Source organism: Schistocerca nitens, chromosome 7, assembly GCF_023898315.1.
Source record: "Schistocerca nitens isolate TAMUIC-IGC-003100 chromosome 7, iqSchNite1.1, whole genome shotgun sequence".
NCBI lineage: Eukaryota > Metazoa > Arthropoda > Insecta > Orthoptera > Acrididae > Schistocerca > Schistocerca nitens.
The window spans coordinates 145,239,398-145,311,486 of NC_064620.1; the positions used below are offsets into that span (position 1 = coordinate 145,239,398).

At 39.7% G+C, this 72,089-nt stretch overlaps 1 non-coding gene across 1 annotated transcript; it reads left to right on the forward strand.

The window, feature by feature from the left end:
- Window positions 1-15,637: 15,637 nt before the first annotated feature.
- Trnas-cga (transfer RNA serine (anticodon CGA)) lies at window positions 15,638-15,712 on the forward strand. The gene has a single exon. It is a non-coding gene; the product is annotated as a tRNA-Ser (tRNA).
- Window positions 15,713-72,089: the final 56,377 nt, after the last annotated feature.

Sequence of the window (72,089 nt, forward strand, 5' to 3'; positions counted from 1 at the left end):
TGTTGAGTCCTATAGTACTCAGAGCCATTTCAACCAATTTTACATTTAGGTGCATTCTACACAGAGTGCACTCTCTTGATCTAGATGGAAACACCCTCAAGAATGAGATAGATACAATAAAGAGCATTGCCATGTTCAATGGCTACACAGCCAAAACAAATGACAATTGAGACAAACAAATACCAAAAGCAAGACAAAGAATGATAACATTATGAAAGAAGAGAAAATATTCGCCAGTATCCCATACCTGGGACCCATATCACAAAAAAATAGCCAACCTTTCCCGAGAAACAAATGTAAGAGTTTCATTCTCAACTAATAATAGGAAACTTACTCATCCATAATATAAGATGAAATACACAAACATGCAACAACAGTGGAGTGTACAAAGTGTCATGTTCCAGTTGTCCTGCCTACTATGTAGCGAAAACAGGCAGAAACTTCAAAATCCGTTTTCAAGAACATGTAAGTGCTTTCAGGCTCAACCACTTTGGAAAATCAGTCATTGCACAACATATGTTTGAAACGAAATATGTCATCAACAATCTACAAAACAATTTGGTACTATTGCATAATGAAGCTAATGGTAAGACCCTAAATCTGTTAGAACAACTGGAGATACGTGTCTCTTGAATGAAATGATATGCTTGAAAACGATGGAGGAAAAAAACTTATACTGTTACTAAAACGTTAAAAAGGCTTTTCTTGGATTATTTGGTAAGTTTACGCTATTCATCTTCTCCATTATTTCACACATATTTTCCGCGTCTGACTTACGAAGTTCGTAACCTAACATCAAACCTTATCGTGACAGGAATATGGATTTCATCTTATTCAAGAGAACAAATAATTCATGTATTAAGACGAACTACACCTGAAGATAGACCCACAGGGTCTGAAATGCATCGTGTACTGAATAAAACATGAAAAATTGGGACTGAAGGCGTTTTTTTACTTCATACCTCGAGTGTATTGAGTCGAGTCACGTTTGAAGCTGCAAAATATAGATAAAATTAAACTGATTTGTATTTTCTGCAGAAAAGAGCAACTTCGACTAGTATATAAAGCAGAAAGGCTTAACGTCATCTGGAGACAAGCACGACAAGCATGAACCCGTAAAATTGACGATCGAACGATTTGGGAATGTGTAAAAGAGACATTGGTTTCTAAATGTGCTCGAGACTTTGTACACGTGGAATTTATTTTTTATACAGCGTTTGAAGCAGTAAAGCTTGTTTGCTTCACTAACACGGAAGAGAGTCACATAGAGCAGGTCACGCAAACAGCAGCTGACCAAAGTTCACGACCGCAGTACGCGGCGTCTGACCTTGTGTTTTGTTATAGTCGTGGCATCGTGGCATAACATAAGCTCACCGGGAATAGTACAAGGTTAAAGCGAAACGATAAAGTGTTCGCAATAACTGGGATCTGGGGTATAAAACCCACCCGCCTGCGGCACCTGCCATCAAAATGTCCGCTTCTGTGATGTTACGTTGGAGAGAAGTAGCTTGAAGCCTTTGCGTGTCAAGGGTTCTGAGGAGCGAGACTACGCATGATGCTCTCTATCCTCTCAATCGAAGTTGCATCCCACCTCGAATTTGAAAGGAGTTTGCAAAGGGCGAGTTAAAACCAGGTGTTCGCAAGCCGCATCAAGTCGTATACCTGGGAAGATAATTTCAGTGTTTGTTTGCATTCGTAAGGACGACACAGTCCCGATAAAATCTGTCACTGACGTAAATTTCCGACATTATACCTGTCACTAGATAAAAAGAAAAAAATGTAACAGCGTCATCTATTGCTCCTTTACCTCACTAAGAAACTAACAGCGCTATCTATTGGTTCTTTGGTGTACAATGCAAAGATCATCCAATATGCAAACTAATATGGTGAGCAGACAATTTTGGATAAAATTTTAATTTTTCTCGGTGTTCCGATTTTGATTAAATAAAGCCTGTGTCTTGCCCCAAGCTACGTTCAAGTTACCCGTCAAAATCGCATGACAGTTCGTCTAGTACCTTAGGAGTTTGGCGTGTTCAAACAGACAGACACACGACGGTTTTAGACAAAATTTTAAGCCACGATGTCCTTTTCTTCCACGATCAGTTTCTGATGACATGGAATGTCTTCCTTAGCTGAGGGTACTCTGAAGTTACCTGTGAAAAGTCATGGAAATTTGTCTAATATTTGTGGAGATTAGCTTGTTCAAAAAGCGGACTGGACGGTTTTACAATTTTATTGTTAGTATCGACTACCGAGAAAATTCCATTGATGAAGTTAATCTAGAGTTGAACACTAAACGTCAGTGAGTTATCGAACGTTTTTAAAACCGGTACTGCTCAAAAAATAAGTGTTAAAAAAAGATAAATCATGTGTTCGATACATTTTATCGGTCACATACAGGCCATATTCACACGATAATAAAATTAATTATAACACAGTTAGTCATTTCCATTAGTTGCTGACGACTTATTAGCCGGAAATCGATCACAGGATTCTATATATATTCATAATGTCGTAAATGAAATAAAGGGACTGAGATACAAGACTTATGACATGAGTCATGAGCACGTTTGTTACAGATAGTACACTATACAAGGTGTCTGTGGCTAAATAGAAAATACTTAGGGATATGACAGAAAAGATCATTCAAAGTAAGAAAGTACAATAATCGAGCTCTCTAGAACATATACTTCAAGAGCTGTGATCACTTCTTTATTTTACATGTCGTGAAACAAATATTTTGTAACTCAATCAATTTGCTACCCATATTTTGGGAGGAGGTAGTATGGACCAAAACAAAATAAATTGTCTTTTCGAGGCCATGCCATGTTTAAATGATTTCTACTTGTTTTGGTTCATTCTATCACCTCTAAAAATATGGAGAACGAAGAGCTTTCTGTAGGTTTGTTTCACAGCATCGAAGATAAATAATTGCTCTTAGTATTTTGTTAAGATATAGATTTTAGAGCCCACATTTGCCAGACTTTTTTGCTTCGGATGATCATTCCTATCGCATCACTGAATGTTGACCATTCGTCATGGAACCCATTTTATGTGAGTGTGTGCAATGTTTTCACTTACTATTGGCATCCCGCAAATCTCGAACTTATTCCCATACAGCGGCACCTTTGCTTCGTGACGTGGGAGGAAAAAAAACGTTCCCGTGAAAGATTTCTGCGCTAAATTACGCTTAACAAAGGGGACCTGTATGTTGCTACCCGAATGATGTCACTACTGCAGGACGTTCGTTGAAAGAAATCAAACAATTCTCTGCATGAAATTAATTTAGGCATGATTAAGAAATACGAGTTTCTTCGCTGTCTTGAAGATTCTAAACTGTCATTCATAAGCGCACTGGAACCTCCAGGACACGCCACCACCTGTAGCACTGATACTAGACTTTGTTCTGTGGCGGCAAGGGCGCACACGTTCCATCAGATACCTTCCCTAATGGGTAATCTGAAGACTTTTTTGGTCTTCCATTTCACTTTATACTTATAATGCAATGAAATGCTGTACCACATTGTGCCCAAGAAGTTATATTACAATAATACAACAAACTTCTTGAGGATCAGCTTCGTAAAATAAAAGTATCAAAGCAACTGTGGAAATTGTTATCTTCTTGAAAATTACTTGATTGTAATGCCGCAAAATCACATTACAAGTTGTGATATTGTGTAAGTCGATATCTGAGAAGTATATTATTCAACAGTGCATTGGCTCTGAGCGCTATGGGACTTAAGATCTGGGGTAATCAGTCCCATAGATTTAGAGCTACTTTAACCTAAGCAAGCACACACATCCAAGCCCGAGGCAGGATTCGAACCTGCGACCGTAGCAGCAGCGCGGTTTCAGACTGAAGCGCCTATAACCGCTAGGCCACAGCGTCCGGCTACACTGGATTAAAAGTGTTGATTGTGTTTAGAGAAATCATACTCTATACTCTTCATATATTGTAGGCTAATTGAATCTCTCTTTCTTGGCAAGTAGCTAACCTCTTTTATGTGTACGACGGTCAGTATGACGTCTTAAACGGTCACTGTGTTTCTTAACTTAAATTTTATTATCATTTTGCGTTTCAAGATGCTCTTGTGAAGTCTGAAAATAATTTGTAATATGTACGTTAAATTATGTTACTTCAGTTTTATTTCAACAGACAACCCGAAGGTACCGACAGGTATATCGAGACAACCCTAGTCCAGTGCCCTGGCCAGATGATCTGGGTTTCTCGGTGGTTCTTTGACAGAGGATCAAAGGCGCGAACAGTCCTATCGAGACGGTCCCACAGATTCTCCATTGATTTTAAATCTTGGAATATTGGTGGCCAAGGGAGTACGGTAAACTCATCGTGCTGCTCTTCGAATCACGTACGAACACTACATTGTCCTGCTGGTAGATGCAATGGTGTCTAAGAAAAACAAACTGCATGTAGGGGTGGACATAATCCCCAAGGAGAGACACATCTTATGTTGGTTCACTGTGACTACCAGAATAATAAGATCGTCCAGAGAACACCAAGAAAACATTCCCCAGAACATAACTGTTGCAGGGTGTTTTCTGTCAGACGTTTCACGTCGTACATGCCAACGGCCATCTGTCCGATGGAGCATAAAACGTGGTTCATCTGATAGGGCCACCTGTAGCCACTCAATGGACGTCCAGTTGCGTTACTGACGTGCAAATTGCACCCTTCGTCGCAGATGAACAGCCGTCAGCATGAATGCATGAACCAGTCGTCCGCTCCGGAGGCCCATGCATAGCAACTTTCGTCGAACGGTCATTGAAGAGACTTGGTAGCCCCTCGGTTTGTCTGGGCGGTTAGTCGCAAGTCTCACCTGTCATCTGTGTAACAAAGGAATTCGCCAAACAACAGTGGGGATGGAAAAGTTATTTTATTTAATTTTCGCTACCAGTTTCGGCAGTTCAATGTGTCATCTACAGGCTCCAGATTCACCTCCCAAAAATCATCGTTACTGGAATACTGGGACCATCTGTTTCTCAATATTGGCGTATTAGGGCCATCGTTTCTAGACGTCGTTGATCCATTATCAATACTGGCGTATTGGGGTCATCTGTTTCTGGATTGGTACGACTCCACGACATCCAAAAACATATGGCCCCACTATGCCAATATTGATAGTTTTTGAGTAGTGCATAAGGTGCCTGAAGATATCACACTGAATTGCCGAAACTAAAGACGAAAGTAAAATGAAGTTACTTCTCAATTTGCACTGCTGTTTGGGAAAATTGTCTGTTAAATATTTGATCAGCCACCGTCCCACGTCCACAATGGATCGACAGAGACTTGTCATCTATGGACCGTGGGACACCTCAGCAAAGGTTTTGCCACGCATGGTATACTCTAACCACAGCTGCAGGCGTGTAATTTGCAAACTTACCGGTTTAGGTAATGCTTCCACCTATGGTCCGAAAGCCAATGATCATGCGCTTTTGGATATTAGACCAATCACTCCGTTTCATCATTACAACAACGAGTGCACTGCTTTCCCATGTCCCCCAAACAAACTTTATACAACTTCCTGGGAGATTAAAACTGTGTGCCGGACCGAGACTCGAACACGGGACCTTTGCCTTTCGCGGGCAAGTGCTCTACCACCTGAGCTACCCAAGCACGACTCACGCCCCGTCCTCACAGCTTTACTTCTGCCAGTACCTCGTCTCCTACCTTCCAGGAGTGCTAGTTCTGCAACGTTCGCAGGAGAGCTTCTGTAAAGTTTGGAAGGTAGGAGACGAGGTACTGGCAGAAGTAAAGCTGTGAGGACGGGGCGTGAGTCGTGCTTGGGTAGCTCAGGTGGTAGAGCACTTGCCCGCGAAAGGCAAAGGTCCCAAGTTCGAGTCTCGGTCCGGCACACAGTTTTAATCTGCCAGGAAGTTTCATATCAGCGCACACTCCGCTGTAGGATGAAAATTTCATTCTAGAAACATCCCCCAGGCTGTGACTAAGCCATGTCTCCGCAATATCCTTTCTTTCAGGAGTGCTAGTTCTGCAAGGTATGCAGGAGAGCTTCTGTAAAGTTTGGAAGGTAGGAGATGAGGTACTAGCAGAAGTAAAGCTGTGAGGACGGGGCGTGAGTCGTGCTTGGGTAGCTCAGGTGGTAGAGCACTTGCCCGCGAAAGGCAAAGGTCCCGAGTTCGAGTCTCGGTCCGGCACACAGTTTTAATCTGCCAGGAAGTTTCATATCAGCGCACACTCCGCTGTAGCATGAAAATTTCATTCTAGAAACATCCCCCAGGCTGTGACTAAGCCATGTCTCCGCAATATCCTTTCTTTCAGGAGTGCTAGTTCTGCAAGGTTTGCAGGAGAGCTTCTGTAAAGTTTGGAAGGTAGGAGACGAGGTACTGGCAGAAGTAAAGCTGTGAGGACGGGGCATGAGTCGTGCTTGGGTAGCTCAGGTGGTAGACCACTTGCCTGCGAAAGGCAAAGGTCCCGAGTTCGAGTCTCGGTCCGGCACACAGTTTTAATCTGCCAGGAAGTTTCATATCAGCGCACACTCCGCTGTAGAGTGAAAATTTCAATCTAAACTTTATACAACCTCCACTGCTAGTGCTGCCATCTGCCGTCTGTGAATGGTTACTGCTTATCGATGCTGGCGTAGGAAGCCGTCACATTAATGTGACAGAATCATATGGATATCATGTTATTTTATCAAAGACATGTGAAGACTCATAAGTAATGCGGAAAAGACCACCAGATGTCACAGGAGGCGGAATGCGGAATTGGCCACCTGATGCCACAGGAGGCGGATCCCGAGGTGTAGTAGTAGGGCGAAGTACTGCATTGTCAGTAGACAAGCGGTAACAATAGAATGAAAATTTGAGTGCCTTCAGTGCACTAATCAGCAGCCGTCACCTGTGTAATGAACGCATTATGAACAGTTCAACCCTTCTTAAGATGCCCAAGTCCACTGTTGGTGCAGCGACTGTGTAGTGCAAACGGAAAGGAACAGCCATAACTAAACCAAGACTTGGCACACGTATTGTACTAACGGAAAGGGACTGTCTAGTATCCCGGTGGATGGTTGTACAAAATTTCATGAATTTAGCTGAAGGAGTCGCTCGTGAGATCCAAAGTGCTAACAGCAGTCGAGCTGGCACAATGACTGTCAGCAGGAACTTACAACGAATGGGGAAACTGTGGTGGAGCAGCTCCTCATCAGTCACACACGTTTCCAGACAACACCAAGCGACGATTTACATGACCGAAAGAGGGACGGCACTGGACTGAGGTTGACTGGAAACAAGTGATTTACCGAGATGAATCACTTGCGGTGATCTCCGATGGAAGTATTTGGATTTGGCAAATTCCTAGAGAACATTACCTGGAAGACACTGAAACTCGGACGGGGTGGCTTTACGATATGAAGGTGTTTTTGTGGTTACGGCATGACTCTTTATTGCATTTAAGTAAATGCTAAATGCGACGTAGTATGAACATACTTTACAGTACTGTTCACTGCCTAGGATAGAGGAACTGCTCGGGGTCGGCGATTAAAGCTTCATGATAAAACACCCAGTCATCCAGCAGCATCTGTATCGCAATGTTGTGGGGACGATAACATTCGTGCAATGGACAGGTCTATACACACACGCGGCCGGAACCTAAAGGAAAGCCTTTGGAATGAGTTACTCGTTCCCAACCTTTCTCAGACCATTACGCCTGTGTACAATCACACATCAGCTATACCACGCCGTGCCCCCTGACTGCCTCCCCCCCCCCACCTTCCCCCACATTGTCACTAACTTTAGCACCTAAATAAGCTGTAGGATGAATCATTATCGTGGATAGAAATGAGGCTCAAATGTCCCGGGTGAGAATTTAATTATAAGATCACCTGAGGTACAGGACTTCCCCATTATGTCCAACGCAATATTGACGACTTAGGGGGAGAATAACCTAAAGATATGAATTAAAGTTTGCGTTTGGAGGGGGGGGGGGGGGGCACTGGAATCTGGTAGACCGTGCAGCAATGTTAACGATTGTGCTGCGGTGGTGTAATGGTCAGTGTTCCGCATAGTAAGCAAGGACAAATGGGCACGAGCCCTGGCAGTGGCACAAGTATTAATTCATATCTTCAGCTTACACCATTATCGTAGGTAAAGGTGAGACTTACATGATTCCGGGTGCATTTAATTATAAGATTTAGAATGAAAGACATTGCTTCGAACACTTTTAATTTTAAAATAATGAAAGATCAATTACGTGTGTGTGTGTGTGTGTGTGTGTGTGTTTGTGTGTGCATTCGTGTGTCAGAATCAATGACGGAGGAATTCGTGGTGCATCGTAAATGCTATCCACAGCCCCTACCTAGACAAGAAAGCTAACTGTCCACAGTGGCCGTAGACACTTGTTACAAAACATACTTCCCCTGCATTACTCGTTTCCATTGCGGCACTTGCTTGACCTGCACACTGCCACCCCATTTAAAATGTGTGCACCATACTTACTGTTCGTAAATCACATGACTACTGCACTTTCTTACTTCTGAAGTGGCACAAACTGGAAAACTTCTGGCTGTTAAAGATTTATATCTGATCACAGCCGCTCATAATAATAGTAATCCGCTAATAATAACAGTAACAGTAACATTATCAATGATAAAACTGTGTGCTGCACTATAGGAGCCCTTATGTAGCTATTGCTGAATCGCGCTGTTAATTAATTCTTATATTTGTTTCTCAGCGAGTAATGAAACAATTTCAGGGCTACCGCCGATACTATCTACGACTTGGAGAAGACATTTTCTTGAGATATTTAACATTTTTTACGTATATGTCCCTTCCCCCATGAACCATGGACCTTGCCGTTGGTGGGGAGGCTTGCGTGCCTCAGCGATATAGATGGCCGTACCGTAGGTGCAACCACAACGGAGGGGTATCTGTTGAGAGGCCAGACAAACATGTGGTTCCTGAAGGGGGGCAGCAGCCTTTTCAGTAGTTGCAGGGGCAACAGTCTGGATGATTGACTGATCTGGCCTTGTAACATTAACCAAAACGGCCTTGCTGTGCTGGTACTGCGAACGGCTGAAAGCAAGGGGAAACTACAGCCGTAATTTTTCCCGAGGACATGCAGCTCTACTGTATGATTAAATGATGATGGCGTCCTCTTGGATAAAATATTCCGGAGGTAAAATAGTCCCCCATTCGGATCTCCGGGCGGGGACTACTCAGGAGGACGTCGTTATCGGGAGAAAGAAAACTGGCATTCTACGGATCGGAGCGTGGAATGTCAGATCCCTTAATCGGGCAGGTAGGTTAGAAAATTTAAAAAGGGAAATGGATAGGTTAAAGTTAGATATAGTGGGAATTAGTGAAGTTCGGTGGCAGGAGGAACAAGACTTTTGGTCAGGTGATTACAGGGTTATAAATACGAGGGCAGTTCAATAAGTAATGCAACACATTTTTTTTCTCGGCCAATTTTGGTTGAAAAAACCGGAAATTTCTTGTGGAATATTTTCAAACATTCCCGCTTCGCCTCGTATAGTTTCATTGACTTCCGACGGGTGGCAGCGCTGTACGGAGCTGTTAAAATGGCGTCTGTAACGGATGTGCGTTGCAAACAACGGGCAGTGATCGAGTTTCTTTTGGCGGAAAACCAGGGCATCTCAGATATTCATTGGCGCTTGCAGAATGTCTACGGTGATCTGGCAGTGGACAAAAGCACGGTGAGTCGTTGGGCAAAGCGTGTGTCATCATCGCCGCAAGGTCAAGCAAGACTGTCTGATCTCCCGCGTGCGGGCCGGCCGTGCACAGCTGTGACTCCTGCAATGGCGGAGCATGCGAACACACTCGTTCGAGATGATCGACGGGTCACCATCAAACAGCTCAGTGCTCAACTTGACATCTCGGTTGGTAGTGCTGTGCCAATTGTTCACCAGTTGGGATATTCAAAGGTTTGTTCTCGCTGGGTCCCTCGTTATCTAACCGAACACCATAAAGAGCAAAGGAGAACCATCTGTGCGGAATTGCTTGCTCGTCATGTGGCTGAGGGTGACAATTTCTTGTCAAAGATTGTTACAGGCGATGAAACATGGGTTCATCACTTCGAACCTGAAACAAAACGGCAATCAATGGAGTGGCGCCACACCCACTCCCCTACCAAGAAAAAGTTTGAAGCCATACCCTCAGCCGGTAAAGTCATGGTTACAGTCTTCTGGGACGCTGAAGGGGTTATTCTGTTCGATGTCCTTCCCCATGGTCAAACGATCAACTCTGAAGTGTATTGTGATACTCTTCAGAAATTGAAGAAACGAATTCAGCGTGTTCGTAGGCACAAAAATCTGAACGAACTTCTCCTTCTTCATGACAACGCAAGCCCTCACACAAGTCTTCGCACCCGAGAGGAGCTCAAAAAACTTCAGTGGACTGTTCTTCCTCATGCACGCTACAGCCCCGATCTCGCACCGTCGGATTTCCATATGTTTGGCCCAATGAAGGACGCAATCCGTGGGAGGCACTACGCGGATGATGAATTTATTGATGCAGTACGACGTTGGCTCCGACATCGACTAGTGGAATGGTACCGTGCAGGCATACAGGACCTCATTTCAAGGTGGCGTAAGGCCGTAGCATTGAATGGAGATTACGTTGAAAAATAGTGTTATGTAGCTAAAAGATTGGGGAATAACCTGGTGTATTTCAATGCTGAATAAAACAACACCTGTTTCAGAAAAAAATGTGTTGCATTACTTATTGAACTGCCCTCGTACAAAATCAAATAGGGGTAATGCAAGAGTGGGTTTAATAATGAATAAAAAAATAGGAGTGCGGGTTAGCTACTACAAACAGCATAGTGAACGCATTATTGTGGCCAAGATAGACACGAATCCCATGCCTACTACAGTAGTACAAGTTTATATGCCAACTAGCTCTGCAGATGATGAAGAAATTGATGAAATGTATGACGAGATAAAAGAGATTATTCAGGTAGTGACGGGAGACGAAAATTTAATAGTCATGGGTGACTGGAATTCAAGTGTAGGAAAAGGGAGAGAAGGAAACATAGCAGGTGAATATGGATTGGGGGGAAGAAATGAAAGAGGAAGCCGCCTTGTAGAATTTTGCACAGAGCATAACTTAATCATAGCTAATACTTGGTTCAAGAATCATAAAAGAAGGTTGTATACCTGGAAGAATCCTGGAGATACTAAAAGGTATCAGATAGATTATATAATGGTAAGACAGAGATTTAGAAACCAGGTTTTAAATTGTAAGACAATCTATTGGTTATGAACTGCAGATTGAAACTGAAGAAACTGCAGAAAGGTGGGAATTTAAGGAGATGGGACCTGGATAAACTGAAAGAACCAGAGATTGTACAGAGTTTCAGGGAGAGCATAAAGGGGACAATTGACAGGAATGGGGGAAAGAAATACAGTAGAAGAAGAATGGGTAGCTCTGAGGGATGAAGTAGTGAAGGCAGCAGAGGATCAAGTAGGTAAAAAGACGAGGGCTAATAGAAATCCTTGGGTAACAGAAGAAATATTGAATTTAATTGATGAAAGGAGAAAATATAAAAATGCAGTAAATGAAGCAGGCAAAAAGGAATACATACGTCTCAAAAATGATATCGACAGGAAGTGCAAAATGGTTAAGCAGGGATGGCTAGAGGACAAATGTAAGGATGTAGAGGCTTGTCTCACTAGGGGTAAGATAGATACTGCCTACAGGAAAATTAAAGAGACCTTTGGAGAGAAGAGAACCACTTGTATGAATATCAAGAGCTCAGATGGCAACCAGTTCTAAGCAAAGAAGGGAAGGCAGAAAGGTGGAAGGAGTATATAGAGGGTTTATACAAGGGCGATGTACTTGAGGACAATATTATGGAAATGGAAGAAAATGTAGATGAAGATAAAATGGGAGATAAGATACTGCGTGAAGAGTTTGACAGGGCACTGAAAGACCTGAGTCGAAACAAGGCCCCGGGAGTAGACAAAATTCCATTAGAACTACTGATGGCTTTGGGAGAGCCAGTCATGACAAAACTCTACCATCTGGTGAGAAAGATGTATGAGACAGGCGAAATACCCACAGACTTCAAGAAGAATATAATAATTCCAATACCAAAGAAAGCAGGTGTTGACAGATGTGAAAATTACCGAACTATCAGTTTAATAAGTCACAGCTGCAAAATACTAACGCGAATTCTTTACAGACGAATGGAAAAACTGGTAGAAGCGGACCTCGGGGAAGATCAGTTTGGATTCCGTAGAAATGTTGGAACACGTGAGGCAATACTAACCTTACGACTTATCTTAGAAGAAAGATTAAGAAAAGGCAAACCTACGTTTCTAGCATTTGTAGACTTTGAGAAAGCTTCTGACAACGTTAACTGGAATACTCTCTTTCAAATTCTGAAGGTGGCAGGGGTAAAATACAAGGAGCGAAAGGGTATTTACAATTTGTACAGAAACCAGATGGCAGTTATAAGAGTCGAGGGGCATGAAAGGGAAGCAGTGGTTGGGAAAGGAGTGAGACAGGGTTGTAGCCTCTCCGCGATGTTATTCAATCTGTATATTGAGCAAGCAGTAAAGGAAACAAAAGAAAAATTCGGAGTAGGTATTAAAATTCATGGAGAAGAAGTAAAATCTTTGAGGTTCGCCGATGACATTGTAATTCTGTCAGAGACAGCAAAGGACTTGGAAGAGCAGTTGAACGGAATGGACAGTGTCTTGGAAGGAGGATATAAGATGAACATCAACAAAAGCAAAACGAGGATAATGGAATGTAGTTAAAATAAATCGGGTGATGCTGAGGGCATTAGATTAGGAAATGAGACACTTAAAGTAGTAAAGGAGTTTTGCTATTTAGGGAGTAAAATAACTGATGATGGTCGAAGTAGAGAGGATATAAAATGTAGACTGGCAATGGCAAGGAAATCTTTTCTGAAGAAGAGAAATTTGTTAACATCGAGTATAGATTTAAGTGTCAGGAAGTCGTTTCTGAAAGTGTTTCTATGGAGTGTAGCCATGTATGGAAGTGAAACATGGACGATAACCAGTTTGGACAAGAAGAGAATAGAAGCTTTCGAAATGTGGTGCTACAGAAGAATGCTGAAGATAAGGTGGGTAGATCACGTAACTAATGAGGAGGTATTGAATAGAATTGGGGAGAAGAGGAGTTTGTGTCACAACTTGACTATAAGAAGGGATCGGTTGGTAGGACATGTTCTGAGGCATCAAGGGATCGCCAATTTAGCATTGGAGGGTAAAAATCGTAGAAGGAGACCAAGAGATCAATACACTAAGCAGATTCAGAAGGATGTAAGTTGCAGTAGGTACTGGGAGATGAAGAAGCTTGCACAGGATAGAGTAGCATGGGGGAGCTGCATCAAACCAGTCTCAGGACTGAGGACCACAACAAAAACAACACGTATATGTCTGATTTTTTATCATCAGCGATGGGCAGGACAAAGCACAACGTACGGATGTAGTGGGTGAACTACGTGAGCAATCTGTAACATCCACTGCATCAATGCTACTAACTGAGAAAAAGTAGTTATTGATAACCTATACACGAAGCGCCAAAGAAACTGTTATAGGCATGCGTATTCAAGCACAGAGTTGTGTAAACGGGCAGAATTCGGGGCTGCGGCCAGAAACGCCTCTATGAGACAACGAGTGTCTGGCGTAGTTGTCAGATCTTTTACTGCTGTTACAATGTCAGGTTATCAAGATTTAAGTGAGTTTGAACGTAGTGTTAGAGTAGGCGAACGAGAGATGAGTGTACCGTGATTATCCAAAGCACTCCGTCCTCAGGCCGCGAGTGGCCTACCGCGACCATCCCGATCACCATGCCATCCCCAATGGAGGATGCGAATAGGAGGGGCGTGTGGTCAGCACACCGCTCTCCTGGTCGTTATGATGGTATTTTTGACCGAAGCCGCTACTATTCGGTGAAGTAGCTCCTCAATTGGCATCACGAGGCTGAGTGCACCCCGAAAAGTGGCAACTGAGCATGGCGGCCTGGATGATCACCCATTCAAGTGCCGACCACGAACGACAGCGCATAACTTCGGTGATTTCACGGAAACCGGTGTATCCACTGCGGCAAGGCCGTTGCCTTACCGTGATTATCAGGAATCCCGTAAGACATTAAATCTCCGACATCGCAGCCACAGGAAAAAAGATCCTGCAATAATGGGACCAACGACGACTGAAAAGATTCGCTCATTGTGACAGAAGTGCAACACTTCCGCGTATTGCTGGTAATTTCAATGCTGGGCCGTCAACAAATGTCAGCGTGCGAACCATTCAACGAAACGTTATCGATATGTGCGTTCGGAGCCGAAGGACAACACGTGTACCTTTGAAACTTCCTGGCAGATTAAAACTGTGTGCCCGACCGAGACTCGAACTCGGGACCTTTGCCTTTCGCGGGCAAGTGCTCTACCAACTGAGCTACCGAAGCACGACTCACGCCCGGTCCTCACAGCTTTACTTCTGCCAGTATCTCGTCTCCTACCTTCCAAACTTTACAGAAGCTCTCCTGCGAACCTTGCAGAACTAGCACTCCTGAAAGAAAGGATATTGCGGAGACATGGCTTAGCCACAGCCTGGGGGATGTTTCCAGAATGAGATTTTCACTCTGCAGCGGAGTGTGCGCTGATATGAAACTTCCTGGCAGATTAAAACTGTGTGCCCGACCGAGACTCGAACTCGGGACCTTTGCCTTTCGCGGGCAAGTGCTCTACCAACTGAGCTACCGAAGCACGACTCACGCCCGGTCCTCACAGCTTTACTTCTGCCAGTATCTCGTCTCCTACCTTCCAAACTTTACAGAAGCTCTCCTGCGAACCTTGCAGAACTAGCACTCCTGAAAGAAAGGATATTGCGGAGACATGGCTTAGCCACAGCCTGGGGGATGTTTCCAGAATGAGATTTTCACTCTGCAGCGGAGTGTGCGCTGATATGAAACTTCCTGGCAGATTAAAACTGTGTGCCCGACCGAGACTCGAACTCGGGACCTTTGCCTTTCGCGGGCAAGTGCTCTACCCACTGAGCTACCGAAGCACGGCTCACGCCCGGTCCTCACAGCTTTACTTCTGCCAGTATCTCGTCTCCTACCTTCCAAACTTTACAGAAGCTCTCCTGCGAACCTTGCAGAACTAGCACTCCTGAAAGAAAGGATATTGCGGAGACATGGCTTAGCCACAGCCTGGGGGATGTTTCCAGAATGAGATTTTCACTCTGCAGCGGAGTGTGCGCTGATATGAAACTTCCTGGCAGATTAAAACTGTGTGCCCGACCGAGACTCGAACTCGGGACCTTTGCCTTTCGCGGGCAAGTGCTCTACCAACTGAGCTACCGACGCACGACTCACGCCCGGTCCTCACAGCTTTACTTCTGCCAGTATCTCGTCTCCTACCTTCCAAACTTTACAGAAGCTCTCCTGCGAACCTTGCAGAACTAGCACTCCTGAAAGAAAGGATATTGCGGAGACATGGCTTAGCCACAGCCTGGGGGATGTTTCCAGAACTGTGGCTAAGCCATGTCTCCGCAATATCCTTTCTTTCAGGAGTGCTAGTTCTGCAAGGTTCGCAGGAGAGCTTCTGTAAAGTTTGGATGGTAGGAGACGAGATACTGGCAGAAGTAAAGCTGTGAGGACCGGGCGTGAGTCGTGCTTCGGTAGCTCAGTTGGTAGAGCAGTTGCCCGCGAAAGGCAAAGGTCCCGAGTTCGAGTCTCGGTCGGGCACACAGTTTTAATCTGCCAGGAAGTTTCATATCAGCGCACACTCCGCTGCAGAGTGAAAATCTCATTCTGGAAACGTGTACCTTTGATGACGGCACGACACAAACCTGTAACCGCGCCTGGGCCTTTCAACACAGACATTGGGCTGCTGGTGACTGGAAACATGTTGTCTCGTTTGAAATTCCCTCGAGCGGATGGAAGTGTACCGGTAATGAGACAATTTCATGAATCCATGGACCCTGCATGTCATCATGGGGTTTTTCAAGCTGGTGGAGGCTCGATAGTGGAGTGGGGCGTGTGCAGTTGGAGTGATATGGAACCGCTGATTCTTCTAGATACGACTCTGAAAGGTGACACTAACGTAAGCGTCCTGTCGGATGACCTGCTTTCATTCATGTCCATGGTGTATTCTGACGGACTTGGGAAATTCCAGAAGGACAATGTGACACCCCACACGTTCCCCAAACATGAACGTTATTGAACATATCTGAATTGCCTTGCAACGAGTTGTTCAGGAGGGATCTTACCACCACGTACTCTTATGGACTTACGGAGAGCCCTGCAGGATTCATGGTATCACTTCCCTTCAGCACTACTTCCGACATTAGTGGAGCCCATGCCACGTCGATATGCGACACTACACGATATTAGGTCAGTGTACCAGTTTCTTTGGCTCTTGAGTGTATAATCAGTATTAGAGTCTTACAAAATTGAGAAAGTAGTTACGATCTTTTAGAAATACACTACCGGGCATTAAAATTGCTACACCACGAAGATGCCGTGCTACAGACGCGAAGTTTAACCGATCGGAAGAAGATGCTGTGATATGCAAATGATTAGCTTTTCAGAGCATTCACACAAGGTTGGCGCTGGTGGCGACACCTACAACGTGCTGACATGAGGAAAGTTTCCAACCGATCTCTCATACACAAACAGCAGTTGACCGGCGTTGCCTGGTGAAACGTTGTTGTGATGCCTCGTGTATGGAGGGGAAATGCGTACCACCACGTTTCCGACTTTGATAAGGTCGGATTGTAGCCTATCGCGATTGAGGTTTATCGTATCGTCACATTGCTGCTCGCGTTGGTCGAGATCTGATGACTGTTAGCAGAATATGGAATCGGTGGGTTCAGGAGGGTAATACGGAACGCCGTGCTGGATCCCAACGGCCTCGTATCACTAGCAGTCGAGATGACAGGCATCTCATCCGCATGGCTGTAACGGATCGTGCAACCACGTCTCGATCGCTGAGTCAACAGATGAGGACGTTTGCAAGACCACAACCGTCTGCACGAACAGTTCGACGACGTTTGCAGCAGCATGGACTATCAGCTCGGAGACCCTGGCTGCGGTTACCTTTGACGCTGCATCACAGACAGGAGCGCCTGCGATGGTGTACTCAACGACGAACCTGGGCGCACTAATGGCAAAACATCATTTTTTTCAGATGAATCCAGGTTCCGTTTACAGCATCATGATGGTCGCATCCGTGTTTGGCGACATCGCGGTGAACGCACATGGGAAGCGTGTGTTCGTCATCGCCATACTGGCGTATCACCCGGCCTGATGGTATGGGGGCGCCATTGGTTACACGTCTCGGTCACCACTTGTTCGCATTGACGGCACTTTGAACAGAGGATGTTGCATTTCAGATGTGTTACGACCCGTGGCTCTACCCTTCATTCGATCCCTGCGAAACCCTACATTTCAGCAGGATAATGCAAGACCGCATGTTGCAGGCCCTGTACGGGCCTTTCTGGATACAGAAAATATTCGACTGCTGCCCTGGCCAGCACATTCTAAAGATCTCTCACCAATTGAAAACGTCTGGTCAACGGTGTCCGAGCAACTGGCTCCTCACAATACGCCAGTCACTACTCTTGATGAACTGAGGTATTGTGTTGTAGGTGAATGGGCAGCTGTACCTGTACACGCCATCCAAGCTGTGTTTGACTCAATGCCCAGGCGTATCAAGGTCGTTATTTCGGCCAGAGATGGTTGTTCGGGGTACTGATTTCTACGGATCTGTGCACCCAAATTGCGTGAAAAAGTAATGACATGTCAGATCTAGTATAATATATTTGTCCAATGAATACCCGTTTATCATCTGCATTTCTTCTTGGTGTCGCAATTTTAATGGCCAGTAGTGTATTACGGCTTGCTGCCGGATGTAGAGCGGAAAGAGCGATTGCTGGTGTGCGTGCCAGCATCCAGCGGGCGACCCAACGACTTGCGGCGCCGCCCATGACCCGCAGTCTTCAGCAGCGCTTCCTCAGGCAAGAGCGCGCCCCCTGGCTGCCCGCCAGCCTCCCTGCCTGCCTCGTTTTGCTCACTTCATCTCACTTCGCTGCATCTCGGCTCGCCTCGCCTGCCGGCCTTTGCGGTCGGCCCTTCACCGCGCGGCCGTCGCCACTGACAGCCGGAGATAAAGCGGTTAACCTGCTTACCGACACGCCGTGGCGGACACTCTGCCCTGTTTGTTGGCAGCGGAGGCGACAATACGCGGCGGAACGCTGCGGCGTTTGTGCCTTTCGCGGAAGGGGCCTTGAGAACAGCCCATCAAATAGTCCTTTCCTTCCCAGATCGCTTTCTCTCCGCCCGCAGAACGGAACTCCTAGACAGCTGCTAACACTGTCGAGACGCATTAGGGTGACCTCTTACGACGCTTGCAAGGGCACCCTCCATACCGTAAATCACGGATTTTGATGAGCTTCATATATGTCGTAGAGGCACTTACCCTGAGTTCCTGGCTAACCCGTTTTTTAGCGACGGGCCTTGGTTTTTGAGAAAATCTGTTTTGAAGTTCACTGCGCGATTTGTATATCCATAACATTACTTTTGTTTCAAGCAAGCTAGCTTAGCGTAGCCTAAAGGATGCCGGCATGGTAGCTCAAAAATAGTTCAAATGGTTCTGAGCACTATGGGACTTAACATCTGTGGTCATCAGTCCCCTAGAACTTAGAACTACTTAAACCTAACCAACATAAGGACATCACACACATCCATGCCCGAGGCAGGATTCGAACCTGCGACCGTAGCAGCTCTCTATAATAAAAAAAATGAGTTAATCGATCAACAACGAACTTAAGTGGATGTCTTACGACGTCCGCCCCGAGCAGATGTAACGAGCGACAGCGAACAAAATGAGATTAAAAAAAAATAATAATAAATAAATAAACAAACAAGTTCAGCGCTACTGCGCTGAAGGTTCCGTGTTCGAATCCTGCTTGTGTACTTTTTTTTTCAAAATCGACTGAATATTTCAATTTTATTTCAAAGAATATCAACAAACAGTGTTAGGTGTGCGAAACTATAATGATGTATTCAATTATTAATATTTTCAAATATTCATTCCGTTTGTGGTTCGCAGTTGGAGTTCCAAATTTTCGTACAACGGTCGTTTCTTGTATTACTTGAAATCGATATCCTCCCATTATCGTCTCCCCTCCCGTGAATACCGTTAGCCGTAACGGGAACCCAGCTCCTAGCAGCGGCCAATGAGGATGCGAGTTGCATTCATTTACGTTCGCATCTAACTATAGCGTCAGTTGCTCCCTAGTGCCGTGTGTTAGAAAAAATCTGTGAAATGGAAGAACCAAGTTCTTCTGCAGTAGTACAGCCAGAAGAAGATCCACAAGTAGAGGAGTTGAACTAAGAATCAAAAGGTGAAATCACAAATGCCGTTAAATACGACGAAAATCTACTCCATGATTTGAATCTCGTAACGAATACACCACCTAGCGTGATCTCTACCAGTTCCATTGCAATTGACGATATGGTGCGTATCGCAATACAGGATCTCTTGGTCGAAAGACAGATCATTATTGATGATAAATCGATAGATTTAAACGAAGAGATGCATTGGAAGAATTTGATGCGAACCACAAACGGAACGGAAATTTGATAAAATTAATAACTGAATATATCTTTATGTTTGTTGATATTCTTCGAAATAAAATTGAAAAATTCGGTAAATTTTGAAAACAAAAAGAAGTACACGAGCATGATTCGAACACGGTACCTCGATCGCGGTAACCCTGAAAGTTTACCGCTGCGCTACACTTGCTTGCTTGAAACATATGTCAAGGGTATACAAAGCGCACAATGAACTTCAAAATCGATTTTCTCAAAAACCAAGGCTCGTAGCTAAAAAACCGAGTAGCCTGGTACTCATGGTACGTGCCTCTACAACGTATTTGAAACGCATCAAAATCCGTGGTTTACAGTATGGAGGGTCCCCTTTCTAGTTGGACCCTCTTCCAACCGCTTATCCCGCGCTAGCAAGGTGCGCTTCTTGACATATCTGCCTTCATTTGGGTCTGTCAAGGGCAGCATAGGTGACACTGATGAACTCCTTATCCTTCTTCATACGGTGTGGCCGAGTGGTTCTAGGCGCTTCAGTCTGGAACCGCGCGACCGCTATGGTCGCAGGTTCGAATCCTGCCTCGGGCATGGATGTGTGTGATGTCCTTAGGTTTAAGTAGTTCTAAGTCTAGGGGACTGGTGACCTCAGATGTTGAGTCCCATAGTGCTCAGAGCCATTTGAACCATTTTGAATCCATTGTATCTCGTGTCTGCCATGAGGTCGTCGGCCTTTTATGTTCAAGGGCATAGCTGTCCTTGCCACCGAGTCTGCTTTACTGCGCATGACATATCCTTACCATCTTAACCCGCACTCCCGTAGTTTTCCTGAAATTTATGCTACTGCAACCTAACTCCATGATTTACAATCTCCTTTCACCTTCAGGAATATTGGTTAGGGGAGTGATGAAACAAACACACTTTCGGTACTTCGATAATAACCTGAATGCGAGAATACATTTATTTATAAGGGAGAATCATAGTTAATTTATGGGTCTGAATAGTACTCCAACATAAGACAAATTCGGTGAAACTTCTTGTAGCTCTGACGACGAATTATTGTACAAATGATGTTGACGTTTCAATGGCACACCAGCTGGAAATTTATGCCACACACCACGTAACCCATCGTGTAAGAAATAGTGTACCTCTCTCCTAATTCACTTAAACATTCTAAAACGAATGAATCGACCACTATGAGACTATTATATTCTCTCGTTCCAAATTTTCAATAACCTCTTGTGTGTCATATGGAAACATGTTAGCAGTAAACTTTTAAAAAGTATTAACAATGTAAGCTACATTTTTATGGAGATATAGCCGGAATTTTTTATTCAGGATCGACTAAAACGAGATGTAGATACTGAAAGTCAAATAAGACTAAACAATAGAGGGTGACCCACCACAGACGATCTATGAATAGAAACAGCAGAGAAATGACAGCTGGGAGAAACGGTAGTGGAGGGAGAATAAGAGTCGGGATGAAGCGGACGAATGCGAGGTACTGTATGGTAAGAGAAGAAACTTATAAACAGACGCAAAAATCCTACACTACTAGAGCAGCTGCAATAAATGTGGCAAAATGCTAACACCAGAGGGACCTTTCAAAACACCCTTATACGGCAGAGAGAAAGATTCACAATAAGATGCTGAAGCGAATGAGATGATGGGTGCAGTCACTGAATAAAGTGAAAACTGTACCAAAGCAGGAGGATTGTATCAGGAATAAATTTTTGGAAAAACTACGATTGTTTCATCATTTGATCCGAGCAAACATTGGCAGAAAGCGACTGAACAGGAAATAACGTAACATAGCCATAAATCCCCTTAGCACTGGACTGACATGAGGATGAAAACAGAAAGGGAGAAGAAATACGACCGCACCAACCACTGCACCAGTTATCAGTGACAATGAGAAATTCAGCAACAAAGGAGATGAAGTCACCAGCACAAACGCACAAGAGGACTTTAGCGTTCCTTGTTACCTTTTGATATAGTCGGGTACAGTTTTTCACCTCGTCGATTTGTCCCTTACTGCGTATATCAATTGTGCGTTTTCGTTACATTCGGCCAGTAACACATTTACATCGTAAGGCCTATAGTTTTCGTCAAATGTTTGAAAGTAGTGAAAACGTGACTCCCAAAATCTTATACAACTGATTCTTTTCTGAATTTTCATAGCCAAACAAAGAGTGAGAAATGAACAAATGGGGTATCAAATTGACGAGGGTGAGGTATAGTTTGAAAGAATAAGTTTAATTGCTCGAAAGTATTTAGGACAGTAAAGAAAATGTGAACCAGTAATCTGAGGGAAAACTGAAATATATGATGAATAGCGGTTCCTATCTATGTAAATGGACAAAATAGTCACGTCTTCAAGGCCTAGTTGTTTTGCCCATAAAAAGTAACGTTGGTGGAGAGGTTGATGAATTACTTCTTTCATGTAAAAAAATAAATAAATATCGAATAGCAGCATGAACTGAAACTTCTCTACGTTCACTTGATATATGTACTCTTAATAACAATAGACTGGCAGTCTATATTTAAATATATCATTTCTCATGCTTTCCGGAAAAAATTAAAAATTAGAAAATGGTGAAATGTTTTGTGAAATTATTTGTGTAAAAGCTAAAACTAAAATAGATTTGATGCGGCTCATTTGCTGTACATGATTTCGGTAATCCACAGGCGCGTCAAACGTTTGTCCAATCCAGTTTATTTCTTACTTTTAGACAGCTCATTTCACAAAAAAAACTGATGATTCTCTTCCTCAGGCAGAATGCTTTGGACACTCTGAGCAAAGAGTAAACGATTATTTGAGCGGAATATGGTGATCTCCTTCTGTCTCTTGTTTACTGCAGTCTTACAGCCGTATTTTCAGGAATCTTGTTTTGCTATCTGTCACAGGTGAAATCTGAGCAGATCCCCATGTGTGCGACGCTTATACTTAAAGCCGGAGCGCGCCTACACTGTATGCTGCACGCCATGCACATTTACATCTGTTGTGATGGAGTACGCCGGCAAAAAAGTGCAAAATAGCCCGGAGACAGGCTGTGCGGAAATTCAAATGCACTGATGCCAGGTTGGTGGCTAATGCTAGGAAATACCAGTCCTAGTGTCAGCTACTTCTTAATTCTACAACCATATGAAGACACTAACGGCGAACTTCACCGTTACAAACAGTGTTATGACTATTTAACTTACGTAGATGTATTACTTTATTGTTAAATAAATCTTCTCCTTTTCTTTAATTATTTATTACCCCCAGTGTTAATTAATTTGTATATGTCGACTTTAGAGCGTACAGAATTACCTTTCTTTATTGCTGACGAGCGAGTGAAAGAATCTCAACTTTTTTTATAATTCATGGCATATGACAACAAAAGTTCACCCCACTTGGAAACAATGAGTCAGTTTCGCTGGCGAGAGCCCGCATCTCGTGGTCGTGCGGTAGCGTTCTCGCTTCCTACGCCCGGGTTCCCGGGTTCGATTCCCGGCGGGGTCAGGGATTTTCTCTGCCTCGTGATGGCTGGGTGTTGTGTGATGTCCTTAGGTTAGTTAGGTTTAAGTAGTTCTAAGTTCTAGGGGACTGATGACCATAGATGTTAAGTCCCATAGTGCTCAGAGCCATTTGAACCATTTTTTTTTCGCTGGCGATATGGTAAGAATTCTACCGAAACTAGACGTTGAATAGTGTCATATTGCAGGTAGTTGATGGTTAATTATTGCTTTCTTAAATTCTCTCTGTAATGTCCTAGTTCTGTAACGACTGTTGGTTGCACGATTATTCAAGTAAACTGCTAAAGATGTCAATTATGTTGAATACTTATTCTCCCAAACGGTTGCAACTCAGTCGCGAGTAATTTTCATTGTAAAAAGTGTAGCAAAATGTGCAAGTCTGGACAATGTGCGTATTGTTAGCTTGAGCAAAATTCCACTAACCCCCCTCCCCCTCTCCCCACCCCTCCTTCGTTGAAAGGACGTATATCGTCCGAATTTAAACATTTTATCATGTTGGTGTGTTGTTGTTGCCGGCCGTGGTGGCCGAGCGGTTCTAGGCGCTACAGCCTGGAACCGCGCCACCGCTACGGTCGCAGGTTCGAATCCAGCCTCGGACATGGATGTGTGTGATGTCCTTAGGTTAGTTAAGTTTAAGTAATTCCAAGTTTTCGGGGAGTGATGACCTCAGAAGTTAAGTCCCATAGTGCTCAGAGCCATTTTGTTGTTGTTGTTGTTGTGGTCTTCAATCTGATTTGGTACAGGCAACGATGCCAGTCTATTATTCTGTATAGGCGCGACACCTCGGAGTAACTATTGCAGCCTACATTTACTTGAACCGACTTGACTGTCCTCAACCTTCGGTATCCGTCCACAGTTCCACCCCCCCTCCCCCCCCCCACCCACACACATATATTCCTCTCTCCATTCGCAAAGTAATTATTCACTGATGCCTGAGATGCCTGAGGATGTCTCCTGTCAAGCGCACCTTTCTTTTAGTGAAGCTGTGTGATTAATTTCTTTTCTCCCTAACTCTGTTCAGTCCCCCCTCATTACTTCTGCGATATATTCGTTTAATCCTCAGCATTCTTTTGTGACATGACATTCCTAAAGTTTCTATTCTTTTCTTGTATGAACAGTTTAATCACCGTATAGGAACACATTACAGAAATATACTTTCATATATAATTCAAGATGTTTGTAACTGCTAGATAAATCGTAAAGCTACTTCCCTTCTTTTACATCCGTAACTCTGCCCATGACGTTTTCGCCTTCTTGTGCTATGACAGAAGCATTTTTCTATTCTGGTAAATTTTTCTTTCTTTCAATTTGGTAAACTAAGGATCGCGTAGAACTTAAGGCTTCTCGACCTTTCTTTTCCGCTCCTCCCAGAACCACTTCGTCCTTCCACGTCTTTTCTTTCTCTCTTACTCGGAAATGTGATGTATGGTCCTTTTTTTAATGTTTCCTCTTCAAATGATTTACACTATTGGCTTTACTTCTGAATTCTTCTCTGTTTAGGATCGTCTATAGTGTAATACCAGTTTCTTATGCAAGCCCTTTGAACTCTTCTGCCCCTTCCATTTAGACTGTGATGTAATTGAAGTAGTTTCCCCTTTTTCACCCATCGTTACAAGGTCGCCAGAAGATTTGAGCCGTCGTCTCTGCACTGCTTGCGAGATCTTTTTGGTGTAGTTGTAGGACTCCTAATTCTTCTTATTCCTCCAGCTCCCGGAAATTGTCTACAGCTGACCAAAATAAAGGCTGTCCGTTCGAAAGCGCACTTCTGTGAGCAGCTGTGATCTCAGAAACCAGCTTCTGCCTAACATCCAATGTCGTACTGCTTCTCCGCTTGCGTTGTAATGTTCTTGGTTCCTCCTTAACATTCTCTCCAGAGGTTGCTACAGCCTCTCCTACTCTACGCCGGCGGCCCCTCTGAGATCGTCCAGTGTGTGAGAAGAATACAACGTTCCCATCGTGCGCAGTCAGGTAAAAGCCAACGTGTATAACAAGGCCCTCTATTGATTCCTGTCTCCTGGAAGAAGTTGTTCACAAGGCACAATGTCACCCTGAAAGACAAACCTCTCTCCCGGAAGTAGATTGTAGTGTCAGACAAACAGCTGGAACATCTCTCCCCGATACAGCACAGTCCTCAAATTCCCTCGACAGTGACTAGAGGCGTCCGACCACCGTACGTGATACCGGCACAAAACATGGATGACACAGTGCAAGCCACCCACTCTTTCTTGCAGTGAGTATGTGCAGTCATAAAACATCGACCAGCGGAGCAAAACAGCATCAAGAAGGTGCTGATCCGGGCACCAGTGGAACGAGCGGGCAGCGCCACAGCTCCAGGAAGACAGAGTTTAGCGCCCCCTGTCAAGGCTCACTTAACGAACCTCCCATCGCTGGTCGGACCCAGTTCGGTCGCAGACTTCGAGAGCATCAGTACTGAGTAACAGGAAAATGATACTTAGCCTGCGTTCTGCCAATAGAAATAGAGTATAAATGTAATAAAACGTAGTAGATACATAGACACAAGAAACAACTCAAGCCAACTCCTAACATTATTTATCTATTTATTTTTCTTTATTTATTAACATTACAGAGTGACCCACCACCTTGGCAACTATAATGCGTCGTTTGCTACTGCAAACGAGACAATTTTCAGAGTTTTAGACCTTTCTTGTTTCTTTTCTTTTAAATAATACAATTGTTAATTTAAGAAGAAAAAAACAAAAACACAAGATACATAAGTGCAATTGGGAAAAAATTACTATTTTAACAAAAAATACGCAAACGGAAAGATTTAGATAGCAACAGAGGTCCCTTTATTTAGCTATTTCAAGTGGTAGGACTTCTGTAATCACTTACAGCCTACCTCACATGAATTAGCATATTCTGTTATATAATAACTACTATTATATTTGTAACAAGAAGCTAAGTTATCTATATTTCCTTTTTGGAAATAAAGAGTCCCTTAACTTGAAAGTGTTTCAACAGATCATTTTGGATTCCTGCCGTTGGCCATCACAACTTCTCTCCTTCCTTGTTTGTGTCGGTGCTGTCTCCCACAGTAGGTGACACAAACAGAACTTGAAACAACGTCTTCAAAAAGATTCCCTGAGTAATTGCCACTTTCTGCATATATTTATGATCCAAGAAATGATTTATAACGCAATCTCACCATATTTCAAAAATATGTCCGGGAGTATTTAGTGTTCACTTTGACCAATGTAAAAATTTGGAACATAATGAATACTTCAATAAATTTTACGATCGTCGTTACTTCTGGAAGCTCCATGACTTGATTCAAAGAACATGTGATAATCCACCACATAGGCAGTGAGCAGGTGTGGCTCCATCTGCTTATCTAGTACCTTTTCACTCAAAACGTGAAACATAATATTGCACAGCGACCACGTCGGACACATTATGATGAATATGAAGCTGTCAGAGTCACCATACGCAAATAATTGAAAAAGGTTTCTGTTGACTGCAGTTCTCATGGTATCGTTCAGAGATTACAAAGTCGGCAACGCAGATTGGTACCACAGACGTTAGCGAGTTGTCGCTGCAATCTGTAATGACGAATAGGAGAGGCTGAAGAGGGTCTCTCTAGCAATACTGTAGTGGCACCGCACAGAGGTCAATATAGGGCCGAGCGTTTAATCAGTCTCTCCAGTTAGTGACCCCAACGGAGGCAGTCAACATCATCCAGTAGGAGAAGTGTTATTGAATTCACTGAAGGAAATGTGCTTTTCTAAATTTTGAACGTTGTACCTCGAGAGAACAGTTTGCTAATTACTGGATCAAGTGATAATTTACTAGTCAGTGACAGTTGTAAATTATCAAACATTCCTACGGCAAAGGATTGTATCCAGTTAAGAACAACTATTTATTCATTTAGGTAACAACGTGAAGTAATACTTCATATGTTGTAGTGCCAATGAGCCATCCCAAAAAGCAGTCATGTAACCCACAGTTATGGTCGGACAATGGTTGTTTCGTCTGGTATAACAAACGGCGCCGAGAATTTAGGATTAACTTCCTCGTCTGTCATCCCAATTGCATGCCCAGTTGTGCACATTTTTCTGCTTGCTACCCTGTATCTGTTCTGTTCTATTGGTGTGTGTGTGTCCTACAATGTTTCACCACACATGAAGTGTATTCGCAGTTGTGAAATGTACAACAATTAGCTATATAATGGTATGATGACAATGAAAGTTTTTGCCGGATCGGGACTCAAATCGACATTTCCCGGTTATCACTAGCGGTCGCCTCATCGTTTGGATGTCCGAGTACGACTCGTGGCCAGACCCAAACTTCCATATGTCATCAAAGATGTTTATTTATTTATTTACTTCATTAGCAGTACAGAGTAACCCACCTCCTTGAAAAGTAAGTTGAGTCTGATGCTTCTAAATCTAACAGCAAAGACTTCTCATTATCACAACTTTATTGGTATACAGTTGTTAATGCTTTTTTCAATAACATAAAGAACATAATACAAAAAAATTCTCTAAGGTTACAGCGAATTGAATGATGAACAATTGTTATATTAAACATGTAAAACAGTCTTTTTCACAGAATCGAGCACACCATACAAACGCTACATATCTACATTTGCCACTGTACCATTACAATACCAACCCAACAGAACTGATTTGAGGCCAAGTTAAGGGATATGGTCCGAGAAGGAACAAGACTGTTAAGCTGTCACACGCACTGCAACTAAAGCACACAGCTTTTTCATGTCACTGCCGAACGGTGGCGAGATATAGAATGGTCGTCATAAAAGAAGTGTAGAAAATGCAGCGCCTAAGTGGCTTCGTGGATTCTGTTGTTGCTCACCTCGTTATCAATGTAGCAGATGACAGTTCCAGAACTGAAATGTATTTTTCGTATTCAGATAAGGAAGGAGCTAAGAGATTACCAGACGACAAACTGTAATTAATACCTTCAGTGGCCGCAGTATTCAAACGTACTGTGAAATTCCTACAGTATACCTTTGCATCACACATGTCTCGCTCAGAAAAATTACGCTGTGTTTAAGTTAGGAATTTTCATCACTCGTAGTAGATGGGGAATGAGCATTCTACCCCAATTACCAATATCGGCTATTTAAACCCTATTTTATGCTATTTTTAGACCATTTTACATCGAAATCAGCTATTGTTCATATTTTTACTACGATACAACCACAAAATTAGGGAAATGCATAAAGTGTCTCTTTTAGATAGTACTATATACATTTATACAACATTTTATAATAAAAATATGTACATATATACAATTATAGATGGTGTTGGTTATTCTAAATATTTACTTATATACAATTACTAATAATGATGTTTATATAGTAAATATAATATACATATATACAATGAATGATGATGAAACAATAATACACAATATATTTACATATATAAAACATAGACAACAAATAGTGGACAACAAATACTTACATTTTTTTCTATAATAAATGGACAACATATCAAAGAAGTGTACTAAATGCGATATGGTAAAAGATATATCTGAATATGGACTTAAATTAGGTAAACCAAGATCTATATGTAAGAAATGTATTAATCAAGATAGAAAAAATAGATATCATCCAAAGAAAACCAGTAACATTCAAAATGAAACAGTACAAAAATGTACTAAATGCGATATGGTAAAAGATATATCTGAATATGGACTTAAATTGGGTAAACCAAGATCTATATGTAAGAAATGTATTAATCAAGATAGAAAAAATAGATATCATACAAAGGAAACCAGTAACATTCAGAATAATGTAAAAAATGATGATAGTAGACTAGTTCAACAATTCGGAAAAGCAGTTCAAATTGATATACCTGATAATATACATTATCCATCTGAATATTATGCACCTGAATATTGTCAAAATTGTTCACAATGGAGTAGTGATGGTACAAGATGTTATATTTGTAATCCTGATAAAGTAAGTGTTCATAATAATAAAAAATATAGATTTAAATATTTTATTAAACATTTAATGAACTTACGTATAACTATAGAAAATGGTGCAATAGTTGATATGTTTACTGAAAAGGATCGTATTATAGAATTATTTGAGATGTTTAATTACTATTACAAAGGTAAGGCATTACCATACAAATATATAATTGCAAAAATAGCTGAACTATTAAAACTTGAACATCAAATAAAAATACAAAACACAAAACGTAATATTAGTATATGGGAAAAATTTTTAAATGAGAAAAGGAAACATGACGAAAATGAGAATAAGAAACAAGAAGATGAAGATGAAGATATTGATATATGGGATTAAAAGTTCTCTGTCAGTATTCTGTGTTGTGCATCATAAGTGAGATTTTTCTTTCCATACATGACTATGTAGGCTAGTGTATTATCAGGTATTTTATCCATAAAAGTAGCACATAACTTCATAGTTGTTTTTTCTGAAACTACTGTATTTTTTCTATGTGCCATATTAATTACATAAATAGGATAATTTGTTATATAATTATATGGATTAATATCAACATTTCCATCTACATTTTGTTTTAGCCTTTTAAAATCACGAAAAGAATTATAAGCTTTCAAATAATCGTATGGTGGATCTAAAATCCACATTTCTTGAGGAAATAATTCATTTCTTCCATTTTTCAGATATAGGTTTTGTAACCTAACATGATCGTATAATGATGAATCAAGCAATTGATTATTTTTACGATTAGTTTGAAATACAACAAATATAAAGTAAGGCATATCAAATTCCATTGAGTTATAATAATTTGTGATGTCTAATTCGAATTTTTCCTTACCATTTAATCCAGCTACTTCTACAGTTTGCAATTTATAGAATGATATCGGAATTTTTGGATTTTTCAGTATATTTGCTCGTAGTTCAAGTTCATAATTCGGTTCAAATTTAACAACGGGTACACGAATTTCCATATTCTCAACTATGATTTTACCTTCACTTGGAAGTGTATCTTTAATTTCAACTCCAGCATTATTATAATCAGCCCATCTCAAAATACAATCATTTGCACTTGATGACCATGTGAAACATACAGTAAGATCACCTTCAAACATCATTTCTTTGTAATCATTAAAAAATCCACCTAACATTTCCAATGGATACAATACTTCATTTTTCTTCTTTCTTAATTTTCCATTGTTAACTATATGTCCTTCCATACTTATTTTATCAGTAACACATGATGTTAAATGCAACAGAACTGATGATGAAATAAATGGATGTTCAATTCTAGATAAAACATGATTGCCCTTTCTTTTGGTTATAAAGTCAAATAGTTTTGCTACATAGTTATCAATTAGCATCTTATTGGATTTTCCATCATATGTTGGATAATTAGTTCCATCAGTTTTAATAATACTAAAATTCATGTACAATTGAGCCATATTAGGAGACAACCATCCATCACCAACATGTATATTAATTTCTGTATCCTTATTGGGAATATTTAGGTTATTTTTTGTTTTTTCATTCACTGGAAATAATTGAAATTGATAGCTTTCAATCTTCTTCATTTATTAAGAAGAAAAATGTGTCATTTCATCTCCAATATAACTGTTATTTGTGCCCCATTGAAATCAATTAAATTATCATTGTCATCAGTTATAGTTACTTCTAAATCATATATTTTATCATGAATAGGAACAAATAATGGATTAGATGGTTCATATATTATTGGTGCACCAAATTCAACATTTGGTTTAAAAGAAGCAATAATATTAGTTTCTCTATGAAAATGATCAATATGCTTTATATACATACCATCAGCTAAATTAAAATTAACATTAATTAATTCAAATGGTATAATTTTAGGTACATCATTAGCAACAGTTCTTTGTTTTGGATTAATTGTTTGATTACTAAAACCTAACAGAGGTGCTATATTACCTTCTTTTTGTATATCCATATATATTTTTTTATCACTCTCAATAACAACTCTATTTAAAATTTCATCTGCTTTAATATTTATATTAGGGTTTTTTGTATGAATAAATTTTTCTATATTTTTTTAAATTTAATTGACCAATAGGAAATACAATTGTTTCACCATCACAATATAATTTATTATTTTTAGAAGTTGTATTAGGTGTTAAAAATGTTGTATAAAATCCAACTAATGCTACACTATTAAAGTTATCTCTAATAGGTACATTTAATCTTTTTTTAAGTACTGATGAATTACCACTCAATTGAAATAATCTACTCATTTAATATTAATTAAATGAACAAAATTGATTGGGAACCAAAAATTAGAATACCAGAGAAAAAGGTAAAAAATAAGCATGGTAAACTGTTACCTAATTCAATTAGATGTGCAATTATAGGACCAAGTGGATGTGGTAAAACAACATTAATGATTGATAACTATTTATTAGCACCAGGCTGGTTAAATTGCGATAAAATAAACCATGTATATATTTATTCTAAAAGCTTAGATCAATCAAAATATCAACAACTAATTAAAAAATGTAATAAAATTGAAGATATAACAGGTGATTGATTAGCATCATTTATTAGTAGCAATGATGACATTGTACCATTAGATGATTGTGATGATAATTCAATTGTAATATTTGATGATTTTATACTAGAAAATCAAGATGTAGTAAGAGAATATTTTACTAGAGGTAGACATAAAGGAATTGATAGTTTTTATTTAGCTCAAACTTACTCAAAATACCTAAACAGTTAGTCAGAGATAATCAGAATTTCTTAAATATATTTAGACAGGATGATACAAATCTACATCATGTTTATAATGATTTTGTTGGTGGTGATTTAAAATTTAATGAATTTAAAGAAATATGTAGTAAATGTTGGAATGATGAATTTGGTTTTATAAGAATAGATATTACAAGGAAATGTAATGATGGAAAATATAGAAATAAAATACAACATTTCATAAGAACATAAACGTAAACATAAACATAAACATAAATCTTAACATAAAACATAAATGTTAAACATAAACATAAACGTTAACATAAACGATAAATGTCAACACAAACATCAACATAAACACATTTTCATTCTAAATAAATGTTTACAAAATATGATCCAGCTATAGTTAAACAAGCTATACGTAATAGAAAAAAAGTAGAAAAATTAAAAGAACAATTTAAAACATGGAAAAAACAACTAAGAACAGAATATGAAAAATATAAAAAAGAGGATCAACCTGTTATTGATGCTATAGAACAAGTAAAACAAGGGCTTGAAGGAATAGGTGATAATGTTCTGAAAGCTATTGAAGAAAATAGAGGTAGAAAAACAAATGATTCCATATCATATACCACAAATCAAACCATATGATAACTACAGTGATTTAAATGAATCAGAAATTGATGATGTATTGAATAAATATGAAGAAGAGAAAAAATTAAAAAAAATTAATATAAGTGAAAGAATGTTAAAGTATATCAATCATAGTGAGGATCCAGTTTTTGGGTTAAGACCTGTTGGAATGTTTAAGTACATTGGTAAATTACCTGTAGAATTCAAAGGGGATAAACTAATCATTGGTGGACAGGAATACGATGGTACAGATGGATTAATGAACCTTTTAACTAAAAAACATGTTACTATAGATGATTTGAATGATAAATTTTATCCTGTTGATTTATCAAATTATGCAGATATATTATACAATTCAGATGCATTATATTCTGATAAAAATCCAAATAAAATAAAATCAAGTAAAGGTGTTAAATACAAAAATTTGATAAAAGAAATTGTTGATATTTATTTCCCCCAAAAAAGAAAACAAACTATAGATTCATCAGATTATTCAGATGTGTCCCCAACCAAATCAGGTACAGGATTTGTTAAAAAATATAGTGAAAAACCAGTTGAATATATATGGATGAATGATGTTAGACAACTAATTGATAGATTAATGGTAATTCATGGTGAGGAAATGGCTGGTAATAATAATTATTAAAATGAAAAAGTAGGAATAACTAAAATGTTAACAAATAAATTTAATGATTTTATAATTAATGATCCAAAAGGTATTCCATATTTAATTAGGTTCTTGAATAATATACCACATACATTTTGGAAGAATGAAAAATATGGTAAAGGCTTGATAAATACATTAATTAATGAATTACCATTTGAAATGCATCTACCTGGTTATAATTATTGTGGACCAGGTACAAAATTAGATGAAAGGTTATCTAGAGGTGATAAAGGTATAAATCCATTAGATGAAGCATGTAAACAGCATGATATTGCATATAGGGATAATAAAGATATAGAAAAAAGACATATAGCTGATAAAATATTACAAAATGTAGCAAAAGAGAGAATGTATAGTTCAGATGCATCATTAGGTGAAAAATTAGCTTCTACTGCTGTTAGAGGAATTATGTATGGAAAACGGAAATTAGGAATGGGACTTTATTTTGACGAGATAGATGGGATTCTTTATCTATATAAATGAATACATTTAGTATTGACTATACTTTACTACCTAGTGGAAAAATTAAACCAAAATCACTTAAAATTAAAGCCAGTAATGATCAACTAAATAGTATTGATAATTTTTTAACTAATGCTCAAAAAAGAAAAAGAGATAAAAAATGGTGGTAATTTACTTATTACACAAGGTATTCCAGTTGTGAAAAAGATTATTGAATATCTAACAAAAAAGAAAGAAGGTAGTGGATTAACACAACATGAAGGTGTATTTTTACCATTATTATTAGCTGCAATACCATATTTAGCATCAATTGGTACAATAGCCAGTGGTGCTGCAGCTGTTGCTAGTTCGGTTATGAATAAAAAGAAAAATGATGCTGAATTAGCTGAATTAAAGAGGCATAATATGGAAATGGAGAAAAAAGGTACAGGGTTAAAAAAACGATGCAAAAAATAATGAAAATGTATCCAAAAGCATTGAGTAATTTTGATTTAGAAAATATAGCTAAAAAACTAAAAATTAAACATTTTAAAGGTATTTTTATGATAGATGAGTTATCTAATAAACCTAAAAATAATGAATGTGGTATAGTAAATTTAGACACATCTGATCATGTTGGTACACATTGGATATGTTATTATAAGAATAATGATGGTAAATTTGTGTTTGATTCATTTGGTGGTAATATACCATATCAACTAGTTAAGTATTTAGGTGAAAATGAATAATACTATAATGCAATGAGAATACAAAATTATGATGAACTAATATGTGGGCATTTATGTATATTTGTGTTAAAGCTATTATCAGATGGAAATAAATTTGATGACGTTTTAGATATAATAAATGGACGTATTTGGAAACAATCTGTGGCCTAAAAATGAGCAAAATAATGGAAAAATAAAGAGGAATGTAATAGAAGATAAAATTAATAATATAGTTAAGCAATTTCAGAAAGAATTACATAAGATGTTTGGGGTTACAAAAAGTTATATTAGTTTTAAAGGAAAACGTTTAGTAAATATAAATGACCCAGTTAATGACTATGATGCTGTTACAAAAGGATACTTAGAAAAAGAATATCTTACCAAACCTGAATACATGTCTATTTTAACACAATTTAATAACTATGTTACCAATACAAAATTTTATGAAAAAATTAATCAGATTCATCAAGATAACTACAACACTTTTAAGAATTTCTTTACAAAAAAGGAGATTGAAAAGGCTTTTCCAGATTATTTCTCAAAGTCAGATTTATCACGATACATAAATAAAATAAATAATCTTGAAAATAAAATCTTTGATAAACAAACAATTGAATTTACTTTTCTGACTGGTAAAGAAGTAATAGAACATCAATTTCAGTATGATGTAAAAAATAAGAAAATTATTATATCTTCAGCCAATATAAATGGTGAAGTGTATCCTGTTAACTTTATAGTAAAAATTAAAAGATCTAATGATATGATACAAAATGTATATACTGATCAACTAGATGAAGTACATGAAATGAAATGGAGAGATAAATTGTTGATATCTCTAAATCAAACAGTTAAAACTGTTCCAGTTGATGTTAAGTTAATTATATTTGGTGAATTAATAGAAGAAGAAGAATTTTAAGCCTTATAAATGAATGATCATATATTTTGTTTAAAGTGTAAAACATTTACAGACACACATGGTCTACATAGATCAATAACTAAAAATGGAAGACAAAGAATTGAAGGTATATGTTCAGTATGTAAAACAAAAAAGAGTAAATTTTTTAAAAAAATTTAATTGTAAGTAGAGAAAATATAATAAATGAACTACATAAACCAATGAGAAAAAATTATAATAGAAGAAAAGTAGAATCATTTGGAATAGATGATTTACGGCAGGCTGATTTAGTTGAAATGGGTTCAGGTAATTTAAAAGGTATATCAAAAATAAATAAAGGATATAAATATATGTTAACTGTTATTGATGTATATTCTAAATATGCATGGGCTATTCCAATTAGGGATAAATCAGGTGAAAATGTAGCAAATGCATTTGATAATATATTTAAAATTATATCACCAAAACATTTACAAACAGATAATGGAAAAGAATTTTATAATAAATATTTTAATAAACTAATGAAAATATATAATGTTATCACTATTCTACATTTACTGAAATTAAAGCATCAGTTGTAGAACGATTTAATAGAACACTAAAAGAGAAAATGTGGAAACTATTTGATATTCAAGGTAACTACAAATGGGTTGATATATTACAAAAACTAGTAAATGACTATAATAATACTAAACACAGTACAATAAATATGAAACCAATAGATGTTAATGATAAAAATTATAAACCAAATGCTACTGTAATATATCCATATAAAGCTAAATATTCTATTGGTGATCAAGTTAGAATAAGTAAATTAAAAGGAATATTTGAAAAAGGATATACTGCTAATTGGTCAACAGAATTATTTGAAATTGAACATGTTATTTATTCAGATCCAATTACATATAAATTAAAAGATATTAAAGGTAATTTCTATGAACATGAGATACAGAAAACAAAATATCCAGATGTGTATCTTATTGAAAAGGTGTTAAGAACAAAAGGTGATAAAGTATATGTTAAATGGTTAGGATTTGATAATTCACATAATAGTTGGGTTAGTAAGGACAACATAATTACGTGAATAATTTTTATATATATAAATGAAGTAGTTTGCACTTCTGTTTTTTCTATCTGTCTGTTATCCTGATGATGATGTTTCTATATTCATTAATCAATTAAATGACGAATCTTTGAATTATGTATATGATCTGAATGGTGAGGAAATATGTGTTGTTTATGAATATTTTAAGAAACAAACTGTTTATTTTTATATAATAAATGAGGCTGATAGAAGTCATATCTAAACTTGAAGAATTAAACATTGATTTTTATTTACATAATAATCTTAGAATTGGTTATATTAAATATGAAAAAATGTTGTATACGACTTATAGAATTATTATTTATAATTATGACGAAAAGGTATTTCTAAATTTTAAAGAATCAATTACATCATCTGAATGGGAATTTTCTTCAACTATTATTGATTTATATTTTAGTGATAAGAATGAGAATATTAAGATTGAATTTTTTAAGTCTATATAAATGAAAACAATAATATTCTTATTGTTGTTTAAAATTATATATGCCAATGATAAGAGTAAAGCAATAAAGTATTTAAGTGATTATGGATATTTAGATATTACAAATGTTAATGATAATACTCATGTTAGTGATGATACATTTAGAGAAGCATTAATGTTATTTCAGTTAACATATAATCTTGAAATAAGTGGTGAATTAAGTGATGATACTTTAAATTTTATGAACATGCCTAGATGTGGTGTAAAAGATGAATTTGGTATCTATAGAACTAGTTTGTATAAATGGAATAAGCAACATATCAAATGGCATTATAAAGGTGCTACTAAAACAGTATTACAATTAACTGATGCAGCATTTAAAATATGGCAAGATAAAATAGATATTCAGTTTAAACATGATAGCAATAATCCTGATATCTTAATTACAAATAAAAGACGTAAACATAAATTTGAAATTGATAAAAGTATACATTGTTCAAAGGATTTAGATGGTAAAGGTAATGTTTTAGGTCATGCATTTTTTCCAGATATGAATAATAATCCTGTAGAAATACATATGGATGATGATGAAATGTGGTATTTAGAGATGAATACTAATACACCAAAAGGACAAACAAATCTATTTGAAGTATTAATACATGAGATTCGTCATTCATTAGGTCTACGACATTCAGATGATTATGGTTCAATAATGTATGCATACTATAATGGATCACATTTAGAATTATCTCAAGATGATATTGATGCTATTCAAAGTTTATATGGTAAACAATCAACACAACCAACACAATTACCAATTAAACCAATTTCACCACCTATACAATCAGAACCTATATCATTATGTCAAACTAAACATATTGATCACATATTATTTATGAATGGGATTTTATATGTTTTTTATCAGAAATGGGTGTGGATAATTCATAATACAATACCAAAATCACAATTAATAACTGATTGGTTAACATTTTTACCAAATGATGTAAACCGTATAGATGGTATATATCAGAGACCTAGTGGTGAACTTGTTATATTTTTCAATAATATGATATATATGATACATTTACATACATTACAATTGATATCAGGATATCCAAAACCACTATCTAGTACAGGTTTACGCAATAATTCAAATGAAATGGTATAGTGAACACTTATTCTGGTAGAACATTTATTTTCTTTAATGACTTTTTCTATGCTGAAATAGATGAATGTAATTTTAAATATAAATTACGTGGTAATATAAGTAGAGAATATTCTGGATTACCAACTGGTAAAATTCAGTAATTAGGTACATTAATGGTATGTTGTACTTTTTTAGAGATGATGCCTTTTATGAATATAATGAATCCACCAAAAAAGTAGTAAAGTATGGTATATTTGATTTATCACTATTTGGTATAGATTGTATTAAATTATCTTCATTAATATCAGAACTAATAATTGTACTAAACAATACAATCCAACAATTGAAACATTTTTCTTCTATATAAATGGCGCTATTAACTAGACTTAATAGAGTTAATAAAAATACACCATTGGGGAAATTATGTGACATTGAAGTGGATAAAGTGTATCATATTACTAATGTAGAAATCAAAAATACTAAATTAGGTTTTAAAACATTTATTGAACTTAATAATGAATTTCATATAATATTACCAGATAGATATGCAAAAATGATTGGTTGGGATGATTGTTCAATTATGATTGGTTGGAATATTGTTTATAGAGGAATGATTGACAGATCAGATAAAAAGGTACATGTATTGGAATTTAGACAACAATAGAGTTTTTTAAGTATAATAAATGGATACAACTAAGAAATGTTGTAGGTGTAAAGAAGATAAAAATATTAATGAATTTCATTTTGTTAAATTTGTAAAAGATGGACATCGTAGAGTATGTAGCCAGTGTGCATGTTATTATACTAAAAGATATTATGAAGCAAACAAAAATAAATTATTTGAAAAGGTAGCATGTGAATGTGTTAGAATTGTAGCTAGATGTAAACTTAAACAGCATGAAAAATCATTAATTCATTCTGATCTTATAAAAGAAAAAGAATCTATAAATATCTACTAATTATTATAATATATTTTTATCGATTATATAACCGTATGTTGTATAGAGTATAATATTCTGAATAATAATTATATAAGTAAATAGATACATCTAACTGTACCTAGTTATCAAAATAAGGCTAATATATATCAGTTAAGTAATATAAAAAACATAAAAGAGACAACATATACAGACAACAATTAGTTTACTTTTTATCCCTAATAAATAGATATATCTGTATCTATTTGTAAAAATACAGTTACCAAATATTCTGAATAATAATTACATAAGTAAATAGACAACAAATACAGACAACAAAAATAATAGTTTTCTTCCTTAATAAATAGCTCTATCATAATGGAGATGAAGATGAATGAACTTAAAGCAATAGCTAAAAGCATAAAGATTAAAGGTTACTCTAAAATGCGTAAAAGTGAATTAATGGATTTATTATTTCCACATACAATTGATATTGCTAAGGAATCTAATAAAAGAAAAAGAACACCTAAAAATGTATCTATTGCTAATATAGAAGATAAAGATCCATTAACAATGAATATTAATGAACTTAAAACACTAGCTAAACATTTCAATCTTAGTGGATATTCTACATTAAGTAAAAGTGATTTGTTACAGTTGATTCAAAATACTCAAACGCTATTTCCATTTGCTACAGATATATTTGAACATCCTAATGAACGAAAAATTCATATTTATGATTTAATTGAAAAAGCATTCCAAAATAGATTACAAACATACAATATTGAAAACAACTTAAAAATTATAGATCCACAACACATTATGACATCAGCAAAACCTATTGTATGTCAGTTAATAAAAGATAATCTTAAAATATACAATGGATTAAAATTTAATCTAATATTGTACTGTGAATTCAAACTGAATACTACTAATGAAATAAAAGAATTTATATTCTCAACATACAACTATACAATCACAAATGAAAAAGATCTAAATAAATTTTATACAAAAGGTAAACAACAAATATTAACACACATGCAAAATTTTCGAGATAGAGGATCAGGCTGGATGTTAAATAGTGTAATTGGTTTACAAATAGGAATTAACAAATATACACCACTTAATGGTTCATCATATATTGAACTACCAAAAACAATAAAAGTTAAAAAAGCATGTATAAATGTTAAGAATAATGATGAAAAATGTTTCTTGTGGTCAATAGCATCAGCATTAAATCCAGTTCACCCTACAAAATGTAAAAACCCAGACAGAACTAGTAACTATATAGAATGTGTCAAACAATTAGAAACTAAAATTGGTCAAATAGAATATCCAGTTAAAATTGATAATATACCTAAATATGAATGTAAACTTAATATATCGATTAATGTGTATGCTTATGATGAAAAATATGAAATATATCCATTAAAGGTTACAAAATGTGAAAAAGAAGTACACATTGATTTATTATACATGAAAAACAGTAATAAAACACATTATTGTTGGTTAAAGATTTACCTCGTTTAGTAAGAAATCAGAAAACATCACATCATGGTAAAATTCATTTATGTAAAATGTGCTTACAACACTTCAATTCAGAAAGTAAACTAAGTGCACATAAAGATGATTGTTCTAAAAATGAATCAGTTAAAATTAGAATACCAAATAAAGGTGAATACATAACATTTAAGAATTATAAACATACAATGCCTGTTCCATTTGTTATACACGCTGATTTTGAAAGCTTATTATTGAAAATGGACACATGTGAACCAAATCCAAATGAATCGTACACAATGAAATATCAAAAACATGAACCATCTGGATTTTGTTACTATGTGAAATACATTCATAATCATTACAAAGATCCTGTTGTTTATAGAGGACCAAATGCTAAAACTAAATTTATTGAGATGATTAAAAATGAAGTTGAAGAAATAGGACACATATATTCACAAATAGAACCAATGAAACAGTTAACACATGAACAAATAAAAATACATAACCTATCTAAAAGATGTACATTATGTGAATCATCATATACACAAAATAATAAAAAAGTACATAATCATGATCATTTAACTGGTAAATATATAGCACCATTATGTAATGAATTTAATCTTAAACTTCAACAACCAACATTTGTGCCTATATTCTTACACAATCTAACTGGTTATGATTCACATTTGTTTATTAAAGAACTGGGTTATGATGAAAAAGAAATTGAATTGATTCCAAATAATGAAGAAAAATATATAAGTTTTGGTAAACAAACAACTTAAAATCAGATTTATTGATATATTTAGATTCATGGCATCATCATTAGATAAACTATCATCTAATTTATCAAAAGATAAAATGAAAAATATTGAATTATTCTTTCAAAAAGATAAAGTTGATCTAGTTATTAGAAAAGGTGTTTACACATATGATTATATGGATAATTGGAATAGATTTAAAGAAACACAATTACCACCTAAAAATGAATTCTATAGTAAGATCAATCAATGTAATATAAGTGATGATGATTATGAGCATGCACAATTAGTATGGAATAAATTTAATATAAAAAATATGGGTGAATACCATGATTTATATTTGAAAACAGATGTGTTATTATTAGCTGATGTATTTGAGAACTTTAGAGACACATGTATGAAATCATATGATTTAGTTCCGGCATGGTATTATACAGCACCTGGTTTATCATGGGATGCAATGTTAAAAATGAGTAAACAACCACTTGAATTATTACATGATTATGATATGATATTAATCGTAGAAAAAGTCGTTAGAGGTGGTATAGCACAATGTTGTAAAAGATATGTTAAAGCAAATAATAAATACATGAAAGATTACAATAAAAATAAAGAATCAAATTATTTAATGTATTTAGATGCTAATAATTTATATGGATATGCAATGTCACAATATTTACCATATGGTGGATTTGAATGGGAAAATAATTTAAATATTGATGTAATGAACATTCCAGATAAATCTGAATATGGATATATATTAGAAGTTGATTTAGAATATCCAATTGAATTACATGATAAACATAAAGATTTACCATTAGCACCAGAAAATGGACATAAATTATTAACAACATTAAACAATAAATATAAATATGTTGTACATTATAGAAACCTAAAACAATGTATAAAATTAGGATTGAAATAACAAAAATACATTGTGCTCTAAAATTCAGACGAAGTGATTGGTTGAAAAAGTATATAGACTTAAATACAGGAATGAGAACAAAAGCTAAAAATGATTTTGAAAAAGATTTCTTTAAACTGATGAACAATAGTGTGTTTGGAAAAGCAATGGAAAATATAAGAAACAGAGTTAATATAAAATTAGTATCAGATGGTAAAATATGTGATAAATTAATAGCTAAACCAAATTTCAAACATAGAACAATATTTAATGAAAATCTGGTAGCTATTCATATGAATAAAACTGAAATTAAATTTAATAAACCAATTTATGTTGGAATGAGTATATTAGATTTATCAAAAGAATTAATGTACAGTTTCCATTATGATGTAATGAAACCTAAATATGGTACAAATATTGAGTTATGTTATCAAGATACTGATAGTTATATATACAATATAAAAACAGATGACTTTTATAAAGATATGAAAAATATGATTGAACATTTTGATACAAGTGATTATGCAACAAATAATGTGTACAATATACCACAAATGAACAAAAAGGTATTAGGTAAAATGAAAGATGAATGTAATGGTAAAATAATGACTGAATTTGTTGGTTTGAGAGCTAAAATGTATGCATATTGTGTTGGTGAAAAAGAAAATAAAAAATCTAAAGGTGTTAAGAAATCAGTAGTAATGAATAAAATATCAATGGATGACTATAAAGACTGCTTATTCAATAATAGCGAATTATATAGATCAATGAATTTAATTAGAAGCTATAAACATGAAATATATACAGTAAAATTAAATAAAATAGCATTAAGTGCAAATGATGATAAAAGACACATTCTGAATGACGGAATAAATACATTACCAATTGGACATTATAGTTTATTGTAAATATTGTATATATGTATATATTATATTTACTATAGAAACATAATTATTAGTAATTGTATATAAGTAAATATTTAGATTAACCAACACCATCTATAATTGTATATATGTACATATTTTTATTATTCAACACCATTATAAATGTTGTATAAATGTATATAGTACTATCTAAAAGAGACACTTTATGCATTTCCCTAATTTTGTGGTTGTATCATAGTAAAAATATGAACAATAGCTGATTTCGATGTAAAATGGATTAAAAATAGCATAAAATAGGGTTTAAATAGCTGATTTTGGTAATTGGGGTAGAATGCCCATTCCCCATCTACTACTCTTGTTTCTGATTATAATAGTATGTCAAGTGAGAAAGAGAGCATTTTTGCTTTCCGTGGTAGTGCTGGAGTTTTGCCGAATATTATTTCATTCTCTTTGAAAATTAAATGATATTCGAAGCTATATTGTTTCTTTGCTCATCTCTTTTTACGTCTGAACTGCAACTGCTCCTATCATTGCAGGCTGGTTCGAACACTGGTTGGCCAGTGCTATCCCAGTTTAACGCGCCGGTAAAGCTGTAGTTTCGCACATTATCACACAATCCATGTGCGTGTAACATAAAAATTGGTTCAAATGGCTCTGAGCACTATGGGACTTAACTTCTAAGGTCATCAGTCCCCTAGAACTTAAACCTAACTAACCTAAGGACATCACACATACCCATTCCCGAGGCAGGATTCGAACCTGCGAGCGTAGCGGTCGCACGGTTCCAGACTGTAGCGCCTAGAACCGTGTAACACAGCACAAAACGCATCCTTGTGATCATACTTGACTGTACTCGTCACAACTTGGCTTCTGCTCCACGTAAAACGAAATCCAATGAAATTCGAGTAAACGCGGAAGAATACATGGCATGATGTTTACATTAGGTTTATTCTTATGATGAACAGAGTATAGGATATCATGGATATACAGTTTAAGCAAAATGGGGACCAGAACTGATACCTGAGGTAGGACATTATTTAGAGTCCTCCATCTGCTAGCTTGTCATCTTGTCCTGTCACGGAGGATGTTGTTCACTAGACACACCGGCTTTGGCGCAGGATGATGTCAGTAAACTTCGTTATCAGCCCCTCCCTCCACACAGTCCTATGCATGCTTTAAGATCCACAAAAGCCGTATCTGATCAGAGACCTTGTTGACTTCCAGTTTCTACTAGAAACGCCAAAGTTAAGACCTGATCATTGGAGCTGCTATTTTTGGTAAAACCAGGAGTGAAACGGGTCGGTAGGTATCTCTCGTACTGCCTTTCTTATGTGCGTTATGTGACAATACGCGCTTGGTCTAGGCATGAACAATTGCTTCTGCATAGGTTTTGCACGTTTGCGGTATTCTCAGAAATAATTTGGTTCAACTGAATTTGGTATTTTAGCTTTCTGTACAAGTGGAGAAGTAGCGCGCCACTTACCTCTTCCGAAGTGCCCGGGCTGTAGTTCTGAGCGCCGAACGCAGCCGAGTGGGATGGATATAAGCCGACGGCCATTTGGGGTTCCACTCCGCTTGCAAACGCGGTATAGGGTGCTCAGGGGGATGCAGGGTGTGGAGGCAGTGCTTGGCAACATTGAGTCGTTGACGTGCCTCGAGTGTATAAACATCTTATCCGAGCCGCCCTGTCTGCAGGAGAAATAAGGTACGAACGTTAACTTCAGCGACTTTGAAGATTCTTTCCAGCATCTCCTCAACGAATAGCAGTTCTAGACGAAACAGAATGGAATGACTGCCACGTTCAGTGCCTACTCGCTGTAATTTTCAGTCGACGGGTGTCAATTATGTTTCTGAATACAGGGAAGATATTGTCAAGTACACGAATAATATGAACAGTGGGACAATCCGTGTAATGAAAACTTCCTACGAGCCTGTGGCTTAGTCACGGTTTTAAACGATGAAAGGTTCATTTCCTAGCTGTTGTTGTACGATAAATTTACGATATATGTGGGTATTTTGCACAGCGAGCTACAGAAAAAAGATATCGACCAAACTTGTGCACAAAGTCAGTTGACAGATGTTGACCGTGAAATGACAATACTTATGCAAGGAGTGAATGAAAACTCAACGGGTTTGCATGAGTATCACAAAAGAAGGATAACTGAAGATGTAGGAGCGACGTGTTGGGTGGTAAAAAAAGTATGTGATGTTGTAAATTACGAGGTGAAGGAAAGGTTCAAGTTCATTGGACACCTAGTTGCAGCTTCTCTTTTTCTACCAGAGATCTCTCTGTTATTTATGGAAGAGAAGAGTTCAAAAGTAGGTGTGGAACTTTGAGACTGCTGGATTACATTACAAACAATAAATGGTCTTCGTAATACACTGAGCTAATTCTTGAAAGCGGTCATTAAAATTCTGGTGAGCACACTAGAAGCAGGACGTCGATTTTCATCACTGAAACGTACCATAAAGGTCTTTGAAATGCTGTGGACCAAGAAATGCTATCAGAGCTCGCAATGCTGTCTACTGAACGAGACTTCCTTTTAGGAATTCTTGACTTCAAAGGGTGAGTGACTAATTTACTAATGAGAAGGAAAGAAGAATGGAGTTCCTGTACAAGGAAGACACTTAATCGAAAGGCGTTAAAACAGGTCCTGCTGAATAACATTGATAAGGCAGTGTTGTTAATTTTTGTGTACATGGGGTTTCAGTTCCTCTTATTTCTTTCATCCTGCAAAGTTATACTTTTCTCTATCTACACATTTTGGTGTTATTACGAGTAGATGCTTCAGTGACATGAGCGAGCGATCTGTTTATATCATGCACAACAAAAACATGATCAGTGTGCTTATTTTCTCTCCTTTGTTAATGTATTTCTTGGTGAGCAGAGTACACTACCAACTTTTTTTGGCCACAAGCCGCCACTGTTTTCAAGGTAATATTATCGAACTGAACAGCGTACACAAGCCGCACTGCGTCATTCACGCTCTGCTGAACTGCACTGAGAATGGAGGTTTCATTTTACTTCCATTTCACAACTGGGTGTAATGCGAAGCTATTTCCAATGGGGACAAAAAACATCCGCACTCATTCACAAACCAGTCACGTTCCAGACTGGTACAAACCAATGTTAGTGTTGCGACGCCAGAGGGAAATTAAGAAAGTGCAGGTTTCTTACGCTTGAGCTCATCAATAAGTTCGTAGAAAGAGATTGTTGATACTGAGACGTCAAAGCAAAACTGAAAAGGTGCAGGATTCTTGCTCAATTTTTGAATTCACCAACGAGTAGGTACAGCAGATAGTGATGTCGTAGTGACGCATGTTGTTTCGAAAGTAAGGGAACTATCACGGAAGATTCAATAGCAAGGACCTCGAACCACTTGCAACCTACGTACTCAATTATTTGCTGGATGTATTACAATCTCTGTCTTCCTCTACGGTTTTTGCCCTCTACAGCTCCCTCTAGTACCATGGAAGTCATTCCCTCATCTCTTAACAGGTGTCCTATCATCCTGTCCCTTCTCCTAATCAGTGTTTTCGATATATTCTTATCCTCTCAGATTCTGTGCAGAACCTCCTTATTTCTTACCATATCAGTCTAACTAATTTTCAACATTCGTCTGCAGCACCACATCACAAATGCTTCGATCCACTTCTGTTCCGGTTTTCCCACAATCCATGTCTCACTACCATACAAAGCTGTACTCCAGACGTACATTCTGAGAAATTTATTCCTCAAATTCAAGCTTATTTCTGATACCAGTAGACTTCGCTTGGCCATGAATGCCCTTTTTGCCATTACTAGTCTGCTTTTGTTATCCTCCTTGTTCCGTCCATCATTGGTTATTTTCCTGATGTTAAGTTTCCGCTGTTCTCATTTCTGTTACTTTACATTACTTTCGTCTTTGTTGAACTTACTCTCAATCCATATTCTGTACTCATTAGATTGTTCATTCCATTCAACGGATCATATAATTCTTCTTCACTTTCACTCAGGATAGCAATGTCATCAGTGAGTCGTATTATTGATATTCGTTCTCCTTGAATTTTAATTTTACTTCTGAACCTTTCTCTTGTTTCCATCTTTGCTTCTCCGATGTATAGATTGAACAGTAGGGGCGGAAAACTGCATCCCTGCCTACACCCTTTTTAATTCAAGCTCTTCGTTCTTGGTCGTCCACTCTTATTATTCCCTCTTGGCTCTTGTATATGTTGCATATTACCCGTCTCTCCCTATAGCTTGTAAGTAACCTGTTTGCACGTTTTCAGCGCTGTAGACTGTGTTAATATCGCTGACAACGTTCTGCGATCTCGGCAAAAGATTCTATAGTTGGACGGACTAGCTGTTAGCGAGTGGATTGGGAAGCGTAAGGACATGTTTTTCTTAGTGGAGACTTTGTGGTTGGTAGAACACACAGTGTAATGTGAGATGAAATTTCTTATAAGAAAATGTGCAAGGAAAGGTATGATAATGGATTATTGTTGATAGTGTTTGGGTAGAGAAATTATTGACATCTATGTAATTTTGGGAACTAGATATCACATGAATAAGGTAAAATTTTCTAAATACATTGTTTGTTCTTCTCCAAAATATTTCTTTTGTTAACCATATGCCTCCTAGTAGTTAGCGTCTATAGTATTTATAATCCTTTTATTTAGCTGGCTCTTGTTGCTGCTTGCTGTAATTGCTGTAGTTCGTGTTATGAAGATTTTCTTTGAGGTAAGTGACTTATGAAAAAGAATGGGGTTTCCACTACCGGGATTCGTGATTGAATTGAGTTTTGGCAAATAACAGAGCTGGAGGTAGTTTCATATTTCTTGAATTTCATTTTTTTATTTGTATTATTGTTAGGATTTCTTGCAATTCAGGGCTGTTCTTTTGTGTTAGTTATTGGAAGTCATGTTGTCAATGTATATCTGTCAGACTGCGTTGGGGTTGCATATTGTGTGTAATAAATAATAGAATACGTTTGAGTTGTCTTTGTCAGGGAAAATTCTGTTGGTCAGTGCTTAATAAAAAAAATAATTAGAGAGTAAGTTTCAAGCTTACTCCTATTTTTCTCGGAATTTCGAATATCTTGCACCATTTTACGTAGTCAAACGCTTTTTCCAGGTCGACAAATCCTATGAAAGTGTCTTCATTTTTCTGTAGCCTTGCTTCCATTATCAACCGCAACATCACAATTGCCTTTCTGGTGCCTTTACCTTTCCTAAAGCCAAACTGATCGTCATATAGCCAGTTGATATAACCGTGTTTTCTGTAGCCTGGTGGAAAGTAACTACCGACAGGAACCTGTCGAGGCCAGCTACTGTTACAGTTTGTGCTCTGCAAGTCGTGTAATAACGCAGCGTAGCTCGGTAGCGACTGCTTCCCCTTGGGCGTTTTTCTCGACGTACACTCCGGCAGCGGAGAGCGCTGGAATTCCAGGGGGCCCTCCGCTGCGCCCGGGGGCGGCGGCTGCCGGTGTGGGAACGTCGGGGGCGGCGGCCGGCCGCCTGGGGGCAGGCTCCAGCAGCAGTGCCGCCTTCTCCGCGCCCCGCCTCGCCGCAGCCTTTATCCGCCGATCCACTTCGTGACCGGCGGCCGCGCTCAAATCAAATTAGCCGCCATTACCAGACGCCGAATTGCCTGGCCGCGCCGCCATCGCACGCAGCTCGATTGGATATTAAGCGGCTGCGGATCGGCGCTGCAGACATCGCCCGGCCCCGGCAAAATGTTTCTGTGCGGAATTATCGACGCAGGCAAAAAACTCGAAGCGGCCGACACCTTGCAGACGCATCCTCCGTAGTAAGACATATATTTCCGGATTTTTTTCCAAGTCTACCTTAAGATATTCTATGTCTTCTATTCCCACTCATCCTGTCTGACAAGTGGTCGTGTTGCCTAACGTATAGCCGCCAGCAATCACTGGAGCAAATCAAAAGATTCCACACTCTGGTGTCAATGAACCATGCTTTTGAGGTACATTGGTTCACTTCATATTTAACTGTTAGAAAGTAAAAGCTTGTATACCTGATGCAAGTCTCATGCTGGATCTTCTGCTGAGTAGGAACAAATTAATGCTGACGTTCCACAGGGCTCAGTTCTTCGCCCAGTGAGAGGAAGATCAGGAATGATATTGAAGTGTGCCAACACATTGAACCCGTGAGCTATATCATATGGAAATGATGCCTGAAGTTTTACCATCATATAAATTTCATGCACTGAGGCTGATTGACGAAGAGGATACTGATGTACTTTGAGAAAATCCATCCGAACAATGCATATTCTAGATGAGTTGACAAAATGTTAGAAGACCTAACCAAATTTGGCAAACCGTATGGCATTATACAGCACAGGACCACATACAGAAGTAATATTGGGAAATGGGTGATAGAAAGACGGAGAACGCAGGTGACATGTAGACGGAGAACGCTGGTGACATATAAGAAGAAGAAATTATCCGACGATCAGAGGTAGCAGATAAGATAGACCAAAGCATTAAATTTTACCGGCAAAAGCGAACGGAAGGTAGTCTGTGTTTGTGTGTGTGTGTGTGTGTGTGTGTGTGTGTGTGTTGCGTGTGTAAGTGCAGATATTTCTATTGGTGTTAAGGTCGGAGTAGTGAACAACATTATATCAGTATTCACGTCATTTGCAGATTAATTATTATAGCTACGCTGTGTGGTACTTCCAAGTACATTTGGCAACAGGAAGCCGTTAATGCTTATTTTCCTCTGGACAGCAGGTCAGGACTTGAATCGTCAACACGTGGACACTGTACTAACAGGTGTAGGCGACTTCATAGCGCAGCTACGGCCGTGCAGAATGCGTCACGTATTAAATTATGTGACATGTTTGCGCGATAGCTGTTTGTCGCAGAGGAAAAAAAAAAAAAAAACAACACACTGATGTATCCACATATAACGTACCACATACAAAAATATCTGCATTTCTACCCGCTACAGCTATAACAACGTAAGTAGTAATAAACGAAACATTGAAGAGTATTGATTATTTATCGATGGTCTATCACTTAACGTAGAAGAAATGCAGTCCCTTCATTTCCGTATAAGGCAAGATGAATTATCATCAATAACAACCCAGCATGGGAGGAAATTAAAAATGTATGAAACTGATTGTTCGAAATTCATGCGTGCGTATATTAATGGGGACCTGAAGTCGAATCACATTTTGCAGATGTTATCCAGTGCTTGAGTTCAGGATCATTTGCTCTAAGTGTAATTTCCGATATTGACAATGAAATCGTTAGATATATGGATACTTACATCCACTGATACCGTGTGGCATAATTTTCTGGAGCAGTTCCACGTACAGACAGTGTGTGCTCATTATGCGTAAATATACATTACGGAGCATATCTGGTGTTCATTCTATAACATAATGTAGGTGACTGTTTAAAAAAGTAACCATACTAACAACACTGTCACACATACGTATTTCCTTATGATTTTTGTTCTGATGAATCAAGCTTCATTTGGAAATAAAGATATTATTCATAAAAATAACGCTAAGAATAAAACATTATCTGCACTACCCACAACTTAACTTTACTCTTGCACAAAAGGGGCAAGGTATGTAGCCGTAAAAATATTTGACCATCTTCCTCGTGAATGAAAAAAGATGTGTCAGATAGAGAATGTTTCGAAACAAAAACTGAAATTGTTTCTACTTGGCCACTCTTAATCCATTTGTAATAGATAACATGCATTTTATTTGTAAGCTTAGTGGCGCGTTTCACGTCATGTCTAGTTGTGAGTATGATCCATGGAAAATGAAAAAGAAAAAAGAAACTAAGTTAAACTAAACTTCACGTGGATACATGGATACGGTTTTCCTTTTATTAGCTGTCAATCTTTCGAGTCATTTCATGCTGGGCACTTCTTATTTGTGTCACCTTATCCAACACCATCCGCTGTGAAGCAAATTCTAATCGTTTTCTATCCCAACAATGCTTTTTGTACTGTGCTTTCCATCGGCAAGTTAACTGTTCCCGTACGCCGAAGCGTGCGTCCCATTAAAAGGTTCCTATTTCTGTCGAGGCAGGATTACAATTCATTTCTCTCCTTCTAGTATCTTTTAGCTTTTCCTACATTCTCTCTCGATTTAGTTTTTAGCATTCCTATACGTCACATACCAAATGTCCTTACTATCTCTCCCTTGTGGATGTCCAATGGTTCATATACCACTAGCATATCATGTTGTGCTCTATACGGATGCGGGCAGAAACTCCTTTTCTCAGTGCTACACATATCTCGCACTATATTATGGAGAAGAAAGACAATTCTCACACTGTTCGGTCGCCACTCATCTATTTCATTTGGTACTGAATACTTGCTCTCGGTATCAACAACTTTATCTTTCTGCAGTATATCTCCGTTGGCCAGATGATATATCAAGTACATCCAACGCCCTGTTTTGCGATGCACCACGATCTTTGTGCTGTCGAGTTCTCACAATTGCTGGTGGACGATTCTGCTGGTTACACTGTGCATAACACCATCTTACCACATAGAAACAACATGCAACAGCGATTTCTGAAAGAGAAACCTGCTGTACAGTCCGTACTTATACATGGTGGAGAAAATAAAACCGATCTAGAAAATATTTGCGACTGGCACAGAACTGACCCACTTTTGGGAACCATGATTTCGATGCAGCAGTAGGTTACTGTCACATATCAGCGCATGCGCATCTGCCGCGTGTCCCGAGTACTCCACTGTGTCATCACGTCTGAGTGACAGATAGGAGCAGACCTGTTCAGTGACCACATGAACGCAACACAAAAGCTCACTCACGACAAAGCAGGTCGTGTTCGTCGTCGAGTCTTATGCGAAGCACAATTCGTGGAAAAGAGTCTGAGACTGGAAGTGATTTGGTAAAACCTCCAGTAAATTGTGCAATGCGAAACCTAAAAGTATATTGGCACAAAACGGGCTCTGTAGCGAATATGAAACCGTAACAATACGAAAAGAGTTTGAACAGAAAAACACATCGCTCCAGTGAAGGAAAACCTAGAACAACGTCCAACGAAATGTCAACACCATTTACCTGTGCTAGTGGGAGTTAAGAGATCATCGTGTCGAAATATTATCAAAAAGATCATCCATCCGTATCCTTACAAGTTTACCGTTCATATGAGTTATATCGTCCAAACTTTTGCGTGTTGAGATCTGCCGCCTGCCGGTATGACCGAGCGGTTCTATGCGCTTCAGTCTGGAACCGCGCGACCGCTACGGTCGCAGGTTCGAGTCCTGCCTCGGGCATGGATGCGTGTGATGTCCTTAGGTTAGTTAGGTTTAAGTAGTTCTAAGTTCTAGGGGACTGATGTCCTCAGATGTTAAGTCCCATAGTGCTTAGAGCCATTTGAACCATTTGAGATCTGCCGGTGGTTTCTAGTAAAGCTTCACGGCTTTTGGATCCTCAGATTCCCTTTCTTTAAATGGCGTCTGGTTCAGCCTGTCAGGGTATGAGAAAACATAGACGATGCGCCATTATGCCTCACAAAATTCCAGTGAGCACTTTGAAGGGCCGTTGCATGATGTCTGAATTGGTGTTCAGTGCGCACTGTCTGGTGTCCGCATTGTAACAGGATTCTTTTGCGAATCTGTTAATGTTAACCTATATGTTCAGAAACTGTTCCATCGCTATGTGGATCAGCTCATAAAAGATGAGCAACTCTATGTGTTTATGAGCAATACGGAAAACAGTGAAAACGAATCTGACAGTTTCGTCATGCACAAGATGGTGAGGTGAGGGCAATCAGACGCATTGCAATTTTCTGGTTACCTCGGCTAATTGATTCCTTTACCTGTAAATTGCACCTGTGGGGAAAACTGAAGCGTCAGGTGTACTCATGTAATCCTCACACGCTGGACGATCTACAGCAAAACACCGAAAGCACTATTGCTGCTGAACCTGAGGCAAAAGTCTCGCAGTTTGAGAAACTGCGCAGTTTGATCACAGAGCTTCACCGACGTCAACGTTGAGCATTTGCAGCATGTAACATACACTGGAGTGGCAAAGAAACTGGTATTGGCATGCAGATTCAAATACAGGATGTAAACAGGCCGAATGCTGTGTTGGCAGAAGAGCCAACACCGTATTGCTAGAGGAGGCCGAAATGCACGCGTTTAATTACACGCAGACTGGCGTGAGGTCTGGAACATTACAAGGAAATGAGAACTTAGGAAAACGGACGCAGTTGCTGTAATACTTAACTTTAATCCATAATTGGAGTACATCGCTCTTGACGGTACATTAATATGCTCAATATAAACTGGTAATGGCGCCTTACTAGGTCGTAGCAAATGACGTAGCTGAAGGCTATGCTAACTATCGTCTCGGCAAATGAGAGCGTATTTGTCAGTGTAGCATCGCTAGCAAAGTCGGCCGTACAACTGGGGCGAGTGCTAGGAAGTCTCTTTAGACCTGCCGTGTGGTGGCGCTCGGTCTGCAATCACTGACAGTGGCGACACGCGGGTCCGACGTATACTACCGGACCGCGGCCGATTTAAAGGCTACCACCTAGCAAGTGTGGTGTCTGGCGGTGACACCACACCGAAGAGGGTACTGCGGGCGGCAACGCCTATGTAAGATGACAAGTGTCTGATGCAGTAGTTAGATCGGTTACTGCTGCTAAAATGGCAATTTCTCAACATTTGTGTGAATTAGAACGTGGTGTTATAGTTGGCGTGTGAGCGATGGGACACAACATACTGAGGTAGCGATGAAGTGGAGGTTTTCCAGTACGACCATTTCACGAGTGTAGCGTGAATATCAAGAATCCGGTAAAACGTCAAATCTCCGACACCGCTGCGACAGGAGCAAAATTCTGCAAGAACGGGACCAACGACAACTGAAGAGGATCGTTCAACGCGACAGAAGTGTAACCCTTCCGGAAACTGCTGGAGATTTCCATGCTGGGCCATTAATTAGTGTCAGCGTGCCAATCGTTCAACGAAACATCATCGACATGGGCTTTCGGAGCCGAAGGCCCACTCGTATGCCCTTTATGACTGCACAACACAAAGCTTTACACCTCGCCTGGGCCCGTCAACTCCGTCACTGGACTGTTGATAACTGGAAACGTGTTCCCTGATCGGAAGAGTCTCGTTTTAAACTGTATCGAGTGGGTGGACGTGTACAGGTATGGAGACAACCTTATGAACCCATGGACCCAGCATGTCAGCTGAGGACTGTTCAAGCTGGTGGAAACTCTATAATGGTGTGGGGCGTGTGCTGTTGGAGCGAAAGGGGACCCGTGATCCGTCTTGATACGACTCTCAGCTGACACATATGTAAGCATCGTGTCTGACCACATGCATCCATTCATGTCCATTGTGCATTCCGACGCACGTGGGCAATTCCAGCAAGACAATGCGACACTCCACAGGTCCAGAATTGCTACAGAGTGGCTCCAGGAACACTCTTCTGAGTTTAAACACTTCCACTGGGCACTAAACTCTCCAGACATGAACATTATATCTGTGTTGCCTTGCAGCGTGCTGATCAGAAGAGATCTGCACCCCTCGTAATGTTACGCATTTATGGACAGCCCTGCAGGATTCATGGTGTCAGTTCCCTCCAGCAATAATTCAGACATTAGTCAAGTCCATGCCACATTGCGTTGCGGCACTTCTGCATGCTGGCAGGGTCCTACACGATATTAGGCAGATGTACCAGTTTCTTTGGCTCTCAAGCGTATACAGAATGTGAATAGCCTAGTGCTACGAACTTGGCGCGATTACGGTGAAATGTCAGTAATTTGCACATCCAAGCAGTTGTCACGTTGACGTTATGTTGCATGCCGCTTTCACGATGTTGTAATTTGAGGGAGCGACAGTGCAGGCGGATTCGGTTCGCTCACAGAGAGCAGCTAGCGAGACAGCACATATACAGAATGTGGATAGCCTACTGCTACGAACTTTGTGCGGTTACGGTGAATGCCAATAATTTGCACATCCAAACAACTGTCACGCTGACATTATGTTTCATTCCTCTTTCACGGTGCTGTAATTTTAGGGAGCAAAAGTGCTGACGGATTCGGCTCGCTCACAGAGAGCAGCTAGCGATACAGCACAGTGCGCGCCGCCGCCCCCTGCGGATAGACCGGCTCGCAGGCTTCATTTTAGCGCTGCGCGTGGCGCGCTCACGCACCCAGTGTACGCCCGCGCGATTACGGCTGCGTCGGCCGCGTGCTCCGACTGAAGATGGGCCGCCAACTACCGACCCGCCCCGGCTACCTGCTCGGGCATGCGGCCGGCGTCTCTCCAGCGAGATCACGCGCGCTGCGCAGTTCCCGCTATTCATCGCCGCCAAGTGCCGCGCGCTCGTCTGAGCTGTTGCGGACGAAGTCGTGCGCAGCTGATTGCCTACTTTGTGACACTCTGCGAGGCGCGGGGCGGCTGAAAGCGCTGCGCTGCGGTATCGCAATGTTCGTGAGCGGCCCTGTAAATGACTGCCTGGCCCTAAGATTGTACCTCGGTGCAACGCACAGGTTTCATACTCCTTCCACTAACACAGAGTCACTTCGTCCACTTGTAACGTCCCCCTTCCTAATAGGCACACTGGACTGCGATATAACTGAGCTTGACCGCCAGTGCCTAATGAAATTTTACATTGAGTAAGGCCATTGTTACCGAATGGTAACACCAGTTAGATGGAAGAAAGTGTATGTACAACAGTGAGCCATGCGTGGCTCGTCTTCACGCCGTCATGTATTTTACACCCTGTTTTTAACGTACTTCCACCTCACTACTTTAATTTGAATTACTACTGTCACTAAGTTTCTGCTTTGCCTGACCGTGAGCGACGTCAGCAGCACGTATCGATATATCCCCTCTCGTAGTATCTTTGCTCGACTGCTGTTACTTCCCGGTCGCTGTCTGTCGTAAGGAGTTCGGGTCGCGAGTTCGGGCGGCCAGTCACTTGTCGCTGTCCAATATGGTGTGTAGTTTTGACAGCTTAATACATATCTCATTTTGGATAATCACGTACGTAAATTTTTGTGTTTGAGTTCTCATGTACGGATTGGTGGCAAGCAAGTCGTTTTGTCGGTCGATCCATGGCTGTCCCCTGGTTGGGTTCCGGCGGACCAAGTGTAGTTGGGCTCACCACCTGTCTCACCTAAGTGAACGAGAGCAGATCGACCTCCCTGGAGGCTTCTGAGTGTGGTTTTCTTTATTGTGCTTCTCAAATGGTTCAAATGGCTCTGAGCACTATGGGACTCAACTGCTGAGGTCATTAGTCCCCTAGAACTTAGAACTAGTTAAACCTAACTAACCTAAGGACATCACACACATCCATGCCCGAGGCAGGATTCGAACCTGCGACCGTAGCGGTCTCGCGATTCCAGACTGCAGCGCCAGAACCGCGCGGCCACTTCGGCCGGATCTGTGCTTCTCACCTGTGTTCAATTGTCTGTTTATAATCTATCATATCCAATGATTTTAAAAATTCTTCCTTTTACGGGATTTTATGTAATTTTCGAATTATGGAAAATCGATTGAGGGCCTTCAGCCACTTAAATCCTTATTCCAAAAAAAAAAAAAGAAAATGCTGCTTTCTGCCTTTGAAAGGTTATGATAATTTATTTTAAAATCTTGAAAATTTTATTGTGGGCCATCAGCCGTTTGTATTGCATTTTGTTTATGTTTGTCTATTCACCCTTGCCTTGAGGCTCTCAGCCTAGCCTCGATATATATATATATATATATATATATATATATATATATATATATATATATATATATATATATATATTTCATAATCCACATCAAATACTGACGAACCGATTCCACGGACCGAACGTGAGGAGAGGGGCTAGTGTAATTGTTTAATACAAACCATACAAAAATGCACGGAAGTATGTTTTTTAACACAAACCTACGTTTTTTTAAATGGAACCACGTTAGTTTTGTTAGCACATCTGAACATATAAAGAAATACGTAATCAGTGCCGTTTGTTGCATTGTAAAATGTTAATTACATCCGGAGTTATTGTAACATAAAGTTGACGCTTGAGTTCCACTCCTCCGCTGTTCGATCGTGTGTATCGGAGAGCACCCAATTACGTAGGCATCCAAAGGGAACGGTGATGGACCTTAGGTACAGAAGAGACTGGAACAGCACATTACGTCCACATGCTAACACCTTTTTATTGGTCTTTTTCACTGACGCACATGTACATTACCATTAGGGGTGAGGTAAACATACACACGTGGTTTCCGTTTTCAATTACGAAGTGGAATAGAGTGTGTCCCACTGGAAACGCGTCGACGTATGTGGTATCAGCATGATGGTACACCTGCACATTCCGCAATTAACACTAGGCTGACCCTTGACAGGATGTTCTACGGGCGTTTCATAGGACGTGGAGGACGCATAAATTGGCCAGCCCGTTCTCCTGATCTTACACCACTGGACTTCTTTCTGTGGGGTACGTTAAAGGAGAATGTGTACCGTGATGTGCCTACAACCCTAGAGGATATGAAACAACGTATTGTGGCAGCCTGCGGCGACATTACACCAGATGTACTGCGGCGTGTACGACATTCATTACGCCAGAGATTGCAATTGTGTGCAGCAAATGATGGCCACCACATTGAACATCTATTGGCCTGACATGTTCGGACACACTCTATTCCACTGCGTAATTGAAAACGGAAACCACGTGTGGACGTGTACCTCACCCCTCATGGTAATGTACATGTGCGTCAGTGAAAAAGACCAATAAAAAGGCGTTAGCATGTGGACGTAATGTGCTGTTCCAGTCTCTTCTACACCTAAGGTCCATCACCGTTCCCTTTGGATCCCTACGTAATTCGGTGCTCTCCGATACACACGATCGAACAGCGGAGGAGTGGTACTCAAACGTCAATTTTAGGTTACAATATCTCCGGATGTAATTAACATTTTACAATGCAACAAACGGCACTGATTACGTATTTCTTTATATGTTCAGATGTGCTAACAAAGCTAACGGGGTTCCATTAAAAAAAAACGTAGGTTTGTATTAAAAAACATACTTCGGTGCATTTTTGTATGGTTTGTATTAAACAATTACACTAGCCCCTCTCCTCACGTTCGGTCTGTGGAATCGATTCGTCAGTATTTGATGTGGTTTACGAACTATATCCAGCGATAATGTTAGGTGACTCACCCTGTATATGTTAATTATTTTATTTGCAATTTTAGCTGCATGTCTTTTCCACTTCAGATTTATCTTGTTGCTTTAAGATATCTTGTTTGGATGCCTTCAGCCGTGAAATAATAGCGTTTTTGAATCACGTAGTTCTAAAGTTTCGGCTATGTGCTGTTTTGGTTTAAAGGTATTATTAAATTTCAGTAAATTACAATTTTGAGTGAACCTGACCGACACCTCATTTTCCCCTTTCCACAATCCTAATCACCTGTTCTGCCCAGCGGGTTTAGTGGGCGTTTCAAACAAACCCTCCTGAAGCAAGAATCTATTCTAAATTTAATCTAAATACTGAAGATAATTTTGAAACCGCAGGGGGGAAAAAGGGTACTACGTAATATTTACTACAAAAATCACTGTTAATACAAAGAAAGCACTGATTAGCTACAAAGGGGATACTATAACGGTTGCCAGCCCACTAGGGCAATGAAGCTCCAGAATCTTGAGGATGGAAATGGCAAAGAAATTAAAGCAAATAATCACTGGTGTCGCAACAGAAGGTTGTCAAGATCTAAGGCAGCACAACAGTTAACTAGAAAATAAATGAATCAGAAAGCACAGAGTATGCAGTTACTTATTCTGAAGTACTAAATATTGAAAGCACAATTAAATGAAATTACTGGTTAAATAAATGACTGGCTTAACTTAAACTCTGTTATGTAAAAAAAAATGATTTTCAGTAATCTCAGTATAACGTAATGAAAGATCTAGAAAAAGGCAAGCATTTTACTTTTGACCATTGAAAGATTGAATTTAATTAACTGTAAACAAATGAGCAACTGATTTTACTTCTAAAATTACAGCAATAAAATGCATACCAAGCCAGCAGAAGTCACTCGCTAAGCTAAATACAGAATAAATGAAACTGTGCACTCTTAATTTTGTGCTGTATCTTTAGTTACTAGTTTTGCCAGAGTAATTTTACTTTACTTTAAGTAGCCTCTGTCATGCAACACAAGAGAAAACAAGTTACTGAGGCAGAAAATTTGGACTGAAACTGGTCTTTAGCAATCACACAAAAGTGGCATATTCTTACGACACTGGGTGATTGCATGCAAAGGAAAGGACCCTGCTTCTTGCTAATAATGTCTGAAGACGATGGCAACACAGGTGCCAGTTTTAGTTATTGCAGTTTGTTATTCAGGTTAGCCATACTTTGTGAAAGAAATGTTGCTGGATAATACGTAAGTTCATAATTTTTCACTTAATAGGCTTAGAATGTTGTAGCTGTGTGGACGACGAAGAATGTGGCCGACGACAATGCTGAGCTGCCTTTGTTGTTGCTGCTGCTGTTGAGACTCCCGAGTCGTCTCCAGCGCCAAGGATAATTATGGGACAGGCAATAGTTGGAATTGCAGCTTCCTCCGCCTGTCCACTCCTACCGCGCTCTCAATACTCGCGGGTTAACGCATTAGGCTCGTCTACACTGACACGATCACAGCTGCACCCCGCGCCTGCGGAAGCGCCCAACAAACATTTCCGCACTCTTTCATCACTCAAGCTGCTCTGCCTCCACTTTGCTCGCAACGCGACAGAGACTCCCCTCACGCAGAGATAAACAACACAGCCACTACAATTTCGTCGTTGCTATCGATACATTTCAATAATGTTCCCTTGGCTATTATCCACTAATTTATGATATTTACACTATAATTACAATTAATTATATACAGGAAGAAATATATACACTATTACATTGTCTACTTATTAAATACAGTTTCTGTAATAAAGCTTACAGCTTCAGAATCGTAAGTACAGTACAAGTTGCCAGCACATATTAAACGGCGAAACCCTTGAATGGTGTAGGAGGTATTTTATGTGCATTTTCGGTGTTACAAACCCTGTTCCACATTTACAGGAATGTATATTTAAACCTGCAGTTGGATATGGCATTATCATACTATCGCGGCGGGGTGAGACCGGTCTGTATGCAGCACATTGAAACACAGATTCTGAAGTTTTTGAGTGGTGTGAGCGGCGATATGTGAAAGCGTATTGTAATGGGAAAGAATAACGATCGACATCTGCGTCTATTGTGAGTTGGAGGCTTCAACTTGTTTGACAGCGTGCCACTGTAACGTTCACGGGTTACTGCCGACACTTGTTCCCTTTTCCATGTAATATTCAACGGTTTGGCCCTTTTGAACTCCCCCCCCCCTTCAAAAAATAAAAAATAAAAATAAAATAAAGACTAGGAACGTCACTTTTCCTACAAAAGATTCACCCTTGAATTTCTTATATATGAATGCGTGACATCTTTTCTTACTGACATGTCCAAGAGTACAGACGCCATGAGGTCATCTAGAACTGATTTGCATCGATGGGCAATGAATCCACCACCTTCTGTGCTGATGCACAGTTACGTTCGAGCTCCTGCAGAAATCTCAAAGCAGCGAGCATGGAGGAAATCAACGGCGGTTGCGGATAGGTGCCGCTATGTAGGAATGTCTGTCGGCCGAGAGGAGGCAAATAGTAAGGTCGGATGGCGCAGTTGCTAAAGCGATTGTCTACTAAGCAGGGGATCCTGGGTTCGAGTCTCGGTCTGGCACACATTTTTCACTCGGCACCACAGATTCCGCATTGAGTCCCAGTGCAGCATCCATCAGCAGTTCCTTTCCCTTCCATTCCTTGCTCCTCTCATTCTTTTACATAACTTGGATTTCTTTTTGAATGGCGATGTGGGTTGCTTCCATTCCATGCTCTCGTGTTCGCTCTCAAAGTGATGGTGTTTCGTAGTGATGAATCCATGTTTCATCTCCAGTGACGACTCGTTTCAACTTCGTTAGCATGACTGTCCAGTACAAGCTGTCAGATTTTCACGCAGTTAAGCTTGTGCCCGTCATAAGTTGCTTTTGAAGCCATTTCGCACTGACTTCCTGAAAGTCAGCCTGGTACTCAGGACTCCATTTGCAGGAATATGGCTAATCTGCATGTTATTTACCACATCATCAAATGTCAGTTCTCTGTCATTCTGAATCAAGTCAGGACTTGTTCAATATTGGCATCAGTTGCGGGTGTAGAGGGACCCACGGCACTTTCTTCATCCCTTACTCTCGTTCGACCACTTCTGAACTGTTCAATCCGCTGTCAAACACTTCAAATCAAATGGCTCTGAGCACTATGGGACTTAACATCTGAGGTCATCAGTCCCCTAGAACTTAGAACTAGTTAAACCTAACTAACCTAAGGACATCACACACATCCATGCCCGAGGCAGGATTCGAACCTGCGACCGTAGCGGTCACACGGTTCCAGACTGAAGCGCGTAGAACCGCTCGGCCACACAGGCCGGCGGCAAACATTTCGCTATGACAAAACACTATCCCTGTGCTGAAAGTCTTCTATGAATTGCAGGCCCTGGTACACTTTCAGACCACAAAACCCGGATTACGGAACGCTTCTCTTCTATGGCACAAAAGGAGAGTGGCACAGCCATCTTTACGTCGGTACAGCGCAAATGGGACTTATGTGAGAACATTGCAGTCTACCGCAGGCGAAGACAAACGGCCTTGCCGCAGTGGTAACAGCGGTTACCGTCAGATCACCGATGTTAAGCACTGTCGGGCTGGGCTAGCACTTGAAAGGGGGACCATACGATCTGCCGAACGCTATTGGCGATGGGGCTGCACTCAACCCTTGTGAGGCAAACTGAGGAGCTACTTGATTCACAAGTAGCAACTCCGGTCTCGTAAACTGACAACGGCTGGGAGAGCAGTGTGTTGACCACATGCCCCTCCATATCCGCATCCAGTGACGCCTGTGGGCTGAGGATGATACGACGGCCGGTCGGTACCATTCGGCCTTCATGGCCTGTTTTCCCGCAGTTTTTCGCTTTACAGGCGAAGACAACTTTGCCAGCTAACGGCTGGCTACACAAAGCTGTAGAGCAAAGTTCTTTCCCTGATCGGCTGATATGAATTCCAGTAGCTACATATCCGTTTTGCGTTTTCTTTGTGGTAGAATATGGGGCCAAATTAAATTAAAGTTTATATTACTTCAGACGACATGGCATTCAGTGGAAGTTAGAGAATGATAAGAACTATATTGTTCAATAGAAAACTCGCGGTTTCAAAAAAGGTTAATGTTTTACAGCGAAAGTACGTCCCATCGGAGATCAAGTTACTAATATTTACACCTTTTTTTATGAACAACCGCGGGCTTTAATTCTGAGGGCTTCCTGACGCTATCTTTCTACAAAACAGCGGAAGATCGCGTGTTGTCTGTGGTGTTCTGATCTACTTAGATGCTGATGGTGATTTACTGCTTCTCTATTCAGTACGTTTATCAGATGTCTCATCCACTGAAAACATCCGGACATAGGTTCCCGAGAGTCTGATAGCACAGCGCTTGCCACCCACTACTTTTGAACTGTGGAATACACTCAGATGACAGAAGTCATGGGATACCGATGCAGATGACGGTAGTATCTCGTATGCAAGGTATAAAATGGCCGTGCGTTGACGGAGCTGTTATCTGTACTCAGTGACTCATGTGGAAAGGTTTCCGACGTGATTATGGTCGCACGACGGGAAGTAACAGTCGCGGAATAGTAGTTGGAGCTAGATGCATGGGACATTTCCTTTCTGAAACCGTTAGGGAATTCAAAATTCCGCGATCCACAGTGTCAAGAGTGTGCAGGGAATAGCAAATTTGAGACATTAGCTCTCACCACCGACAACGCAATGGTCGACGGCCTTCAGCTAACGACCGAGAGCAGCGATGTTTGCGTAGAGTGGTTAATGCTAAAAGAGAAACAAAACTGCGTGAAATAACCGCAGAAATGAGAGTGGGACGTACGACGAATGTATCCGTTAGGATAGTGCAACGAAAATTGGGGTTAATGGGCTATAGCAGCAGTTGACTGACGCGAGTGACTTTGCTAACAGCACATCGACTGCAGAGCATCTCCTGTGCACGTGATCATATCGGTTGGAACCTAGATGACTGAAAAACCGTGACCTGGTCAGATGGCTGGCAATTTCAGCTGGTAAAAGTTGATGGTGGAGTTCGAGTGCGCCTCAGACCCCACAAACCCGTGACCCATGTTGTCAAGATACACTGGGCAAACTGATGGTAGCTCCATAATAGTTTGGGCTGTTTTTACATGATATGGGCTGGAGACTGGTGATGTTAGGATACTTGGAGACCATTTTCAGCCATTCGTGAGCTTCATGTTACAAAATAACGATGGAATTTGTATGTATGACGATGCTCCATACCACGTTACCACAACTGTTCCCGACTGACTTAAAAAACATCCTACAAAGTTCCAACGGATGGTTTGGCCTCCTAGATCGCCCATCATGATTCCCCCCGAACATTGATGTAACATAATACAGAGGTCAGTTCGTGCACAAAATCCTGCACCGGCAACATTTTCGCAATTATTGACGGCTATAGAGGCAGCATGGCTTGATATTTCAGCAGGGGACTTCCAAAAACTTGTTGAGTCCATGGCACGTCTAGTTGCTGCATTACGCCGGGCAGATGAAGATGCGACGCAGTATTACGATATATCCCATGATTTTTGTCACCTCACTGCAGAGCTGCAGCAGCATTGAATGAGACACCCTTATCTGTACCCACGTTGAAGTGGACACAATGCCCACCTGTGTAAGAACTTTTCTCTCTCTCTGATATTGCAGCTATTGTGTACTATAATTCGTATCCTGTAGCCACGCAAATCACCTACAGTTGGGTCGGACCTGATGGTCTAGCGACACAGCGAGTGTCTGGAAACCGTGCCTTCGCGGGATCGAATCCCAGTCGGACCACTGAATCTTTCAGTCGGCATTCAATCTATCCTTCTCCTCTGAACCATGTGGGGAGTCTCGGGAAACGATACGTGGTTCAGATTCCGCGTCGCAGTATAGGTTACCTTTCTCCGATTGGATAGCTGGAATAATTTAGGGACTCGCGAATCGACAAAGTAGCGTCCTATACAAAGAACTACACCTGTCCTTTGAGCCACTCAAAACTATTGTTACTTACAGTTTATTGTTCTCAAGTGTTCTTCTTTCTCTACTACGCACTGTAAATTTCGTAAGTTACTATTCTTTTTGGTGTTGGAATTGTAATCGCTAATAGCCTACGCTACTGCATATACGAAAACTTCATCGTGTTGTTATAGAAGTAACGTTTCGCCACCTGTTGCCAGTGCCGTAGAAAAGGGGTATTGTGTAGACATGAAGTAAATACATCACCTTGATTAAGGGCGCTTGCAGTAGAGACACAAGCGTTGACTTTATAGCCCGCCTGGCGACACACACACACACACACACACACACACACACACACAACACACACACACACACACACACACACACACACATAGCCAGTAATGTTATACTGAAGAAGAAAGCAGTGGCTGGGGCCTGCGCTCAGATTAATCCATCTGCTGCTGAAAGGGAGGCGATGCGAGCAAACGACATGCTTACACAGCATGCCGTGTCACAAGCACATATTACTCATCATGCGTCCGCCAGGCTGTCAGCAAAATCATTATATGATCATCATTTCCGGATTTCACCTCTAACGTTACGTAGGTCAACTAGACCTCTTAAACCATGATAATGGCACAACTCGACACCTGATGTTCGTCTAACGAACCAGACCGGTCGCGACACAATGAATGTGTATCATTATAGCTTTAGTGATTCTCATCAGTCATTAATACTGGTATCAAGTACCTGTGGAGCTCAAAGTAATCAGTATTAATTCCTCAAGATAGAGTTATATATGACAGTATCTACAGTTCCCGTTAATAGCTGTACGTCCCTGCTAAGGTGGTCTGTCCAGTGCTCCCTATTCATGGATCACTATTCTAATTTCATTTCTTGCTCCAGCATTCCAGGTAACACACGGTTTCTCCATCAACTGAGGTATGATCTAGTAGAAACGGCTTTATCCACTGCTCTGCGGAACTTAAGAAAGAGATAGACAAAGAACCATATGACCTACTCGGTGGAAACGATTGAAAGTGCAGGAACATGTTGCCAGAGGTCTTCAAGCCCAGCACAGAGAACTGGACGCCAAATATCGCGAGTCAGCGTGACTAAAACGACAAACAGACCTGTCTCTACAACTAGAGGCAGTTGAAGCAACTGGAGAAGACAGTGTGTGTCAATCAGGAAATAGTTACGGTGCGGTGTGTGTTGTTTTCTTCATTACAATATGGAGACATCTGGATGACTTAACATGGGGAAGAATATTCGGGAATCTGGAAGAAGGACCAAATATGACAAATGTGAGCCTGGAGTTTGGTATTGCTCACAACATTATTTCACTTGCATGATATCGTACTGCGACCAGCCAGCCGCTGTGGCCGAGCGGTTCTAGGCACTTCAGTCCGGACGGCGCTGTTGCTAAGGTCACAGGTTCGAATCCTGCCTCGGGCATGGATGTGTGTGATGTCCTTAGGTTAGTTAGGTTTAAGTAGTTCTAGGGGACTGATGACCTCAGATGTTAAGTCCCTTAGCGCTCAGAGCCATTTGAACCATTTGAGAAACGGAACGCCCAACCGCCAAGATCTCCGCACCAACCAAGTCGTCGTCGTAAGAGCACATTGCAGAGCATCCACGCCGTCCTTCATGATCAGACACTCCACTAAGAACAATGTCAAGCCTTTTGTAATGTCCAGAGGTCCATCATAACGGAATGACTTCTGTGAATTAAAGTGTCATTTCTGTTCTTCCCCTCTGAATACTTGTTTCAGTTACTTTCTGTAATATGTTGAAGCAGTTGTGTCTATTTATGGTCCACTTTTTTATCGAGCTATGTTATTGGTAATGGCAAATCATGCGAAAATTACTTTTGTCCTTACGTTTTCCAGAGGTGTACTAATATTTTCGTCTGGAAAATATCCGTGTCTCCTTTTTAACTACTCTATATCTACTTTTAAATTGCCTGAATTGAGAATGAGCAGCATTATTTAAAATGTTGAACAATTGAAAGGGTTTCAAGGCCTCAACTTTCGACAAAGAGCTTGTTTCGCTGCCACACCGTGAGGTTTGAAGTCAAGGTGTCTCAGAGCACTAAAGATTTTAAAGTTTGTTTCCTACTGCACGTTACCGAAATCGTCTACTCCGGTTTTATCGAAATTTTGCACAGTAGAAGCTGTTACTGATTTTTTTGACTGATGGGGCTGGTAAGTGCTATACCACCTACTGTACTCCGCTGACCTAAGCTCTCGTAAGTTCAACTCGATTTCTAAACTGAAGGAAACACTTCACGGCAGTCGCTTCAGAACTTCTACAAATTCGTCGGGCAATAGACGGCAACGTTCGAACTGTCAACACAACTGGCGCTGCTGAGAGTAACCTACGACTTCCACATCGCTCGCAACGGGTTATACACAGTGCTGGTGACTACTTTGAAGGTTAGTAAAACTTTGAAGCACGTATCTATTTTGTACGATCTGTAAATAAATAGTTGCCACTATTAAAGTTCCAGCCCTCGTACTTACTCGCTGCGGGAAGTAATGATTATTATTTGCAAGATACCATACAGAAAATAATTAAGGTAAAGGATGCGCGTATTTATAAGTATGATTGAGACAGGGTATAGCAGTCACATCCAATGATTTTGTAAAGCCAACTGTTAATGTATGCCGGCCGGTGTGGCCGTGCGGTTCTAGGCGCGTCAGTCTGGAACCGCGGGACCGCTACGGTCGCAGGTTCGAATCCTGCTTCAGGCATGGATGTGGGTGATGTCCTTAGATTAGTTAGGTTTAAGTAGTTCTAAGTTCTAGGGGACTGATGACCTCAGCTGTTACGTCCCATAGTGCTCAGAGCCATTTTTTTTTGTTAATGCATAAACACTTTTTTACATGTTAATTGTGAACATTATTAATTTTCAAAGAGTTAAAATATAACTTCTTAAGTTAGTGACATTTGTTACTTACCACAAGTCAATACCAGTTCCCAGATCCATGTCGTTTTTGATTAACGTTTTTTTCGCATCAAGTTATTGTCTCAGTCATAATCGATTTAATTAAAATGTATGTTAAGCAACAGCCTTGCACAATAACTGAATCCTAACTATACAATTTAAAGTACTAACAGAGAGCCGCGCGAAGAGCGTTACCATTGCACAGATAAAGGTAAATTTTTTTATTATTTCAGCGATGGCATCCGTTAACCGCAGGGACCATTTATTTTCAAATTTATCAAGTTTTGTTTTATTACCAAGGCCAATTTCAAATCAATAGTGTTGTATCAGATTCAGTTTTTGATTTACGGAAATTCATTCAGTTTTGGTTTGGTTTAAAGTTCTTGACAGTTTACGTTCTCGCAGTCCGAAAAGTTCAGTACAGCACAAAGCGCATAAGCGAAGAGATAAAATACGTGTTCACTTGGCCGGCCGGATGTGGCCGAGCGGTTCTAGGCACTACAGTCTCGAACCGCGCGACCGCTACGGTCGCAGGTTCGAATCCTGCTTCGGGCATGGATGTGTGTGATGTCCTTAGGTTAGTTCGGTTTAAGCAGTTCTAAGATCTAGGGGACTGATGACCTCAGAAGGTAAGTCCCATAGTGCTCAGAGCCATTTGAACGTGTTCACTTGCCATTCCAATTCTAACAGATTTGTTGTAGTCTACTGTCTGTTAAGTTATTAAAAACGTACATGTCTCAATGTGAATGCATTTCAGGGAGAATATACGCTTTCTCGGCCGCTGTCGCCATTCTCCCTGACTGCTCACTTCTGCACTCTCGTGGCAGAAATCTGAAGCACGATTGCAACAATACAAAACTTTATTGAGTTTTTCTATAAGAGTGTCGAGTTTTGTGACAAAGTCAAATAACGCAGCTACAGTGAATTTTTGAAATAGCTTCAATCATTTATAATTATCTTGTATTTGCAGTCGCTTCTCTGAAGATTTTTGCGAAAAATATTTGTTATTATTCGTTAATTTACTTTGAATTTCTTCGATTAATATATGTTTCATAGTATAAAACATCTTTGCAAGACTGTATACTTCACTGAATTTATCTCGAGGATCACTTTCTACACAGCCATTGCTCCATTCCCAAGCAGCAGAACGTTTCGCCTTTCCGAATCAGACGCACAGTTCACTATCAAGAGCACGTTTATTCATAAAAATGGAAGAAAACTGACCTAAGAGCCACTTATTGGCTCTCAGTGAACAGAAAGTATCGGAATGGCAATACCAGTGGCAGCAGGCGACAACAGAACTCCAGTCAACAGAAACGATTTAACAATGACAAAACGATCAAATGTTTCCGTTCACAACTGAATACTCCGGACTGCATCGGTTGTTTTCATTCGGTTGCTCCCACTGATTTGTTTCACTCAAAAGAATGAATAGCTAGTCAAGACCACACGTAATACTACATGCGACTGAACCGATTGTTTTCATTAGGTTGTTCCCGCTACTACACAGGTCACTCTGCGGACGCATCACGTGTTCTCCCCATGGCAGCCAGATGCGTGAAAAAGAAACACGACACAATACTTTTCTTGTAGTCACAGAAAAAGCGTACTCCTACTTTAAACCCTAATAAATAGCACGTCGCACATACACAAGGTCGGCTGTTGCAGATACGATCGCACAACACGATTTTATTACACTACAGCAGAACACGAAATTCGCGGTAGACAGCAATGAGCATACAATTTCGCGAAAGCCCGCTACGAGGAAGAAAAGGACACTGCCTCACTGAACATAATACGCAAAGAAGAATCGGTAAATCATTACACAGACTTTTGGTGCACACAGAAGGCCGAAGTTGACAGTGGAGGAAGTATGTGGAATGAAACAGTAGATCCAATTACTGTGGAAGAATTGCAAGAGGCTTTGAGAGGCACGAAGAACAGTAAAGCTGCTGGAATAGATGGAATATATGCAGAGCTAATTAAATATGGACGGTTACCGCTAGATAAAGGCGTTTTACAATTAACAATTGAATGTTAGTCGTACTGCCAAATCCCAGACTTTCGTGTACAGTACAAAAAAGATAAACTTTATGACTGTTAAAACTGTCGTGGCGTTAGTCATCTAAGTGTTGACTATAAACTACATTCAAAGATAACAACTGCACGAAGAATATCAGAGAAGCTATGATTTCTGAAGAGTAAAATGGATTAAGATCAGGTCGTTCATGCACTGACAATATGTTTGTAATTAAAAACATTATAGAAAAACACGGAGAATTTAATACAGAAACCCATATGGCCTTGAGAAGGCTTTTCACAGTGTGAGCCATGATGGCCTATGGAAGATTATGTTTGAATGTGGATATCCTTATCACCTAATAGATTGAGATCGGACCAAACAGCGAGATCATCGGTTCCATAGGATTTGTGAAGGACGGGGAAGGAAGTCGGCCGTATCCTTTCAAAGAAACTATCGCAGAATGTGCTTGAAGCGATTTAGGGAAATCACGGGAAACCTAAATCAGAATGGCCGGGCGCGGATGTGAACCGTCGTCCTCCCGAATGCGAGTCCAGTGCGCTAACCACTGCACCACCTCGTTCGATCACCTAATAGAGGAAGTGAAAAGTCTTTGTAAAACTACACGCATTGTAATAAACAGTGGTACGAATAGATTACAAGCAGTAACTGCTAACGAAGGTGCTAGAAAGGGGTGTGTTGTATCACCAATTCTTTTAAAAATTTACAGTGAATTCATTTTACGGAAATTTTTATCTAAAGCAAACAGAGGAATTAACATAACGAATGAGGAATACCGGAATGTACTTTTGTTCGCTGATGACATCGTTGTTATTCAAAAGAATGAAGATGACGTCCAGAGATCGGTGTACCAACTGCGAGAAATACACCTTGAAAATTCCTAGCAACAAAACAAAAATAATGGCATTCCAAGGAAAATGCCCAGTCAGATCAAAAACCGTTTTGGATAACTGAGTTTAGAACAAGTGTCTCAAATCACTCATTTAGTCTGTGGCATAAGTTTAAATTTTGACTCTCATATTGAAAATAAAATACTCAAATTCCCAGCTGTCTGCGGTACCATTAGCAGAACACTGGGCCACAAAGTACAAAAGGAGAACGTCATGGAATTCTGTAAAGTAATTTCTCTGTTATATCCTATAGAAACGAAAGCCAGATTTCCACAAAAAAATTAAAATATAAAATAAAAAAATAAAATTCAAACAACAGAGATGAGGTTCCCAAGGAGGACAAAGGATTGCACAATAAGAAATATGATTATAAATGAAGGTATTAGAGCAGAAGTAAATATTTTCAGGGTGAATGGAAAAATTCAAAAATATAGTGAAGACTAGAGACAAGATCTCATGAGAATGCCAGGTCACAGAATTCCTCAGGTCCTGAACTACAAGCCGAATGGGGCAAGAGATATTGGAAAACCTCGAAAAAGAAGGGCATGACTTTGTTTAATTGAAAGGAAGATGATGATGATGATGATGACAGTAGAAATACTAATGCAGAAATTTTATAGATATATCGTACACGTAATGTAACTACGTTTTAACGTCACGAACCTGTACAGAACGTAGGTCGACTGCAGTCAATAATGCGAGAATGTTGGAAGTTTCCTTGTGTTATATTCTGCGCACTTATTCTAGTATTAATTTTGAACAAAGGATGCAGACTTCCGGCTTCAGTGTCAGTGCGCCGTTGAGCAAATTCAATATGTTTCAATGATAATTTAATAAAAGTTGTTCTACTCCACTCTCCAACGGCGTTGAGAGAGATTTGAAAAACAGAAACGGCGCATAGGTGAACACCCTAGAGAGAGGCTGATCGAAGTATTGCACCTAAAGTTAATTGTGCTCGGCTCTGCAGTAAAGAAACGAAATGGGCGGAGCAGGACGAGAAGAAAACTAGCGGCTCATGCAGTTTATCGTTGGTATTTCTTTCCGGTGCAGCCAACGTTTACGCGTAAGGAAAAAAAGGCGAAAGTAAAGCGTCCGGTTGCAGTGCGGCTCGTCCGTCCATTGAGTGATGTCACGTCTCCTCGCAGCGGTACCGTTCACGTTCCGAGGCGTGACGAATGAACTGCAAGAAAGCAACTGTGGAATTCTCCACTTGCTGGAGAAAATCACGGCAGCTTCTGGGAAGCACTCGCCTGGGAACCAGTCCCCACTGTCGACTGCAAACGCTTTTAACCAAACAATAGCTCTGTCTGCTTTCTGCTGTTGTCTTTACTGCTGTATTCACCTGACAGCTCTACCTCATCTACATCTACACAAATACTCCGGAAGCCACCATTCGGTGCGTGGCGGTAGGTATCCTCTCCCTGTTCAACTCGCAAATAAAGGGCGTTGCAAAAAGTTACGGCCAAACTTTCACTAAACATCCTGGCAGATTAAAACTGTGTGCCCGACCGAGACTCGAACTCGGGACCTTTGCCCGCGAAAGGCAAAGGTCCCGAGTTCGAGTCTCGGTCGGGCACACAGTTTTAATCTGCCAGGAAGTTTCATATCAGCGCACACTCCGCTGCAGAGTGAAAATCTCATTTTCACTAAACATTCCTCACACACAAAGAAAGAAAATATGTTATGTGGACATGTTTCCGGAAACGCTTACTTTCCATGTTAGAGCTCATTTTATTACTTCTCTTCAAATCACATTAATCATGTAATGGAAACACACAGCAACAGAACGTACCAGCGTGACTTCAAACACTTTGTTACAGGAAATGTTCAAAATGTCCTTCGTTAGCGAGGATACATGCATCCACCCTCCGTCGCATGGAATCCCTGATGCGCTGATGCAGCCCTGGAGAATGGCGTATTGTATCACAGCCGTCCACAATACGAGAACGAACAGTCTATACATTTGATACCGGGGTTGCGTAGACAACGGCTTTCAAATGCCCCCATAAATGAAAGTCAATAGGGTTGAGGTCAGGAGAGCGTGGAAACCCATGGAATTGGTCCGCCTCTACCAATCCATCGGTCACCGAATCTGTTGTTGAGAAGCGTACGAGCACTTCGACTGAAATGTGCAGGAGCTCCATCGTGCATGCACCACATGTTGTGTCGTACTTGTAAAGGCATATGTTCTAGCAGCACAGGAAGAGTATCCCGTATGAAATCATGATAACGTGCTCCATTGAGCGTAGGTGGAAGAACATACTGACGAAATTAAAATGAGCTCTAACATGGAAATCAAGC